The sequence below is a fragment of the Zootoca vivipara genome, chromosome 8 (genome assembly GCF_963506605.1).
Source record: "Zootoca vivipara chromosome 8, rZooViv1.1, whole genome shotgun sequence".
Taxonomy (NCBI): Eukaryota; Metazoa; Chordata; class Lepidosauria; order Squamata; family Lacertidae; genus Zootoca; species Zootoca vivipara.
Window position 1 is genome coordinate 28,706,787 of NC_083283.1, and position 60,530 is coordinate 28,767,316.

Genomic DNA, 60,530 nt, shown 5'->3' on the forward strand with positions numbered 1-60,530 from the left:
CAAGGAATGATGAGTTATCCCACCTAAGTGCTGGGAAGGGGAAGGGGAAGGGGAAGGAAGAGGGAAGGGCAGAGTTGTGGGCAGTAAAGAACTCCCATTGGATGGCTTTGACTGTGTAAGGATAGCTTGGCTAAAATTATCCATCCTCTAGTAACCTCCAGCATGAAGGTTCTCATAACCCTAGAACCTGTGGACATCCCATGAAGCTGAATGTCAAAAGATTCAGGACAAATAGAAGAAAGTATTTCTTCATGCAGTGCATAGCTAAACTTACTCCCACAGAAGGCAGCGATGGTCATTAGACAAATTCAAAGGCGCTGCAAACAGATATATACATTTTGAAGCAATTAACATGGAAATGAATGTTAAACTTCCACTATATTCTGCTTGATTTCTGGAAGCAGGATTGACATTGTGTGAAAGCTCAAATACAATGTGGAAAAAGAATAAACTGCCTTGTAAGAGCAGCCTCGGATGTACACTGACTGACATTAGCTCTTCAGGGTTCAGACAGAGATTTATCCTAGCCCTTTCCAGGGGTTCCAGGGGTTGAATCTGAGACCTTCTGCTTGCAAAACATGTAGCTGTAACATTGAGCTATAGACCCACCCTACTGTTTCTGCAAAGTATCTTATTGAAGAAGGTCCAGAGTAATATTCAATATTCAGGGAGGTTCTGAGCAATAACTGGCATTCGCTGGTCCTGTCTAATTTTGTACCTAATTGTACCAGCATTGCTGTTCTTTTCCTAATAGCCTGCTTTCGCCACCCGGAGTGTATTCTTGACTGAACAATGAATAACATAATGTGCCAATTAGATTATCATGTTCAGCTTCCGTGATCACAGGGACACTGTTCTAAGCCGTTGTTTTTCTTTGCACTAGAACTCCAACTCAGGAAAAGGACTGCATGCAATGCTTTCGGTTGACATTGCATGATAAGGACTGTGCTTGCTTGTATTAAATTTTCCCACTGAAACTTGAGCAACAATATGTGAAGAAAAAGGATTGATCCGATACTCGCCACATCAGTTAGTGAGCAAACCAGACTCCCCTTTTGCTCCATCTTCTTTGCTTTGGTCTTTACAGTATATCCATTCCTGTGAAGCGGGAATATATTTCACCTGCTCACAATTAGGGATGGGGAAGAAATTCAATACAGTCCACATTTTAAGGTGAATTCATATAATTTACATTTTCCAAACCAATATGTGAACCAAAACAATACTATCCTTTGAGATTTGCATGTCTCTGAATTTTGCATTGCAATTCTTCAGAAAGGTAATGCGTACAAAAATGCACATACCACATAAGCGTGTGTGCTCATGAAATTTGCATCCCAAAAATGCATTATGTAAGGGGGATTGTTTTGCAAAGGATGTTGTTGTTTGTTGTTTATTCGTTTAGTCATGTCCGACTCTTCGTGACCCCATGGACCAGAGCATGCCAGGCTCTGCTGTCTTCCACTGCCTCCTGCAATTTGGTCAAACTCATGTTAGTAGCTTCAAGAACACTATCCAACTATCTCGTCCTCTGTCATCTCCTTCTCCATGTGCCCTCAATCTTTCCCAATCGTTCCCTGGAGCAGGAACCGGCAAGCCACTCCAGTATCCCTGCCAAGAAAACTCGATGGACAAAAACAACAGGCAAAAGTATGTATGTTGGGCTAAATTGGATACAAAGCTGTGTGTCTCAGGATAAATTCACACTACTGAATTCTTATGAGGAATTTTAAAAGACCCTGATGTGGAAATGTGGGGAGCTGAACTTAACAGTGACAGTGAACTAAGGAGAAATGGAAAGAAACCGAAATGGACAGATTGACTAATCCCTCCTCAGAGTTCCCTGCAACAGGAGATTCCACCATTTAAGGATGATTAATCTTCCTCTGAGCACTTCAAAGGGTTGGAGATCCTGCCCTTTTTTCATAAAGAGTTGCAAGTTGGGGGCTCTTCCATCTCGTAGTTTCGCCCCTTTGAGAGGAAGGCTTGTAGCTCAGTGATAGAACATCTGTTATGCATGCATGCATGCAAAAATAAAAATAAAACAGTTTCAATCCACAGCATCTCCAGTTAGGGCTGGGAGATACCCCTTCCTTAAACTTTGTAGACCTGCTGTAACCTCGGATTATAAACACTTCAGGTCATAGACTCCGTTAACCTGGAAGTAGTACCTCGGGTTAAGAACTTTGACCCAGGATGAGAACAGAAATCGCAGGGTGGCGGTGTGGTGGCAGCAGGAGGTCCCATTAGCTAAAGTGGTACCTCAGGTTAAGAACGGTTTCAGGTTAAGAATGGACCTCTGGAACAAATTAAGTTTGTAACCAGAGGTACCACTGTACTGCAGTCACACAATCAATCATTAGCTGAACTGGGTTCTACACAGTCACACACATGCACAAAAAGCAAAAAACAAAACAAAAAAACCCCACACAAAATAAATAGCAAAAACAGACAGACTTCAGCATAACACTCAAAACAGAAGTGTGGCACTCAAACCAGAAGCGTAACACTCAAAATGGAGCATGTTCAGCTTCCAAAAAAGTTTGCAAACCGGAATACTTACTTCTGAGTTTGCAGTGTTTGGGTTCCAAGTTGTTTGAGTACCAAGGCATTAGAGAACCAAGGTATCACTGTACTTTAAACAGTATGTATGGCGTGAATGTGGCCTCAGTGTAAGTTTTCTCTGTTTTACAACTAAAAGTAATTGTGATACATCTGCTTTTGTGATGTAGGCAGAGCGCAGGTAAGTTGAGAACTTTGTGACCTGTGGCAATGTGCTGTGAAAACATAACAATGCTTTTAAAATGATGATCTGGGAGGCTGGCTAACAGGAAAACCCATCCCCACATGCTTCAGAGGCAGCACTTGGCCACACTTGCCCAGGAAGCTTCAGTCAAGGCATTTCTGGCACAGAATAAGTTCTTTGCTTCCAGTTCTAAAGCACCGAACATGAAAGATGAAGAGATAAAAGCATGGAACAGCAACCATGTTCCAGATTTTATTTGTAACAAACTGCAAGCATGAACCAGGTGCCAAATTTGAAACTCTTTCTAATCGACTCCTTTTAAACAGGACAAGAGTTCTGTCCATTTCAAGTACTTCTGGGCAAACTTTGCATTGTGTTAAATGTATTATAGCATTGATGGAAGTGTCATTTTAAAAAGCAATTGGAATGGTGGACCTCTATTCTGAACAGGGATTATGATGCATGAATTGGGGTGGGTAACCCTATCTCGGGACCCTTCGCTTTTTCAAGATTCTGACAAAAAAAGACACAAATGATCACCTCACCCCTTTTATATCCATCTATCTTATCAGGAGGTCTCTTCCGTATGTTATAGGGATCAAGTCTTTATTGTGGTGACACCTATCCTTCGTACACAACAAAAGTCTTTATCCCACTCTGCATCTGTATAGCACTTGAAATTACTTATGAAATTGTTTTGAATGGTTTTTACATATGAAAGTATTATCATCATTGTTTTTGTACAGGAAATTTCGGCATTGTTTTATTGTTGATGGTTTAATTGTGAAATCACTTTGAGATAATGTATGGGAAGCCATCTATAAATGGAATTCTTTTTTTAAACAAAAACAAAAACCCCTGCAACTGCTGAATATTTTCATGATGGACAGTTTTTTTAAAAGCCTGGAGGCAAACAGCCCCAGCCTCACCCTAAGCCAGACAGTAAAAGAGGGATCGGTGTGCTGGTATTCAGAGTAGTGACTGGTGTGGCAGTGCTTCTCTCCATGATTCCAAACACAGTGTGCCACTGGAACTTACCAGGAGGAGAGCCAAGGCATGAGAAACTCAGTGCTTTGCAGCCTGGTGGAATCAATCCTCTGGTCTTGCTATTATGTGCCTGCCAGGTGTGCCAACTTGAATAAAATACAGGGAGCAGGTAAGCCCTGCCCCGCATAATCAATCACAAGATGTACACACAATTTGTGACTCCTCTAATATTTTTGGGGCGCAAGGGACCTTGAACTGTAGGAGTTGGTTTCTATGGTGCCTACACAGCGTCAAGCTCCTCATGCCTTGCCTCTCCCCCTCTCCCCCCAGCAAGTGCCATAATATTATGTTAGAGAGGAGTTTAAATAAGTTGGGGTGCCTGCAGTCAAGTGAATGTTACAGGCCTTCACCTCCTTCTATCACAGAGATTGCAGGTACTTGCTCCCTAATAAGCAGAGCCAAGAACAGCTCTGAGCTGTCTCTACATGACTTCATCTTATTAAGTCATCCTGGAGGAAGCGGTATTATTTTCATATGTTCTTTGAAATATGTATGAACAATAGAGAAGGCACACCCTCTCTAATAATTCCTAGAAAAAATACCAAATTAGGTTCACTCACGTTCACGTGAAACTGGAGCAACAGCGTATACTTGAATAAACTGCAGCCCGTAGCAGCCATGTGTATTCCGGCGATCAAGACTTTGATGTATGCGCAGGAAGAATGTGCAGGAAGAATTCTGTCCCCCACCCTTCTATATCCTGACTTCATCACATCAGAGGCACACCGCACATCAAAGACTTGGTTGATCCATTAGAACAAAATTCACAGGTCTTTTTGTACAGCCAAACACTGGTCACAATGCAGTTGGTCAGCTTTTGAGGTTTAATTGTATTCACCCTACGAAACACATGTACACCTTTTCTCAGTTAGGAACACAAAAACAGAGGAAGCTGTCTGATACTTAGTCAGAACACTGGTCCATCTAGCTCAGCATTGTCTACCTCGACTGGCAGTGACTCTCCAGTATTTCAGAGAGCGTTCACATCCAGCTCCACCTGGAGATTTTGGGGACTGAACCTGGGACTTCCTACATGCAAAGGAGATTGCTGTGCCACTGAGCTATGGCCCTTTCCCCCGACAACTGCTCATCATAACGGGTCATCAAAACTTTCCTAAAGAAGCAGTGAAGTGAAGATCAGTGATGCCAGGGACATTATACCTCCTTTGAAGTTCACATTACCTCATATATCTCCTCAGAAGTGAACCCCTCTACAATAGTGCCTGCCTGGAGATGGATGAAAGAACACAGAGAGAAGTCCAAAGATAAATCACACACTGGGAAGGAGCTGTAATAATAATAATAATAATAATAATAATAATAATAATAATAATAATAATATAATAATAATAATAATAATAATAATTAATAATATAAAAACATAATCAAATTGTATAGAATGTAAGACACACTCCAAGCACTCAGAACAAGTATCCAAGTATCTCCATACTTTCTGAGGTCAATTCCAGCTGACTTACTTACTGAGCATTCATCCTGATTTGTTTGTGAAGAGGTTATGTGAGGTTAAATCAAGTGTTTTCCCACACTTTTCCAGTGCTTTCCCTCCTCATAATTCTCCAAAACGTTTGATGGGTGTGTGTTTAATTGTTGCACAAGAGCACCAAATCAACTTTAATTGTATGACCTAAATTCGTTGAGATGTGACTGAAAAGCACCTAACATTAATACCCTGAGGTGCTATTTCTAAGTAAACTAACATGCCAGTTCAAGCCAACTGCGAGACTTACATCTGTGTAAGCATGGGATTGTGCTGCTAGTTTAGTTGATTTGAACTGGACTGAAGCACATGCTCAATGGTGTGTATTTTTACGTACTGACTAAGAAGCAGAAACAAGATTATTGTGCACCTCATATGTACGTAATTCTAAATAAAAGCAATACTAAACTGTAAAATTAAAACAAAACACAACAAAACAGATTTATTGCAGCACACTGCAGGATCTGAGTTCCTCGCATTATTTTGATCTACTTTAGTTCAGGGAAGTTTTTAATGTTTGATGTTTTATCGTGTTTTTAATATTCTGTTGGGAGGCAGCCAGAGTGGCTGCGGAGACACAGCCAGATGAGCAGGATATAAATAATAATAATAATAATAATAATAATAATAATAATAATAATAATTGGACACCCCTGATTTAGGTGGGGACAGAAAAATAGGGGAAGAAATCTAACAGAATTCTGATTTTCCCATGATACTTTTTTAAAATACCAAATGTCAAATTGTCCGTCCCCCCCCCAACCCTCTGCCTTGCTGGTCCCCTAACCATGTGCTTAGACAGCCTATTGGCTAATCCAGCATTGCTTAGAAGTTTTTAAACTGTGGGCATGGGCACAGCCGGGGGGAGGGGCAGGGAGGTAGCTGCTCCTCAAAATCAACACAAATTTGATGTTCTGCCCAAGGGCGTACCCACCATTCGGCAAGTTAGGGCAGCTGCCCTACTCTAGAAGCAGGGCTGGTGGGCAGAAGCGGAGCACAGCCCGGCGGAGCGCGAGTTCGCCATTCCCGCCGCACCGCGCCGCACCCTCCCTCCAGCTCCCCGGCGCGCCCTCAGGCAAGGCCAAGCGCGGCGGGGAACCAGGGAGCGCGGCGCGGCGGGCGGGAACGCTGAACTCGCGCTCCGCTGGGCTGGGCTCCGCCTCCGCCCACCAGCCCTGCTTCTAGGGAGGGGCACAGCCCGGCGGAGTGCGAGTTCGCTGTTCCCGCCCACTTTGTGGCCCCTCCCCTTCCGTGCCTTGGCCCCTCCCCTTGCCCCCCCTAGTTTTGATCCTGGGTACGCCCATGGTTCTGCCCCCCCCCTAACAAAAGCCGGCCCCCTAAACAAAATTCCTAGCTATGCCCTTGAGTGTGGTGCTCATTTTGCAGAAGGAATTCTCTATGTTGATCAGCTGAGCAGTAATGGGGTGCCTTTTGCAGACAACTAACCCATGTGTTTTCTGACACCAGTTCTATTTTTGTTGTTGAAATTATAGGAATATTTGGTTATCTTCACTGTCGCTATTTATTTATTTATTTATGAATGAATGAATGAATGAATGAATGAAAAGTGGTGTATATGTTTTCAAAAATTAAAGGTAAAGGACGCCTGACAGTTAAGTCCAGTTGCGAACGACTCTCGGGTTGAGGCGCTCATCTTGCTTTACTGGCCGAGGGAGCCGACGTTTGTCCACAGACAGATTTTCCAGGTCATGTGGCCAGCATGACTAAGCCGCTTCTGGCAAAACCAGAGAAGTGCACGGAAGTGCCGTTTACCTTCCCGCCAGAGCGGTACATATTTATCTACTTGCACTTTTTGGCGTGCTTTCAAACTGCTAGGTTGGCAGCTGGGACCGAGCAATGGGAGCTCACCCCGTCACAGGGATTCGAACCACCGACCTTCTGATCGGCAAGCCCAAGGCTCAGTGGTTTATGCCACAGCACCACCTGTGTCCCCTTTCAAAAATTAAAAGTGACTAATTCAGTGTGACTTCATCCTGGGAGACTGTGCATAGGATTGTAGCCTAAATCTCTCCTTTCTAAATTGACAAGATATGAACTGTCGCATTAACTGAATCATGTCCACCTGCTGAAAATGGTTCAAAATTGAAGCTTCAATTTTATCAAAATTGAAGCTTTGATAAGCTGAAAATCTCAGGCATTGCTTTCAATACAGGGAAGCAGTCGTGTGATCACTGATGCACAAGTCTAAACCAAAAAGTTACAAGATGTATGCAGGTCTTGAACAGAACTCTTATAAAGTCCAATCCCACGTGTGTGGCTGAAGGTCCTCAAGACAACAACTGTGTAAATGCAGAGAGAAACTATTTCTTTTATTCCCTACTGGTTTCAAGAGTAACTCTTTCTCAAGAGATAAATAAAATTTTACAAATAAATCAAGGCAGCTGGAATCCATTGATGCCTGTCTAAAATAAACTGAAGTATCTGCTTTACTCATCAGCCTTTAGAGATGGACAGTCCAACTGGCTCGGATAAAACAGCCTTGTAAATTGAGCTTTTGGGTTGCTTGAAGCACTCTTGACACACGTACCCAGACTCATGGAAACCAATTCCCCATCCCATAAAGCGGTGCTACACATGTGAGCGGTGCAGCTGTAGGTGGAGGGTCCCCTCGTATGTCTTTTTGCCCCTGATCAACATCCATCAGAAGAAAGCCATTTCACACATACTGCAAGTCAAGACAAGAGTCACTGGTGCTATATTTGTTTATCTGATTCTTCCTACCTAACATCAAAATGTTGTATTTATGTCTATTAAGTGTTACGCAGGTTTCACTTTTTCTTTTCTTATTCTTTTATATACCAGTAGGTCATTCAAAATATTGAAGAGGTTTTCAGCAATAAAACAGAAAACTAGACAATAAAAACCACGGAAAGGTTAACAATAGGCATCAATTAACCATTGTGGGAGGGTGTGTTCTTAATTGCCTGGCTGAATAGAAAAATTTCCAGCAAGCATTTAATAGTTGGCACAGAAAGCACTTGCTTTTAAGAGACTCCCATCCATCTTGCAGTTCCTTCCCCTCAAATATTTCTACTCAAAGGATTGCAATAGCTTGTCTTTAATCTTGTTGAAGTCAGTTTCCCTAAAGTATAACTATAATAGCTGGAATACGTTAATGTCAAAATAAGGTATCTTCCAAATCAGCTGCTAGCAAGTCATTCAGCTGTAGCTCACCAAGAGCATGTCAGTTATGTCAAACAAATGTAAAGTACTCCTCAAAGACTCAGTTATCTGATCATACCATATGGCAGTGGGAGGATTTAGTAGCAAATCTACCATTTGGGTAGATATTTTTAGCACTTCAAAAACCATAGGAAGGTTTTGAATTTGAGAGTTGGTGTTGTGATCTATTTCACTAGAACCTGCAAAACCTCTCATTCAACACAAAGTATTGGCACGTTTGTCTTAGCATGTGAGCTGCATCTCATCCCTTTGAACTTTATTCCAGGACACGGTAAAGCTTCCATGACGATGGTTTGGGGGGAAACACAGGCAAACTGAATGCAACATATAGGCTTTATGTCGTCTCTTGCATCTTTTGCAACAGTGCCTTGCAAAAGATGGAATGCCTTGGCACGCAACAATTCTTTCCCTTATGGACAGTACGTGTAGAGTAAAATGGGGCAGGGATGATACTAAAGGATATTAAGGAAGGGCAAGGAGGCAAGGAGATAGGCAGGTATGGAACACTAGAATCCTGGGATGGGGAGTTGGAGACCTACACACAGACACTATGAATGGCAGTTTATAGGAACCATGTGAGAGGCAGATTTGGGCCGCGTAACTGGTTCTGCCGCACTGGATGCCAAGCCTTGGGGGGTCTCACAACTATGACGTCGTGAAGTGAGTGGAATGGAAGGCGAAAGGTGGGGGTGCTGAATCCTGGGTTCACACAGGGCACTGCTAAAATTTGAAATACACCAATGTCCTCAACATGGCTTCATCATGAAGGAAGTTTTACTGGAATCCTTCTTGGAACTCTTGAGGTCCATAAAATCCACAAAGGGTGGCATATGGATACTTTACTTAGGGGAGCCTTCCCCAGCCAGTTGCCATTCAAATGTTGTTGGACTGCATATCTCACCATCCCTTATAATTGGTTGTACTAGGTGGGAATATTGCAAGTTATAGTAGTCTAAAACATTTGGAGGCAGCAGGTTTGGGAAGGCTGATTTAGGGTGTCAAGACCTACATTCAGCTTTTTCAGTTACAGCTTACTATCTAGAGTTTGTTTTGCCCTGGGGGGGAAATGACTTCAAGGGAAATGAGTTTGGCAAATTATAGTATAGAAAGACATTATATCTATATTGACTAGCAGCTAAGAAAACATTCTACAGACTATAACAGGAATGAGGAACCCACAGCCCTGCAGATGTTCTCGGACTGCAACTCCCATTGGCTCAGCTAACCCAACCAATGGTCAGGGATTATGGAAGTTGTATCCCAACATCTGAAGGACTGTAGGCTCCCCATCTCTGGTCTTCCAGTGCCATGTTATTTGCCTTTAAGACTGCATGTGTAAACACACTTGCTAAGACATAAGCATCATAGAAGTTGCACTGAGTTCAAAGAAACCATGCTATAAATGTGCCTAGGCAGAATACACCTTAACTAGTAACTAATCACTTCTTCTCACAACTAATCTAACTAGAGTTTCCAGAATTTCTTCAACTGAGGAGAATTCTAAAAATCACAATAGATTTACAATATTCCTACTATTTCCTACTTCTCTGTGGTGGCACCTACTCTCTGGGATGCCATTATTCAGAAGAATCAACAGTAGCATACTTCCAAAACATTACTAACACGCCTTTATATCCAGATGTTTGTTGATCGCCAGCACTAGATTCTACCACCCTATATTTCTTGATCTACTGATATTTGTTCTTTTCTGAAATGTTTTTGAACTATGTTTTTATGTTTGATATTTATTTATTTCTTAATAGCAAAGTGGATTAAAAATATTTTTAATTTAAATAAGTAAAAAAACTCATGAAATTTTCAAATTTAATAGCTCTCAATAGTTACACCAAGGACTTGAAATTTAATTGTGTACAGTACAGATTCTTCCAAGATGCTTAAAAAAAAACCTGGGGGCAGGGAGAGGGAATACGGATGAGAAATATGGAGTGTAGACCAGCTTTGTTCCTGGCACTAAGCTGCCCATCATAAAGCTCCGCATCCAAAATAGAAGCCAGTATCTTCATGCTTTTTGGTAGACGCGAGTACATTTGGCACTATTCATAACACATTCCTGCAAAACAAAGAACGTTCATTCATCAGTCTCTCTCTCTCCAGATCACTAGGGAATAGAGCAATGTAGATAGACACTTAGTATGCCTGAATTACATTGCATTCCAGCTATTGTGTACAATTTTTGCTAGGAAATCAGGGGAAAATTCCACTTACCACAATGAGTTTCCCATCTACTATCTTTCTGGTTATCGTAGTCTCTTTGTCATCCCACTTCTGGTGCTGGGTTAATACATTATTATCATCTAAGGTGATAAGGGTCTGAAAAATAATACAGAAGTCTGATAGTTAGCATCTTAATGAACTTATTCCAAAACTGCTCTGTCCCAAGAGAGTGAGGTCATAGTTACTGTGCTTCTGATCTTACACTGGTGTGCATAACTAAGGGCCAAACTAGATGCGATGCATTCGTGCAATTAGAATATTTTTAATTATAACAGCATGAGTAGCTTTTCAAAAGTAAATGAAAACACAGTGTGGGAAGGGGGAACTCCAGATTGGGAACTAGGTAGGGAGGCTTTAAACCTTTCACCTTAGCTACAATTCTTTCCAGTGGGTGCTTGCCCTCTCCCAGTGCAAGCAGGTGCAGGATACCAATCCAGATTAGGGTCACAGCAAGGCCTGAAACTTTTCTGTGCCAGGGTCCCAATCTGGAATCAGCCCCCCATGTTGACTTTTTTAAAAAAATAAATCATTAATGCAATTAGCAATTGTGCAAAGGGTGCTATGTCTAGTTTTGTCCTAAGGAGTAAACTCATGCAAATGCTACCAGAGAAGTACTTGCCCCTTTAATTAAAGAATGCGAACAGAGATGGCCATTTTGTCTGAGTGATAAGATATTTTGCAGAGGGCATGTAATTACATTGATAGTCTGATTACGTTCAGCATATGCCTATGCACCAAAGGGGAAATTATCATGCTCCTGCTTTGCCAGATTTATAACTGGGTGTGGAAAGTGTCTTACCAAAACAAAGGAGATAGAATTCAAATATTATATATACACATGCCAAATTAAGCATGTCCAAGAACCCTAGAGCTCTCCCACTTTATGTATCTTTTTTTAAACAATATGTCCACCCTCCCGATCCCCACCCACTCCAAATTCCTCAACACAAATTCTCCAGAAAGCTGAAGCGTTGCCTTCATCCAAGAAACCCCTGCCCCAATGGCTGACCAGTTATTTCTCCCTTGAAGGCAAGAACAATAAACAGCTATCAGAAACACAGGCATTTGCACAAATTCTAATTGTGCAGACAATTAAAAAGCAGTAACTTTTAGACTCTTAGTATGCCGAATAGTCTGTGGAAGATAAAGAATGAAACGTGGATTCTCTACGCTGTCATGTACTTTTCTCTGTAAATCTTTGTCTGAAGTTTGATACTGCCAAGAAGGATCAGGAAACGCCCTAGCTTTGTCCTCCAGGCAGAAAATGAAAATGACGTCTGACAGACATGTTAAATGAAATGCTTGCACAACTTCTAATCATTTCAATGGAGCTTCCCAGTTGAGAAAGACTAGTCCATTACTTGGTTTGCACAACACAGTAAGTCAAACTATGGCTTAGCAACACCGTGTGAATGTGCTGGCTCCCAGAAAGGAATTCGCAGCCACTCTGCTCCTTGGCAGTCTCTGTTACTCCTACACTAAACCATGGTTAGCAAGGAGGAAGCTTAACCAAAAGCCTGGGTTCAGACAACATACTAAGAGAAACTTTGGCTTAGTGTAGTGAAGAAGGAAGAAAAACTGGGAAGGGGCAAAGTGGCTACACAAGGTCCTGTCTGGATGCTGTGCACATTCATGCATTCTCTGTAAGTCAAAGTTTGGCTTACCATGACGTGTGAATGAAGTCGGTGCCTCCTACTCTGCCACCCTTAAGAACCCCCAAATTTGACATATTCCTTACTTTGCCTAATGAAAAAGACCTCTCAGAGCATCACACTATTTATGCTCTCAATGTCCCATGGGTCTGGGAGAGGAATATTTTTGCCTCCCTTTTCTCTTGCTTTAAATAAGCAGTACAGTGGAACCTCGGTTCCTGAATGCCTCCATTGTCATATGTTTTGGTTCCCGAATGCCGAAAACCCGGAAATAAATGCTTCCGTTTTCAAACGTTTTTGGAACCCAAACATGCGATATGGCTTATGCTGAGTGCAAGAAGCTCTTGCAACCAATGGAAACACACACACACACACACACACACACACACACACACACACACACACACCCCCTTGGTTTTTTAATGTTTCGGAAGCCAAACGGGCTTCCAGAGAATGGATTTCATTCGAGAACTGAGGTACCACTGTAACAGAATGGGTTGTGTGACGGTTTGCATACCGTAAAAAACTTTGTAGGGTGCAACATGCAATTAAGACTGTCTCCTGGAATCCCCTTTTACGTAACACTTTCACAAAGGGATGCGCAGAACCAGTTTGGGAAACGATACTGTAATTGTAGTATTGCAATTGGAGATTAAGGAAAGGTCCTGGCAAATAGCCATTATTCTGATAGGTTATTTGCATGAGATTATGCTCCTGTTACTGTAATCCGAGGGGAATTCCCATGCTCCAGAACCTGCAGAAGCAAGATGCTTGTCAGAAATAATACAACGTGTCACCTCAACGCATATGGCCATGAAAAGAGCTACAGGAACTTGTTGTGCCTGTTTGGCAGAGAAGCCTATTGAAGGGCTCATCAGATGGCAATCATCCAAAAGGAGAGCTCCTTAGCATTAACCACAGACATGACACGCCCAAGAAAGAGCCACTGATTCATTCAGGCAGGGCTTTTGACCCGATTGTTCCGAGATGTACAGATATGAATCAAACCCCACTATTCCACCGCACTGTTCTTTTGCTGCCAGAATTTACAAAATGGGACCATCATTAAGATTGCAGGGATTTTCCAAAATTAAAAAAGGAGCTGCACTAAGAACAGTAAAAAGTTGCAGGTAGCAATTTGAATCTATGAGGGAACAAATCCAGCTTGCTTTCGACATTTTAATAGGGATTGTACTACTTCAGTTGAGAACTGTGTTGGCTGATTAGTATTGTTTAATAGGGTACCAAGCTTTTTGGTGTGTAAAATGCACAGGCACTTGCCATTAAAGGCACCTTTGATAACTGCTGTCCCTTATTATTATTCGTTGAATTTCTATATTATCCTTCATCCCATAATCACAAGCTAGTTTACAACATAAAACACAGAAATTCATACCATGATAACAAACAAAACCAATACCCCCCCCCCGCTTGAAAGCCCATAGATGGTTTAATTGCTTTTATTTAACATTAACCACTGTTTAGCATATCATCCAAACCCAATTATGCTGCAGTTAATCTTAGCTATAGGTTAGCTGAAACAATCCATCTTCAGAACATAGTTTATGAAGATGGCCTGGATCATCCAACTGTAATTAAGATTTGCCACAGTTTAGGGTTTTGTTAAATGCATTAATATGGCTTTCACTCTCCTATTGTCTTTGTGGGGCTCTTTACCTGTTTGTGGTGCTCAGTTCCATATATCATAGCTGCCAAGTCTCCCATTTTTCGCAGGAAACCCCCGTATTTTGTTACCATTTCCTGCTGTTATCCTGAATTGATTATATCCCGTAAATATCCCGTAAAGCTCCTGCCGGCGGCCATGTCCCGGCTCCCGGCTTTCTGCGCATGTCTGGACATGCACAGAAGCGATTTCTGGTGCCCAGACATGCAGACATGAGCAGCCCGGCACCAGACGTCACTTCTACGCATGTCTGGACATGCGTAGAAGCGACTTCTGCCGCCACGCCGCCGCGTTAAAGCGACTTCCGGTGCCGTGCTGCCACTGATTCCGGATTTTTCAATCCAGGAGTTGGAGGGTATGGCTGGGATGTGGAGTTATGAATTACCACATCATAGCAGTACTTTGCCAGCTGCAGTGGCTTCCAGGCCATATCTGGGCTCAATCCAAAGGGGCTAGTTTTGACCCTGAAAGCCCTCCGTGGCTTAGGACTGGCCTATATAATAATAATAATAATAATTTATTATTTATACCCCGCCCATCTGGCTGGGTTTCCCCAGCCACTCTGGGCGGCTTCCTACTTGCCTGTGTCCACATGTGCCTGCTTGAAGTTAAGTTCTTTGCCATTTGGCAGTTATCTCTCTTACCATAGAAAGGCCTTCTCAGTTGTGGCATCCTGACTCTGACTCTGGAACTGTTTGTTTATTCATTGCATTTACAGTGGTACCTCGACTTACGAATAACTTGACTAACGAATGTTTCGAGTTATGAACGGAGCTCCGTCCGCCATTTTGGATGCGGTTTAGATAGGATTTTTTCGACTTACGTATTTTCAGATAGGATTTTTTTCGACTTACGATTTTTTTTATTCCCCCCCCCATAGATTTCTACTTATGATTTTTTCAACTTACGAAGGTCCGTTCGGAATGGATTAAATTCGTAAGTCGAGGGACCACTGTATATTCCCCCTCCAATGAACTCAATGTGGTGCACATAGTTCTCCCCCTCATTTAATCTCCACAAGAGCCCTGTGAGGTAGGTTAGGCAGTGACTGGCCCAAGGTCACCCAGTGAGCCTCTTCAATGCTAAGTGGGAATTTGAATTCTAGACTTCCAGGTCTAGTCTGACCCTCTAACCCACGCATCTCCAAACTGCGGCCCTCCAGATCTTTTGGCCTACAATTCCCATGATCCCTAGCTAACAGGACCAGTGGTCAGGGATTATGGGAATTGTAGTCCAAAACATCTGGAGGGGCGAAGTTTGGGGGTGCCTGCTCTAACCACTACACTGCACATCCCTTCACAAGGAGGCTTGATGCCAGGCTCACCTAGCTTGTTGCCATTTTAGGTATCAAACACTTTTTTTGATTTTCAAAGGTAAGGTTCCAATCATGTATCTACCGGTACTTACCTGGGAGTAAGCCCCAATGGGGCCATCTGGGCAAACATGTACAGGAAACTACTGTTAGTTTGGTTATTATTTTCAAATTGCTGCTTTATGTTTGTGGCTGGATTTTTTGCTTTTTCTGGAAACTTTGTAAGCTGCTCTGAGAACAGGTTCAAAAGGCGAGGTACACAAAAGAAAAAAAAGGAAGAGAAGGCAATTACCACAGAAAGCCTTTTTTGGCTCACACACTTCCAACATTGCCCCAAGATGCGTTTGGAATTTTTTTTGCTTCTGTTGTAGATTAGCCAATGTTAATAATGCAAACGGCACTACAGGAACCAAAGGCAATGACTGACAAACCAAAATGCAATACCATGCTGATTCATGAGGAAATTTACCTCAGCGGTGATGCAACTGTACACCACTTGAACCACAGTGATTGGTATCATTCCCTGTGTTACAACACGCACTGATGGGAGTAACTTGTTCACCTAACAGAACTCAGAAGAGTTCAGAAGCACCAGCTTCTTCCTTGAGGGGTGTTCACATTATATTCAATGGGGGTCTAATGTGTGTGGCTAAACACTTGTACAGTTAGTGACCTTGAATGTTCAACAAAGTACAGTATGTGTACCTGTCTACCCAACGCCCGAGCTGTACAAATCAACAAATACACACTCTTTCACACATAAATGTGCACATGTGAAGAGGTGCTTTGTACTTGTGAGCAGTGTGAAAACGTGTGACTGTTCAGTCACATGCCCTCTCTGGACGATCGCTTCATTTACCTGAGTTTTTCGGCCATCTAGTGTCTCCTCGTTGAACTTCTCGCCCAATTTGAAACTGAATTCTGATGTTTTGAACGTGCTTTCTGTTTTCACGTGGAACGTGTCTCCATCTTTAGTGATGATAACGTCTGGCTTCGCCATGCTCCCCATCTTCCTCATGGCCATGCCCACACCTGAAGGAAAGAGAAAGGGAAGGGACCTGTCAGATTGGTTCAGCCAAGCAGAGTCATTATGCACCAACATTATGCACACACAAAAGATTACCTAACTGTTTAAATTACCCAGCGTGGGGAAGGAGAACTCCAGTGACTCAGCTGAAGTGTAGTAGCATCTCAGGTTAATCAGAAGCTTATTAAAACTACTCCACTTTCGTTCTGCCTTACAGGAGTAACAGGTCTTTTTGTTAGACTTCAGCATATTGCCAAATGACTTCTGCCCCAGATACAAATAATTAAATTGTATCGCATTGGCATTTAGAAAGGGAAATTAATCAAATCAGGCAAAAAAGTACCCATTGCTCTGCAGAAAAATTAGAAATAAATTGTGTCATGTCACAACTCTTGCCTTGGCCCTCCTCCAGTGCTATCTATCTGAGACTTTCTGGAGAGAAATAAACAACAACAACAACAACCCAAAACATGTTTACAAATACAGTCATTCCTGTAGGCCACTGGGGTGGAAACTGTGACCCTCCAGATGTCATTGGACTTCAGCTTCCATCAGCCCAGCCAGCATGACCAATGGTTAGGGATGATGGAGTTGCAGTCTGGAAATATAGAATCACAGAACTGTAGAGTTGGAAGCGACCCAAAGGTTAATCTAGTCCAACCCCCTGCAATGCAATATCTGAAGGAGCCCAGCTTCTCCCTCACTGCTTTAGTCTAACTGTACTGAAATCACCAGGAATATAACAACAGCAATAACAGTTTGTAGGGCATGTGATCATTAAGGAGAAGCTTGTATTCTCTTAATGAGTGGATAGCCTAACTGCAGAGCTCACATTTCCATTCTCTGGAGATAGACTTGGACCTCACCTAGATTATTGTTGTGCATTTTAAGACTCAATTCATGTTCTGTTTCTGGAATGAGGACTAGGCTATACATATTTTTAAGTGGGATATTCATTGTTGTGTCATGGCAATTTCCCCATTACCACAAGTATTTCAGCTCACCACATGAAACAATCCCCCTCTCCTCCTGCCACACACCGTTCTGGGGGTTCTTCTGACTCCCCTGAGCCAAACTGGGTGACCACAAGAGGGGAGGGGACCGGATTGTACTAGTGGAAGTTACTGCATTGAGCTTCTGCTAGCAGGAACCATTAGGTGAATTGAGCCCCAAACAGATAAATAAAAGGTTTCCTGTACTAGTACTGTAATCCTCAAGCCTTTACTGAAAAGACTATAAAGGCTGCTTTACACAGGCTTATTCACCACTTGATGGATGCAACCTTGATTGATAACATCACAGAAAGGTTGTATAGTAAGTCGAAGCACAATGCTTTTCAACAGTCAGCAAACCTTCATGAATAAATGGGCAATGAGAAATCAAGAGGTGCAGCAAATCCATGCACACATTCTCTCTCTCTCTCTCTCTCCCAGACACTACTAGTATATTGAAGGGGGCCTCCCTAGCTCCTGAGTTGACACTGAAAGACCAAAACGTTTGGAATGCTCTTTAGATTCAATGTAGTGCATAACAGCCCCATGCCAACTAGTGTATATAATGGACTAACACGATGATTGTCCCCATTCACTGGGCACAAGAACCCAATTAACCCCATGTGTGGAAGAATGAGTGTGTCAACTGTGGGGCTAGTTCAGGCCTGCCAACTGCAGCTCCACATGCCAAATGTAACAGACCTGTGATTAACAATTCCCCAAACAGGCCATAGCATGCCCCGGTGATACATTATCCCTATTCTTTCTTGTGCATTTACATCTTCAAAAAGCAAGGATCTAGTCCTTAAGGATGCAAAAATAGATGTGGGGTGCCATACAGGTTAGGAATGGGATTTAAGCACTGTTCATAACTCTTTGCCACTACCCAGGAAAATCAGAAGCTGAGTATTTTTTTTATAAAAAAAATACAATGTGTAAATACAAGTAAGTTGTGTTTTATCTGCATCGTTTAAATGGATCACAGGATTCTGCTTGTTCTGCAAAAGCTTGGATACTAACACCGAGTTTAGAACAGAATATACACAGCCCTATTCAAGAGTCATCTGTGGACTTGGATTGCATTTTAGTGAAATTAATCCACAAGGATAGAAAGAAGAAAGGTTCTAACATAACAGTCGGATGTTAATTCAGATATGTGTTATTCTTTCCAGTTTCAGCCTCAGCTGGAGACTCTAAACACACTGTAACTTGGCAGATCTATCAATGCAGCCCCAAACTATTCACCCCTAATTAGGTTAGTGTTCCGTTCAATCTGTTTGGTAAAATAATAATACTGAATATGAGATCACTGTGGTACATTTTATCCTCCTGTGCACGGGCACAGGAAGTTTGCTCATCCTGGCATTTTTTCCAGTCCGTGCAGTGAGACAACCAAAGCCAAACATTTAGATTTCGCATAAAAGATCAAGGCAGTGCACAACATTAAATATCATAAAAACAACACTATATAATTGCAAGGATGGCCGGCTTGTCTAAAAAAAGAAAATCAAATTAAATTTTATTAAGAGCCTCATATTCTGTTCTAATGAGCATCCATCTCCACTGTATGGTTTCTTCTTGCACCAGCAAAGTCTAAATGCATTGTAATAAGATGTGTAAGCTGTGTTACAGGAGCTCAGAAGGTTTCTGCCATCTGCCCTGCTTTTTGACTCAGGTGAAATCCCTGGGAAAGTGCCGTTCTGCTTATATGAGAGATCTCCCTCTCCTTCCCATCACCCCCAGCCATTCTTCTGTCCCCCCCCCGCCTCACTCCAAGTTTTTCATATGTTGTTTTAGGCAGATGGTTTGGTATATGTACACACACTGCAGCTCAATATCATGTTTGAAACAATATCCATTTGTATTTGTGTGCCTGTTACTAATGGCAAGCTTGAGAACGCCTCCGCAGACCTTGGACAGAGCATTCAGCCTCTCAGGAGCTGAGAAAATGAGACACACAAAAGCTCCTAATCCTAGCTCCCCACAGGAGAGACAGATATGCGCTTCCGGGAAAGAAAAAATTAATTAATTCCTGTCCTGTTCCCTCTTCATAATCCTCCACGCCTAATCAAGCCAGACACACCACATGTGCACATAGTAGAGAGAAATAGGACTGTGTCTACTCCAGCATGATAGAATACAAGAAAGGCATGCCAATTCACAAAACGCAAAGAATTGCAGTGCACAAAATGCGCTTCATGAAGACACTGCTCCCCATATACAAATTATAGAAAAGAATTTTTAAGTAATTCACTTAATCCAAAGCAGCCATTTTAAAAGACAATGCCACTATTTAAGTAGGGTGCTTTTTGTTGTTTTTAAAAAGCTTTTGGCTGCAATGCTACATTTATTTATTACAGATGCATCCAGGAGGGCTACGTCCATGTAAATAGCAAGGTTGCAGTCTGGCATCTTGGATGCAAAAAAAATAAAAAATGCACACACTACTAGCACTACTATTCTTATGATAGGATTTGCCCTGCTCATTTATGGATTGGCTTACTTTTCAACCCGACTATTTGCCCTCCCCAAAGTTTTGCCCAATGAGAGAAGGGAATCCCTAGTTCTGCTTCTCTGTTGTCATAAAATGTCCTCATCATTTTAAACAGGATCCCCTTAAATTCTTACCCCCCCCTCTCTCTGCCAGTTCTCCCCAACCATCCCCTGCTCCTTACCCAACTCCTTCATATACTCATCAAAGCCGTCGCTGGAGACCAAGCGCCACCTGCCCAAGAAAGCCTCTGGGTTCGCCATTGCGCTGCGTTTGGATGGAGCTGTCCCGGCTGACGACCAAGAGAGAGGCTTTGGGAAGAGTAGCTGCAAGGGAGGGGGGAGGCCGGGGACGTCTTTATATAGATGTCCTGAGCATGTGCTGCCGCCAGGGGACCAATCGGGAGGGCTTACGTCACGGGTGCCGGCTCCCAACCGCGAGGACGCTGCCGGCGATGCGCTGCAGCTCCCTGCCGAATGATTGGGCTGCGCGGCCCAAGGGCGCGAGGCGGAGGGTCCTGCGCTTCAGCCCTCGCGCCGCGGGGCGAGGCCCTAGTGACCGCGAGGCACCGCGCGGCGGGGAAGCCGGGACGCTGGACGCAGCTACCTGCGTTTCTCTCACCCTAGTCTCGCTGCACAGCGAGGTTCCCGGATGGTGCGCGCGCCAAGGCTACTCGCAGATAGGTAGTAGAGGGCCCCGAGGGAGTCGCCACCCCCAAAGCCAAAGTGGGGTGACGCCTCTCCTTAGGAGGGTCCCCTCGGTGGAGGAGCATTGTGCGCAGGGGGCGGGCGTGGAGCGCCTTTCCCGCTCTGGGCAACTGCGGGGGGCCGGGGCACGTGTCGGCTGGGGCGGGCAGGGCGAGCCTCCTGAGCCCAGCAGCTCCCTCAGGCCTGCGTCGAACGCCCACACCGGCGTTGCCTCAACTCCTTCCTGGTTTTGTTCCTTGACTGTTGCATTTGCACCCCACTTGCCCTCCAAGAAGCTCAAGCTGAACTTTAGGGTTCCCCGTCTCCTCGTTTTGGCCTTGCAACAACCCTGTAAAGTAGGTCAGGCAGAGAGACGGCCCAAGGCTACTACTCAGGTAAGCTTCTGTGGATATTTGAACCCTGGGCTCCCCTCCAGCATTCTAACCGCTACACCACCCTGACAATGTGGCATTTTTAGTTGGTCCTGGTAATGATACTGCTGCCCTAGGGACACTGATGGTGCTGTGGTCTAAAAACCACCGAGCCTCTTGGGCTTGCTGATCGGAAGGTCGACAGTTTGAATCCCCACGATAGAGTGAGCTCCCGTTGTTCTGCCCCTGCTCCTGCCAACCTAGCAGTTAGAAAGCACACCAGTGCAAGTACAGTGGTACCTCGGTTTATGAACACAATTGGTTCCGGAAGTCTGTTCATAAACTGAATCGAACTTTCCCATTGAAAGTAATGGAAAGTGGGTTAATCTGTTCCAGACGTTCCGTGGAGTACTTAAACTGAAGCGTTCATAAACTGAAGCGAACTTTCCCATTGAAAGTAATGGAAAGTGAATTAATCCGTTCCAGATGGGTCCGCGGCGTTCGTAAACTGAAAATTCGGAAACCGAGGTGTTCATAAACTGAGGTTCCACTGTAGATAAATAGGTACTGCTGTGGCAGAAAGGTAAACATCGTTTCTGTGCCCTCTGGTTTCCATCATGGTGTCCCATTGCACCAGAAGCAGTTTAGTCATACTGGCCATATTACCCAGAAAGCTGTCTGTGGAAGCAAGATGAGCACCTCAACCCCATAGTCGCCTTTGACTGGACTTACTTGTCCAGGGGTCCTTTACCTTTACTGCTGCCCTACTGCAACCTTTGGGAGTTTGTCTCATGATTACCATTGCAGCCACCTGTAATTCTTATGTGTTTCTGAGTAATGAGCCTTCCAATTACTATCCAGGGACATTCTTTTTAGTTTGTCCCATCACTGGGTTAAAGAAAAGATGGAGACCTTTTTTCCCTCATCAAAGAGAAGGATGTGCTTTCCCCTCACGTCTTGTAATGGATATATGCAACCCATTGCTGCAAGATGTTACCAAAGTCACCACTTTAGATGTGTTGGAAATGGAACTAGGCCTGCCAGGGGTGGGGGAAACAGGAAAGGCATTGGCTTCGGGTCTTCCTGTGGACTCCCCAGACCATCTTAATGGCCATTGTCTGAGGCAGGATACTAGATGGACCCTTGGTCTGCATTCACATGACAGTTCATTTCCCTGAGGTTTCCCTAACTGTTAATTTCTGCATTTGAGATTTTACACAGCGTAAAAGCCACTTCCAGACTTTTCAGTGGATTAGATGGCATGTTTCGCAATCATTTCCATGCTCTTTGTTAATTAAAAATAAATAAATCAGTCTGCAGCTCCCTTAACATGGAAAACCATGGTAGTAAAGTGATGAATTTTGGGGCTGTATACTGACATACAGTTATTTTGCACAGTTTCCATGGGGGAACAGAAGCATGGGTGGGTACAGAACTAGTGCTGTGTCACACCACACTTCCTGATATGAATGAAATTTAGCATGACCTGCCGGTACATTGCTCAAAAAGCCACCATTCTATAACACAGCAGGCGCTGCGGTTTGAATGGAACATTGGAAAATGTGACACGAGTGCTATCCTTATCAGGAATAACCAACACAAACTTCTCCACATCTGAATGCTCCTTTAGGCTTATCCAGCTCTTTCAGTGTACTGATTATGCAATATTCTCAGCCTATAGCCATCTGCATGGTATTTGCTCACTGTAAACACTCTTTACTGTACTTCCCACATTAATTCTTCTATTTACTAGGGGAGTATCCCCATCAAGGTGCTTTAGCTTAGCAGTCTTAAGTCAGAAGCATACAAGTACCGGTACTTAACTTGGGAGAGCGGAAAAGTATGAATGCAGTTGTGTGGGCTACACTCTATCCTGCTCTAAGGACCCACTGTGATGAATGATACAAAATAACAAAACAGAGACCAAATAAGCAACTTTCAGTTCACCTTTAAAATATGCTAAAAGAGCATGATCGCGAAGAGTGTTGATCTTGCAAAAGTGTGCAGAGCTGACAGCACACAGCTCATGTGACCTCTCACATGGGCTGCTGCTCGAGATGGCTAGTGTCTTATCAGAATCAACTCCCAATACCATCTCTAGGCCCATCACTGAATTTTTATAAAATGGGAAGCAGCCACATGTATTTTCATACAGGAAATTGAATAACTATCAGGAGATGGAGAAATACAGTGAAGTCTGGGATTCTGATGAATATCCCACATGGGCAAAGTCACAGGACCTTGCAGCTGCCACCAACCAGCTGATTGGTGGTGCCTGGCCAACCCTGCTTTCAGCAGGGACCCATGTTTTTACCTGCCATACATCTTATATGGCAGGTAGGCATGGCATAGACACAACAAGGGGAGGGGGGTTATTGGTTTGTTTTTTGAGCATAAAGGCAGCAGCCCTGTTCTGTTCTTGCTCCTGAACAACTACTGTAGCTTAATCCAGTGATTAAGCAGTGAATCCCAAACATTCATTATGAATTAAATGTGTGTAGTACTTTTTGTTGTTGTTTAGTTGTTTAGTCATATCTGACTCTTCGTGACCAGAGCACGCCAGGCACTCCTGTCTTCCACTGCCTCTCGCAGTTCCACTGCCTCTCGCGATCAGCCTTCTTTATGGTCCAGCTCTCACTTCCATACATCACTACTGGGAAAACCATAGCTTTAACTATATGGACCTTTGTCGACAAGGTGGTGTCTCTGCTTTTTAAGATGCTGTCTAGGTTTGTCATTGCTTTTTCCCCAAGAAGCAGGCGTCTTTTAATTTCGTGACTGCTGTCACCATCTGCAGTGATCATGGAACCCAAGAAAGTAAAATCTCACTGCCTCCATTTCTTCCCCTTCTATTTGCCAGGAGGTGATGGGACCAGTGGCCATGACCTTGGTTTTTTTGAGGTTGAGCTTCAGACCATATTTAGTTTTGTATAAATTGAGGCCGCATTCACACGATACATTTAAAGCACTATGATAAAGTCATTGCTCCCCCCCACCTGAATTCTTGAAGTTTTAGCTTCTTAAAGGTGCTGAAAGTTCTTAGGAGAGTTTAATGTGAAGAGGGGTTGATTGTTAAGCTCTGTGAGGAGAATAGGGGTCTCCTAAGAATTCCCAGCACTCTTAACAGACTACAGCTCCCAGAGTCCTTTGGGGAAAGCCATTACCATTTAAAGTGGTATTAAAGAACTCTAAATGTGTGGTGTGAATGTGGCCATAGTCTGCTGCTGCCAGCTGCTGTGCAATTATGAATCCAGATTGGATTGTTTTGCTGAAACTGTACTATGTTTTTATAAGCACCTCTGTCTTGCTCCACCATTCATGAAGTAAAGTAACAGGTATAATTCTTATAATTATAATTCTTATAATTGTTCCAAAAGGAGTAGAGATTAAAAAGGTAAAAGGAAGAAGTACTATTGTTGCTTTGAGAAATTCCACAGAGTTCTAGAGATTTGTGGTTGGATCCTGTGCCTGCTACACCTGTGCTGTGCTTTTCCTGTAATTTCTGGGTCACTCTCACCAACAAGGTGAACATAAACTTTCTGGTATTTTATGTTAATTTACAAAACAGTGCAAAGTGCAATAAACTCCAGATTAGGGATCACTCTTGCTTTTCTCTTGAACTGCTATTGCCACCTACAGTTCCACATGTTGTCACAGAAAGTAGTCTGCTGAGGTGATAAAGGGCAACTGGAAATGTTTTCTTTAAAAGACGCTGAAAGGGGAGAGGGGGAATTGCACTGTTCAAAGCTACAATAAACTTGCATCAGAGTTTTGTTCCTTTTGTTCCTTGCCCTGCCCTAATGACTCAATGGAAACTAGTCAGGCTTCTTCAGAATCTTCTGGATGTGCAAGTCATCTTCACTTGAATGAACCAAGGAAGCTATTCAGAAAAAAAAGGCCTTGGCCATATGTGGCAACCATTCATCTCACAGATTCCAGCACTCCTTTACAGCCACACTGTGTTTCAACTGGCAGAAATGGCAAAAATATTAGAAACAAGGTATTCTTGCGACAGCTACTTTTGATTCACTGTAAATGTAATCAGCAGCCCAATGAGGAAAATGGACAGAGCTAGGTATTCTTAGTCTGGAGAAAGGAATGTTGTGGATGGACAATGGTAGTGATCTTCAAACGTCTGAAGGAATGTCACATGAAAGATGGAAGCACTGCTCCCCATTGCTCCAGGGCAGGATAAGAAGCAAATTTCAGATAAGCACTAAGATAAAGTTCCTAATGATCCACAGCACAGAATTGCCTTCTTCATAACTGCTATACTCTGAACTGACATTTCCTTTGAGCAATCCATCACAACTTCCAAGACTTCTTTTCTAGGAAATCACCACCATTGCTAGCCACACTAATCAGTATATGTGAAGTTCATGGGTTTTGTCTCTATGTACTTCCCGTCACTTGGGACGCGGGTGGCACTGTGGGTTAAACCACAGAGCCTAGGGCTTGCTGATCAGAAGGTTGGCGGTTCGAATCCCCACGACTTGGTCCCTGCTCCTGCCAACCTAGCAGTTTGAAAGCACGTCACAGTGCAAGTAGATAAATAGGTACAGCTCCGGCAGGAAGGTAAACAGTGTTTCCGTCAGTCATGACTGGACCTAATGGTCAGGGGTCCCTTTACCTTTACCTTTATTTCCCGTCACACTGTAGTTTACCCCTCACAGAGCTACAATTCTCAGCATCCTACATAAATTAAACTTCCCAGGATTCTCTGGGAGAAAGCTATGTGCTTTAAATGTATGGTGTGTGTGCAGACCTCATTTGGGAAAGGCTTTGATGTTTTTAAAGGAAGCTCCTTCCCTTTTTTTTTTATTTTATTAAGAAATTTTATTAATGCAAAAAAGAACAGTACATGCATACAGTACAAGCATATATATATATACAATATATGGCTTCAATTTTATACTGTTTACATGAAGTTAAAATCCCAAAAAAGAACTAAGAGGCTAAAATGAGAATAGAAAAGGGGAAAGAAAAAAGAAAAAAAAAGAAAGGAAAAAAGGAAATAGAAAAAAGGGGAAAAAAGGAAAAATCAGAAGGAAAAAAAAAAGGACTGAATCAACAGCCTTCTCTTACCTACATTCTTTACATCTAACATTCCTTCCACTGCACTGAACACATAATTAAACCTTTCTTCACTTTTATACAGTTGTCCTCTCGATAGTAACCACTTTTACGTGAATACAGAAAAAATAATAATAATAATAATACTTCAAACCTCTATCAATACGATTATCCTACACAGTTATTCTAGGCACATCCATGTGTCTTTTCCCATTCCTGAGTTCTTTAAATAATCATTTAGGCATTCCCACTGGGTCCTAACTCTATTTCTAGGTTTGTTACGTATCCAATCCGTTAATTTAGCTAGCTCCAGATATTCACAAAGCTTGTCAATCCACTCTCCTTTCGATGGTATAATAGGTTCTTTCCAAACTTTCGCTATTGTCATCCTAGCTGCTGTTGTTGCATATAGGAAGATATCTATCTTATCGGGTGGAATCTCCCGATTGAGAATTCCTAATAAATATGCTTCTGCTCTTTTCCTAAATGATATCTTAATTAATTTTTGGATCTCTTGATGAATCATCTCCCAAAACTTTTTAATTCTTGGGCACAGCCACCACATGTGGTACATTGTCCCGGCAGCCTGTTGGCACTTCCAACACTTATTGTTACCGCTTTTGTTTATTTTTGCTATTCTCACCGGGGTCAAGTACCACCTATAATGTACTTTCATATAGTTCTCTTTCAATACATATGAAGCTGTAAAATTAATTCGTCTCTCCCAAAATTCTTTCCATTTAGTATGTTCTATCGTGTAGCCCAAGTCTTGTTCCCATTTTTTGATATACTTATTTTTTATTTCCTGCTGTTGTTTGGGTTCCCTTAATAATCTATACATTTTAGAGAGGGTTTTGTCTTTACTATTGAGAATTTCTTTCTCAAACCTTGTATTCACCTCATCAAACCCCCTTGTTTGAATATCTTTTTCAAAGGTTGCTTTCAATTGAAAATATTCAAGCCATGACATTCCTTTAACCTTTAGTTCGTCATATTCTTTAAGTTTAATATGTCCATTAACATTTTCGGTTAAATCCCTATATGTTGGCCACACCTGTCTCAAATAACATTTTAAGGTGGCATTTGCCTCAACTGGCGATGCCCACCAGGGAGTTTTCTCTATTATTTTTTCTTTGGTTCTCTCCCACACTTCCCACAAGGCCCTTCTTACAGTATGGTTTTGGAATTCTTTGTTTTTCTTTCCCTTTCCATATAGTAGATAACCATGCCACCCATAGATTTTGTTTACACCCTCTATCTCCAATATGTCAGGTTTCCCTAAGGTCAACCAGTCTTTAATCCAGACCCAGCAGGCTGCCTCATAATATTTTTCCAGGTCCGGTAGGGCAAATCCTCCACATTCCCTCGAATTCGTTAATACCTCCATTTTCATTCTTGCCTTTTTGCCTTGCCAGATGAAATCTGCCAGATCTTTTTGCCATTCTTTTAGATATTTAGTTCCAATAATGATGGGGATATTTTGAAACCCTTTTATACAGTAGCTTCTATGACTCTTCTCGTTAACTACTATAGTATCACCTTGGTACCTTTCCTGACCTGTGATATTCTAGCCAAACTTTTATTAATCTGTTTTAAAACAAACAAACCCAAACACTCCAAACTTCTTCGAGAGATTTCAGCCTGTTGACTCCCATTTTCAGCTCCTTGCATTATTGAGAAGTTTCCTGTTTTGAAATCAATATTATTGCACTTTCTTGGAAAATTTCCTCTCATGTGTACATTGAATTCAATAGCACTGTGATCATTCTTGTTTGGTCCAACAACCCTCATATCTTTATCCTGGGCCTGGGAACTATTCAGGATTAATTCTCCTCTAGGCACTTCCATGACCCAATTATTCTAAGACAATTATGATACTGAGAACAACATGTTTTATTTGCTATGACCCACATATTTATCTGCCCAGGTGGTGTAAGCAATTGACACTGTCCATCGTGACAACACTTTCCCCTTGGGCTGCCTCCCTGATTCCTTGATCTCAAGAGCACCTCCCTTTTATTCTGGTGGGAGGAATAATAAGCCAGCATCACATATGGTGACAGCAGACACCATCCCTCAGACAGCTGCTGATAGTCCACCACTGCTAACCGCCTTGGACCCCTTTTCTGGTACTCCATTAAACATAATCAACCATTAGTGCTGTTATTCACACTGCCTCAGAGCAAGGCTACAGCACTCTGGTAAATTGCACTGGTGAATCTTATTAATTGCACCCTTCTGTTGTCTTGAGTGTTCTCCGTGGGTTGCTAGTGTCCTTCAGGCTGCTGGTTCAGGAACATATTACCCTTGACAAAGTGCACACAATGACTGTCACATGACAAGAGGGACTACAAGTCACACTAACTTCCCTTTTTGATGCTTCGTTCTGTGAAATAGCTCCTAGCAGAGAAAGCAGTGCTAATATTAGTCCATTGACTTCAAAATCAAGAGGCATATTTAGCCCGCAAAATATAAGACATGACTGTGCTAGGCCGTGCTGCCGTATCTCCACTTGGGATGGAGATGACCTATTGCAACAAAAGCTTCTCCTCAAGATAAAATGTATGTTATAAAGGTTGGTTAACATACTGTAATCCCAAGGGCATTCAGCTCTACCAAAATGTGTTTTACCCTTAGCACAGTGTTCACAGTTGTCCTGATCTGCTGGCAGTCACACAATATATTGTCATTATATAAAAGGGTGGGGTAGGGAGTGTACATCCACTGCTGCACCAGAAACTAGGTCTGCACAGCTCCCAATTGGACTGAGAACTGAGCATGCATGCAGTGCCAAACAGTGATCAGCAATGCTAGAGTTAAATAATGGCAACCAAAAACCATTCAGAACAAAACAAAGTGCATTGATGAAAACAAATGAAACTGACCTTTTAAAAAATTTCTCCCTTCATTAAAACTTCCAGGGTGCTTTACAGACAGTGTAATTCAACTTACATAGAAGTCAGTGCATCAAAACCATAAAACATACAGTATCCACAGCAGCTAAAAGCTTGGTATTGACATCCAGTGAATACTGCTGGATTACAGCCCCAGGAAACATGACTAATGGTCGGGGATGATGGGATTTATAGTCTGAAACATCTGGAAGGCACCAGATTAGGAAGGGTTGGTCTAATTACAATGCTGAAGTTGGAGCACAGAAATTATGCACTCTAAACATCATTATAACAGGGTGGTTATTACATTATGTTAAGTACAAATTTAAATTGAGGGCTTATCCACACCTCTGTTTGCTCAGCCGCTTTCTCCCCAGCGGAACCTGTGGTTTAGCACTGAATTGACACAAATGGCAATTGGGTTTTCTGCGCATTGTCGTTCCAATTTAGTGCTAAATTGGGGGGAAGCAGTGGCGCGAAGGCAAAACCATTCAGACCCATGCTTTCTAGACATGGGGCAAGAAGAAGTGTGGATGAACCCTAAATCTGAACCAGTACAACAGTCATGCTTTCTCTCATAGGTACCTGTAAATTATTTCAGGAAAAGGGATGCACATGAAGTACAATAAAAATCAAATTGAACAAAAATCCCAGGCCTTTCACTACAATTCCAATGTTTCCTTTAGAGAAGCCACAATGGTTAATATGGTAGACATTTGAAGTGTAGACATATCCTAACACTGCACTTGAATCCATTTGTAGAAATGGCGATTAAATACATTTCTGTTATCTGTGTGCCCCCCCAATGCTATTTAACATGTCTCTGAAACCACTAGGAGCTCTCATCAGGAAAGCTGGAGTAAAGTGTCACCTATATGTGAATTGTACACACACACACACACACTCTCTATCTGAATTGGGAGAGGCTGGGCAATTCATGTGCTAGGCCAGTGCTTAGAAGTGGTGAAGGGCTGGGTGTTGACCAATAAATTGAATCTTTATCCTTTGAGGACAGAGATATAAGGTGCTCTGAGTTCTCAAGTCTAGAAGATGCAGAGACAGACTGTTCTCAGTGGGAGTGAACACCCCTGGAAAAAACAGGTCGGTAGCTTGGACGTGTTCCTGGATACAACATTGTCATTGGAGGTCATATAGCCTCAGTGGCTCCATTTTCCTGTTTTCAGTTCTGGTTGGTTCCCCCCTATGGTCCCTCTTAAACAGAGTGGACTTGGTCACTATACTTCATGCTCTGGTAACTTCCAGATTATACTACTGTAATGCACTCCTCATGGGGCTGCCCTTGGAGATGATTCAAAAACTTCAACTGGTCTGAAATGCACCTGCTACACAGACTGGTTATTAGTTTGTTTCTGAGCCTACTTTAGGGTACTTACCTTGGTGTTTAAAGCTGTAAGACCCCAGATATCTGACAGACAGCCTCCACCCTACACCTCTTGGGTGTTAAGATCAACGGAAGGAGCTCTCTTGGTACTGGTAGTTCTTTACATGTAGCTGAATGTGCTGAAGGTCTCAGGTTTGATCCTTGGCAACTCCAGGCAGGGCTGGACTCTTTTTTGAAGCCTGCAGGCAGCTAGATGGATCAATGGTTTGACACAGTATAAGGTAACTTTCTACAGCATCATAGTAGGGCTGGGCGATATTGGGTTTTCAACATCGCGGTGTATCGCCAGCCAAACATCGGGGTTTGGCGATATACCACATTGTTGAAAAAAGCTGCATTGAGCCCAGCCAGCCAGATGCCGGGTGAAATTGCCACAGCTCTCATCTTGGGAGTTGAGGCATTTTTTACCCTAGCGCCTCACGGGCTGTGGCCAATACAGCTGGCCCCAGTCTGCTGCTTAGCCGGGGGGGGGGCAAGGGCTCCTGCCCCCAGCTGAGTGAGCCCCAAGGCCCCTTGGCCAGGCTCTGCTGAGGGCAGGAGAAGTCCTGCCCCCAGCGAAGCCAGCCCTGAGTCCCCTGCCACTCGCACACAGGAGACATGGGGCTCCCTGACCAGGCTCTGCTTGTCAAGAGTGGTGATGGTTTCACCAGCGATATACCGCTGGGTGAAGCTGTCGTCGCGGTCTGCCCCCACATATCTGGATATATCACCTACATCATAGAATTGTAGAGGTGGAAGGGATCCCAAGGCTCATCTAGTCCAACCCCCTGCAAATGCAGGAATCTCTAAAATATTGGCTAAGAAGCTTCTTCCTCAACTCATTGCTTGCAAACATGGCCTCCTGCTCCTGGGGGAGTATGGGGAGAGGGCAATACCTATCCATCTTGCCATGGCAGGTTACCCCCAAATCCTGGCACTAATAATCTCCTTGCACCCATCCATTCTACTCCCCAGGTGGCCCTTCCCTGCAGTTTAGAAACCAGGGAGTAACAGCTGAGCACAAACAAGGCAAGATAAGAAGTCCACAGATCCCAGCAACAAGTCAAGTACTATGACCGTACTAGTTCTGCAAGCTCGCTTATCTTTGAGTAAAAAGACTTTCCCTTACATTGCACATTGCACATGCAGTTGGGAAGGTCCATGAAGCAGGGCCAACTGGTGACAAGATCAGTCCAAATGTGGTTTGATTTCTTGTCAGTCCGGCTACAGCAAGGGTGGGAATGCTTTCAACATCATAATGGCTGGTGATCATAATGGCTGGTGATCCCTGTCATTAGTGCGTTCAAAACAGTTATTAAAAATGCCTCTGCATTGCATGTGGGAGGCACATGGGTGACCTTCCAATCTGATAGGAGCAGGTTTAGCACAGTGGCAGTGATGCTGAGCTATGGATCAGGACGTCCTCCGCTCAAACCTTGCCTCTGCCACAAATTCGGCAGGTGCTCTTAGGAAAGTCATTATCTCTCTGCCTCTGAACTATGGGCGTAGTAATACTGACTTGCAGGATTGTTGTAAGGATCGCAGCTAGATACTGATGTAATATTAGATTCAAATGTTAGATTCCTAGTGATAATATAAGATCTGCTTTCTTACAGGTTTTGAACAGCTCTTACTCGAACTAATGCTTTGCCTAAATTTGCTTCCTTTCATTTCCCACTCATTGGGTCTAATTTTGTCCTCTGAGGCAACCAAGAATAAGTCTGCTCCAACTACATGACTACCCTTTAGATGTTGGAAGACAGTCATTGCATCTCCCATTCTCCTCCAAGCTAAAACACACTGAGCTCTGCCAACTGTTCCTCATAATACCTGGTTTCCAGAAAGCCTTGTTGTTGTTGTTTAGTCGTTTAGTCGTGTCCGACTCTTCGTGACCCCATGGACCATAGCACGCCAGGCACTCCTGTCTTGCACTGCCTCCCGCAGTTTGGTCAAACTCATCCAGAAAGCCTTACCTGTCCCCTTATGTGAGGGAGATGCCCAGGAAGAAAGCCAGGCTATACATCATAGGTGGTCCTCTTGATAGCTTCACTTCAGATTACTGCAACAAAGGCTTTGATGTCCTTTGTGATGAAATGCTGTCCTTTGGCCCATTTATTATTACCAGGGCATCTTCAAAATATTAAACTTGGACGTCTTAAATTATTCTTTGTTTTCTCAGTAAGTAGGAAGGAGTTTACACAGCTGCATTCAAAAAATATTAGATCTTACTGAGAAAATATGTGCTCAGTTTTCTACCCAGTTAAGTCAAATTACTTGGATTTAAAACTATTTGGGTTTGCAGTTCTAAATACACACTTCTAAGACATCCTAGAGAACTCAGTAGGACTTCCTTCTGAATAAACATGCATAAGTATCAGCCTGTTCCAAAGGAATACATGCTTTTAAAAGATAGTGCATTGAAGGCTATGGAAATAGAAGCTAGCTTGTGCATTCAGTTGTAAACAATGGCAAGATATCCATCTCAACAGGTGGCAAATGAGGGGGGAGAGATTTATTTATGCACCCATAAAGGTCTATAAAGTGTGTGGAGCTGACCCTTTATTTATGGCACTTCAAAGACTGAAGTTTTTTACTTCCTTCACAATGAAGCCAAAAGTGAAAGAGCAAACCATGAGAGGCCTCACTGAATTTGAACTAATGTTAATGAACTTTGATATAAATGATAGAGGCCAAGTTTCAAAACTTTAAAGCAGGCATCCCCAAACTCAGCCCTCCAGATGTTTTGGTTCTACAATTCCCATCATCCCTGACCACTGGTCCTGTTAGCTAGGGATGATGGGAGTCGTAGTCCCAAAACATCTGGAGGGCTGAGTTTGGGGGTACCTGCCAAAAAGGCTATGGTTAGCAATGGATGTGAGGAAATGACAGGGCTTGTAAGAGTGTTGGGGAAAGGGCCTACAAAGACATTTATTGAAGTTGCCACTTCAATGAACAAGCTTTGGGATGGCACAGCAACATTACGGATGGAAAGAAATTAAATTCAGTTTACATTTAAATAGTAGCTTCCCTGATGCAAGTGTTCCTGAATAAGGTCCAAACTGAAACACAGTCATTTTACAAAATTCACGATTTTGCAGTTCTGCAGCCAAGACCTGTGTACCAAAATGCATATACTAGGGTGCAGTGTGCATATAAATACACATATTAATGAAAACAGCATATAAAAGTCTGCTATTTGTGGTATTAGGGGAAATTGCTTTGTAAAAATGTGTATACTAGGAAATTCCATAAAAACGTCGTATGAGGAGACATTCGGAGTATAATGCTGATGCATTTTCAGGAGGGCTTTAAAAAAAACAACCAATACATTGCAAACTGCTGTGGAAATGTGGAGAACTGAGCTTAAATTTGGAAAAACAAGATACCAAAATGGACGTATTCAGCCATCCCTAACCACCTCTCCAGATCTGCCCAGATCTGGGGAGCAATGCTAAAGTGGCATTAAAGGTAAAGGGACCCCTGACCATTAGGTCCAGTCGTGACTGACTCTGGGGTTGCGCACTCATCTCGCATTATTGGCCGAGGGAGCCGGCGTATAGCTTCCAGGTCATGTGGCCAGCATGACAAAGCCACTTCTGACAAACCAGAGGAGCACATGGAAATGCCGTTTACCTTCCCGCTGTAGCGGTTCCTATTTATCTACTTGCATTTTTGACGTGCTTTCGAACTGCTAGGTTGGCAGGAGCTGGGACCAAGCAACGGGAGCTCACCCCGTCACAGGGATTCGAACCGCCGACCTTCTGATCAGCAAGCCCTAGGCTCAGTGGTTTAACCACAGTGCCACCTGGGTCCCCCCATAGGTGGCATTACAAACCAGTAAAAATCTCTTGCATTTCTAAAGCATACCATACTTGCACCTATGGTGCCACCAGAACCTCAAGCGATAGGAGAGGAACCAGGAGTTCCTAGGAACGTCAGAGAAGCTGGCACAAAGGATCCACTTGCTTATGTACAAAGCTCCCCAAAAACATTCTGTTCAGCATGGTTTAATTTTATCAAGTTTACCTCGGCCAATAGGTGTTTTGAAAACTCTCAGCATGATATTGAGGGATTTGGGTATGTTTAGCCTGGAAAAGGAGGAGACTGGGAGGAGATATGATAAACATCTTCAAATATCTCAAGGGCTGTCACATGGAGCAAGCATGTTTTCTCCTGCATTTTGTGAAGTTGAGAGTAGAGGCAGTTCCTTATCCTAGACGGTTTGTTGGAAAGTGAAACAATAAGTGTCATAAGCAATAAACTACGAACCTGTGGAAAGATCAGATTCATAAATAATTTTTACTTTGTTTGTAGCTTAACCTTTTGAATATTCAATTTATTTAAAGGCTGGAGTTTAAATGACACTCCAGTGTCATTGCAAAGATAGTTACTGCACACTTTAACCTTTTACTGTGTTTTCCCAAATGTTCATGACATGAATGTCACAAGTTTCCCAAGAAATCTTCGACCTCTGTCATTCCTCCAGAGAGGCTGCTAATCCAAGAAACATACTATTGTGATAATAACTCAGCTCGGGTTCAGTAGTGTGGTGGAGCAAAAGAACCAGTCCCTTGTCTTCACAATGCTGTTTACCAGAAAACTGGAGGTGTCCCAACAGCTGGCATTGATTAGGAGTATTGGAAACTGCTTTATACAAACTCACATGACACTCTTTCAGTATCGACTGGCAGCAGGTCATCCTTAAGTATCTAAGCACTGTAACTCCAAGCTACACACTTGCTTTTCCAGAGGGCCTGAACCCCATGCAAAACAGACTGAACCATTTTCTGGAACGGGGAATCTCTCACCCACAGGCTCCCTGTCTTGCTGGGATTAAGTTTACTGGCTGCCATCCAGCTCATTACTGAGTTTAGGCACTAGTGCAAGATCTGCACATCCCCTTTTGCTTCAGATGCTATGGAGAATAGAGCTGTGTAAACTGCATACTGATGACACTCTGCTCCAAAGCTGTGAACCCAGCAGTTTCATACAGCTATTGGAACTCACAGAGGGTCAAAAGGCAATCAGTCACCCAGTTGCTCCTCCCTGTAGGTAGAACACATTGCCCTGTTCACTCTCAGCTCTCAAAAGCAGATCCAATAGGACATTGTTTGGGAGAATCAACTCCCCCTTCCATCTCCCTCCCAATTAAAATTTTTCAATCCAGAGCTAATTTGGTCTACAAATCAGGCCTCAACCCAGATTGAAAAGGGTCAGGAACATCGGTGTTATTCAAGAGTGCCAGCAGTTGTGCTGCCACTACCCTCTCAACTTCCCCCAAAAGGGGTATTGGCAACTGGCAGGTAGTTTGTTTGTATAGATAGGGGTAGGTTTGGAATCCACCATAACCCGTTATAATTATGTATAACAGGTCAATGAAAATCTTATCTTAAGAAAGCATTTTGTGTGACAAGATCTCTCCCAGCTCTCTGTAAAGCAGACCTCATGGCTGTAATATCTAGTCTAATTTCTCTGTTTGTTTGTTTTTTTGCCCCCAAACCCAGTCCCTGGGGTTTGTCAGCGTGTGCTTGCCAAACCCCCCAACGTTTGCTGCAACGTTTTGCAGACAGTCGTTTAAAGCTGATGTAAAAGTCAACTATCAAGCTTTATAAAGAACTTGAGCAAACGTCAAGTCTTTCAGAAACACAACGTCATTTCTTTGTCCTAATTTGCTAGTGTAAAGGTAAAGGTACTCCTGACCATTAGGTCCAGTCGCTGACGACTCTGGGGTTGTGGCGCTCACCTCGCTCTATAGGCCAAGGAAGCCGGCGTTTGTCCGCAGACAGCTTCCGGGTCATGTGGCCAGCATGACTAAGCAACTTCTGGCGAACCACAGCAGTACACGGAACTGCCGTTTACCTTCCCGCCGGAGCGGTACCTATTTATCTACTTGCACTTTGACATGCTTTCGAACTGCTAGGTGGGCACGAGCTGGGACCAAACAACGGGAGCTCACCCCATTGTGGAGATTTGAACCGCTGACCTTCTGATTGGCAAGCCCTAGGCTCGGTGTTTTAGACCACAGCGCCACCCGCATCCCTAATTTGCTAGTGTAGGGAAAGCAAATTAACAGAAAGAGGAGGATACTAAGTCCAGGAGAGTAATCGGGGGGGGGGGGAGAGAAGCCTAAAAATGGGAGGTGCAGGTAAGACATTTGCTCTACTATAACAGAATCAGGGGAAGAGAGTGGGAAGCATTTGAACCCGGTATGCTCGCAATTTTTCAAGAAGCATATACACAGGCTCAAAGCTCAGGTGCCAACCCAGTTTTCTGTATTTTACCCGTAGGCTATCAGAGGAAAGTGGGGGGGGGGGGAGAGACTCAGGAAGTCCAGGGGCCAAATGTGACTCTTAAGCTTCTCTCTCTCTCTCTGACTCTCTATACTCTACCCACAAAATACACTCTTCAAAGGCAAACTTATTCACCAGCCTTGCTTCACACGATCCTTGAGTGTTTTTGCTTAGCTGGAATATGTCCTTGAATACTGATAATGCCTTTTGCTTGCCTAGATGGAGAACAGAGAAAGAGGTGTCTGTGTAGAAGTTAGCTAACAGAATAAAAAGCAGTATTTACATTTGTTGCTCCTCCCACTTTTGCTTCTGGTCCCACCCACCACTGGCCCATGGCCCCCAGAAGGGGAATTGTCTAGAGGGGAACTACAACCCTCTGGCAGAAAACAGCTCCCCTGCTCTCGGCAGAAGCCAAAACACTCTCATGCATGCACACACTGTGGGGACAGAGATTACCAGGCCAGGGAGTATTTTGAACCTGAGTTTGGCAATTCTCCAATTCCATGCAATTTTCTTCCTCAAAATATTTTTCCACTGAGCTGTATAATGCTGTGAAAACTGTATGAATCAAGTTAGCTTTAGGTTGTGACCCTTAAAAGAAAAAAAGCAGCCAAAGAACACACCATTATTATTATTTTGGTATGGTCAAACACTTCCATGTCACCAAACTTTCTAAGGCATTTCTGAAGCTGCAGAATCGCGCCTATATTTTCAAAATACCCTAAATAAGCAGCGATTCTTGGCTTTGAGGACAGTCGCTCGAGCAAAATTGGTTGTGATGCATGCAGAAAGAATAATCAGAGCACAATCCAGGCCCCAAAATTGTCACACTGGGTGGGTGGGGAGAATGGTGTAAATCTACCTCTGTCCAGCCCACAGCAGCTCTGCTGGTGTGAAGCACCCCATCCTGTCCAAAGGTTCAGGTAGGTGGAGGTAATGCTGTCAGCAGCCTTCAGAAAGTCCTGATCCAGCTCCGTTGCTGCTCCTTGACAGAATTGGGCCCAATCTGAGTCTGATTGGTACTCTAGGTTCAGGTTTCTTCCTGTTTCCCTGCCTTCTGCCCTGGTTGGCATGAACAATTGGGCTGGGGGGCGGAGCGTGTTGGTGGCTCCTGTCAGGTCGTACTGTTGCCCAGCCTGGCTCTTGATTGCTCTACATACCTTTATTGCTTTACCTAAAATAATCCCTCTGCAAATTGTGCAATTACTCCCTTTTGGTCCTGAAAGAGATTTCGCTCAATGGAAACAACTCTCTGCTATAGCTGTAGGAGTCTTGAAGGAAACTAATTTTCTTAGCAACAGCAAAATGTCGGGAAAAGCCTACTATAACTTCTATGTGCCACGGCAAATTTCCACTGTCTCATAGCTAATCATTCTTAACCCCCTTGCTCCAAGAAGTCTGAATAACACGAATAACACATGAGACCACTGCATAATCAATTCTTTTGTATGGAGTTTTATCTTTAAAGAAAAGGTCAAAGACATCATTCAGCAATTTGTCAGGACCAATCTGCATTCTGTCCGTATCCACCTTGGTAAAGTCCTGGCTGTCATTCCAAGGGAAGAAGTTGCACCACCGTTTTCACAAGTTTATATGAAACATCTTAACTGTTCCTTGGTTGATTTTCAAGCACTCTTTTTCTGAGCCTTCTCTTGTGCCAGATTCTCTTTGGCTTCACACCTAGAGTTGAAGGCATTTAACATTTCTTTAATAGTTAAGTTGGCTCCTTTCATGATCAGTCTGTCACCGTCGGCTGCAAAAGAATTAACATAGTTTAGAACAGAAGGAAAACAAAAAGCAATCGCCCAAGTTCTACATGACAACATCAGATAAATGTTCTTGATGAAATGTTCCAAATTTTTAGAAAGCAACATTAAAGGTAAAAGTACCCCTGACTGTTAGGGCCAGTCGCTTTACTAAGCATGGCTAAGCTGCTTCTGGCGAGCCAGAGCAGTGCACGGAAACGCTGAAGGTCAGCAGTTCGAAGCCCTGCGACAGGGTCCCTGCTCCTGCCAACCTAGCAGTTCGAAAGCACATCAAAGTGCAAGTAGACAAGTAGGTACCGCTCCGGTGGGAAGGTAAAAAGCAACATTACAGGTGTATTAAAACTTCAAAAGTACAACATATATATTGTACATACTGTGTGTGTACATATATATGGCTACAGATCATTCTTGGTACCATGCTCTTCAAAACAGAGCACAATAAAAAAAATTCCTTCCAGTAGCACCTTAGAGACCAACTAAGTTTGTTACTGGTATGAGCTTTCGCGTGCATACAAAACAGAGCAGTGAGAGAACTTGGCTGGCACCACAGAACTCCCAAGTCTACACCTAAAGAACCTTGGCATGACTCAAAGCAGCAAAGATTGGCACTTTCCTGCTTTGTGTCAATTTGTTCACCAGAAGTGCACAGACTCTCCTGAGTGATTTATCCGGGGTGGAGATGCTATAGAAATGTGGATCTCTTCTATATGGTCTACATGGAAACCGCCTTGCAGTTCTCTGGATCTTGCCTGGGTCTGCATCAAGTGACATGAAAACAGTCTACATTTGCAAGTAAGATCATGGACATGGACACCGGCCCAAGTTTTAAGGGCTAAAAAGTTCCCGCTGCCCCCCCCCAAATATTTTAGGTGCCTGCTTTAACACTGTAAATCTTAGTATTATTTTATTGATTTCTTGCAGTATGTATTTGTCATGGCCTTTGGCTGGAACAATAAAATATACTTATTGAAAATATAATGTGAGACAGTTAATTACAGAAATCGGCTACCCCCATATTCCATTATCTGAAAGCTATTCTCACTGTTTCCGATAATGGAAGTCTCTGAGATAATGGAAGTTACTGACAGCCAACTAAGTGACCACACAGCCAGGGTCTTGGAAAGGGGTAGAGACAAAACATAATTTTCTAAGAGTAAGCCCCACTGAACTCAACAGACTTTCAAATAGACACATACCGGATTGTATGTAAGTGCAGAACTGCACATTTCAAAGTAATGTGCAAACTACAGCCTATCTTTCAGTGACATGGTTTTTTATGGTGTGTAGTTGCACACTAACCTTCCCATTAGAGTAGCATAATTTGTAATAGAACTCTGGTTAGGTTTGAATGAGATGGCAAACCAGGCTTTGATCACATCAGCACCATACATTTGACACCTGCGGCTTCCCCCAAAGATGCCTGAGAACTGCAGGTTGTTAAGGGTGTTGAGAATTGATCTATGAGAGGGGAAAGCTACAGTTCCCAGGACTGTTTGGAGGAAGCCATGTGCTTTAACTGCATGATATGGATACGCTAGCTTACTGTGGTTCATTATGAATGAGCAGCATCTAGTGAGGCTACTGTTTTTTTCCAAAAGCTACCATGAGCCATCTAGTGGAGTCAAAGCACACTGCCATTGGAAGTACTGTATACTTTTCTCAGTTCCTGTTATCTTCCTGGCTTAACTGACAATACAGAGATACGGCAGATAGTAGTTCCAAACTTTGTTACAACCTTGCTGCCAGAAGCAACCTGCAGAAATGAGTTCTTGCCATCTAGCACTGCTTAAGGAGTGGGGTGGGAGTTTGCAGAAACCAAGGGAAAGAAAGTACGGTAATACTCTGATCACCAAGCCAATGTATTTACACATCAGAGGTACTTCCTAGAATAGCAACAGAGATGGTTAAAATAAAATTAAAAGGTTTTCAAGGCATTTGAGGCAAGAGGCATAAATGGTCCAAAACGCTGGGTAAAATGTTGAGCTCTTCCTCCAATAGGATCCCACAAGTAAAATAGCTTTGGACCCATTTTTCTGAATTTGAAAGCCACAGAAAATCCCCAACTTCTTTAGGACAGGGATGGCTAGCCTCTGTAGTTTTAGGAGTTGAGAGTGGTCAGCTCCATAATAACGTTTGCAGAATTATGCCCAAACCTTGCTAAACGCTCCGCAGATTCACTTATCTGAACATCCGACTTCCTTGCCCGTCCGTCCCCCTACTTGGTCAGCTGTAGCCACTTTTGGGCATGGGAGTGAGAGCATACAAGTCAGAGTGCAGGAAAAATCTGACAAATCAGACAGAGAGAGAGATCGGGCAAACCCATTCCCCCCCCCTTTGCCTCTCTTTTGCTGATTGGCTGCAGCCATTTCAGGAGGAAGTTATTGAGAGTGCAGGGAAAGGGAGCATACAAATCCTGTATTAAACAAGTTTCCATAGGAAACAATGGAAACCGTGGACTCGGTTATGCAAACACTTGCCTAACAAACGATTTCCAGGGGAGGCATTGGGTTCGTAAAGGGGGACCTGCTTGTATATGCAAAATCCAAAAAGGAGAGGCCACATTAATAGTGGAAACTTTTTACAGCCTGACAGCTTTTTGAATGGGGAGGTTTCCAGGGAGCCTCCCTGGAAGGGAGGGGTTCATCTGGCCCAAAGGCTACCAGCTGACCATCTCGGCTTTGGTTTACAAAACAGGAATGCTTCCTTACCAAAAACGACATCAATTACTGGTTCAGACCCATCGTGTTTTACATCTGTTTTCACCTCACAGTTGCTGTTGGATAAAAAGGCTTTCTTTGTATGCAGACACTGTAGGAAATTTCTGAAAAGGTTCAGAAATATAGATCAGAGCATGTTTTATCAACAACATAGCAGAGTTGGAAGTATAAAATACAATGAACATTTTTTTTTAGTCTAAAGATTTTATCTCAACAATCCACAAAACACCTCATAGGAAGAATAAGAGTGGAACAATGTAATAATATCAGCTGCCGAAATCCAAAAATATACATACAGCAAAGCTCTGAAACATAAGACAGACAAGACAATCTTGTTTAGTCATTTAGTCGTGTCCGACTCTTTGTGACCCCATGGGCCATAGCACGCCAGAAGACAATCTTACAAGTTCAAAAAACAAAACAAAAAACAAAAAAAACGTTGCAGTTTAGTAGCCTGCCATACCAATTAATCAAAGCACTCCGGTGTAGAACTATTTGCATTTTATTTATTGAATTTATATCCTGCCCTCCTTCTTGAAAGAGCTCAGGGTGAAGGAGGCAAATATCTAACAGTCATTTTGGATCAAGGCAGAATGTGATTACTGTATTAGTACTGTACTAGACATGACTTAATCAGGATGCAAGCCATGTATTTCTGTATTTTAGTGTTTCATTGGAAACCGCCCAGAGTGGCTGGGGGAACCCGGCCAGATGGGCGGGGTATAAATAATATATTATTATTATTATTATTATTATTATTATTATTATTATTATTATTATTATTATGTAAGGAAACGTATCTGTATAGCATAGCAAGCACACACCTTGTTAAAAATGCATGCTCAGAGTCAACATACCAGGCATTAAGAGCCTGGACTAGGGCATGGCGTGGAGGGGTGGGGTGCTAGCATGCCAACACCGCAGAAGCGGCAGCTTAAACAAGGTGTGAGTAGCAGAGGGTACAAAAGTTTACCTTCTATGCCCAACATCATACTTACGTTAGGCCTAACAATAATTTAGGCGTGGCAGAGTTTTGTTTTGTTTGTTTTTTTGTATAAGCTATGCATGATCTCAGGTAGAAATTCAACAGAACAGTTCTCTTTCTCTCTTCCCTGCATTGCTTACTAGAAAAGGCCCTATCCCACACCAGCTGAATTACTGCCTGCCACGCAGCAGGGCAAAGGCATAGCAGCAAAACGGTCAGAAATAAATTAGCCCTGCCAATCGTTTATTTAACAAAATTAAAGCTAGGGCCCATTCTCAGCCCATAAAGATACAAAAAAGTACAGTACTTTGCACCCCCAGTACTAAGGAATCGCAGCCCATCCATTCCCAGCATTGGGAGCCAGATTGTACAATCAGAATGGGCAAAACGTGCCTAGGATGCCACGTGTATTTCGTGCAGTTCGTGTGCATGGCATGCCCATCAGTGCCCTGGGATGAATGGGTCCGGGTTTTTTGCGGGGGGGGGGATCCCAACCCCGTGACCTCTTCTCACCTGGTGCTCTCTACGTTGGACTCGAAGGGGCAGAAGGCTACCAAGACGCTCTTCACCTGCTTGAGCGTCACCCCCGCCCTTTTCGGTACCACGAACGACATTTTCCTCCCTTCGGTAGGATCGGTAAGAACGAGCGCCTTGCCCTCTGAGCGACCGGAAGGACTACAGTTCCCATAAACCCTCTCGCCGCGTTCAGCACGAGAACTCCTCCCCGTGCGCACGGCCTGCCGGGAAATGTGGTCAAGCCGCTCTTGGCTTTAATAGTTTGTGCCATTCCGTGGGAATTCTGTTGAACTTCGCTCTTTGTTGCCCCGGGATAGCCCAGAATTGGCATTTCGGTTCTTTGAGAATAACTTTAAAGAGCGGAGTCAAGGGAGCCTGATCCTTACTTCTTGCGGTTCTCTCACCTGTGAAGCTAAGAAAATAAAAACGAAAAGAGGGGGGATGACGAACTCTTCTTTTAAAAAACAAAACCCACAGACACTAATACGTTGGCATTTTCAGAGGGGTAGATTTGTTTGTCCATTGCAGCAAAAAACAACAAAGAATTGTTGAAATCTGACAATTTTATCAGTATATAAACTTTTGTGGACTAGTATGGAGGGTGGCGTTCTTCAGGGCAAACCTATCTAGTTACCAGATTTCTTTTAGCCCTAATGGTAGTGTTATTGAGGCTTGTGTGCATTCCGAAACGGTTTTACTCAAACATAAATCCACTGAGTTCCATGAGACTTAATCCCCAGGAGTCACACTGAGGATTATAATAGAGAACAAATTTAAATGACCGAACTGGGATTTGTACAGTGTTTATTGTTATCATAACATCAAAAGAGTGCATAGCCATAGTCATAAATGCCTAGAAAACAGAATTGGTTTTTAAGGATTTGGGAAATAGCTAATATGCAAAAAAAAAAAAAAGTCAGTACATTTCTATAGAAAAGGGAGGATAGACAGGCTTTGAGGAATGAAAACATGGATACTTGGGTGGGTTTTAAAATAATAAGAATATGTATGCTACCATTTTGCCAGAAAGCTTTTTGTAAAAATTAAAATCAGGGCACTTCTAATTACTGTATATGTAAGCAGTCACTTGAGGTAACAGCACACATTGCAAATGATGGATGCCAGGACTCCCTCCAAAGTCCCAGAGTAAACCAGTCTGAGCAGCTCTTGGACTGTGTGAGGAACTGTGCAAATTGGGCAACTGTTGGATTGTGAGCTGTGCTCCATCATCCTATATTATAGCAGTCTTCAACTTCCTCAGACCAGGGACTCACCCACCTTTAACCCATATGTGCAATTGTGGACTCATTTCTTCATTTTCTACAATATATGTTGTATGGTGGAAGTGTGACTTGTTTCAACCTGCCTTAGACAAGGCCACGGCCCAGTAGTGAGTCCTGACCCATCAGTGGAAGACCAATGGTTTATTTCACTGCAAAGGATCCCGGGGGCAGCTTTTGAATCATGTACCACAGCTGCTTGTACCACCAAAAAAACAAACCCCTGCACTCTGAACTTACTAAGCAATGTTTCCAGTTGAGATAGATGAGCAAGCGTCTATTGAACACATGTAACCCTTCTGCCACAAGATGGCAGAAGACCCACTCTACATGTATTTGCTAAATGATAAAGGCTCTTTATCATTTAGCAAATGATATTGCTACACCCAATATGCCAGCAAGTTTGGAAAACTCAGCAATGGCCAGAGGATTGGAAAAGATCAGTCTACATCCCAATTCCAAAGAAGGGCAGTGCCAAAGAATGCTCCAACTACCGCACAATTGCGCTCATTTCACACGCTAGCAAGGTTATGCTTAAAATTCTACAAGGCAGGCTTAGGCAGTATGTGGACCGAGAACTCCCAGAAGTGCAAGCTGGATTTCGAAAGGGCAGAGGAACCAGAGACCAAATAGGAAACATGCGCTGGATTATGGAGAAAGCTAGAGAGTTCCAGAAAAACGTCTACTTCTGCTTCATTGACTATGCAAAAGCCTTTGACTGTGTCGACCACAGCAAACTATGGCAAGTTCTTAAAGAAATGGGAGTGCCTGATCACCTCATCTGTCTCCTGAGAAATCTCTATGTGGGACAAGAAGCTACAGTTAGAACTGGATATGGAACAACTGAGTGGTTCAAAATTGGGAAAGGAGTACGACAAGGTTGTATATTGTCTCCCTGCTTATTTAACTTATATGCAGAATTCATCATGCGAAAGGCTGGACTAGATGAATCCCAAGCCGGAATTAAGATTGCTGGAAGAAATATCAACAACCTCAGATATGCAGATGACACAACCTTGATGGCAGAAAGCGAGGAGGAATTAAAGAACCTTTTAATGAGGGTGAAAGAGGAGAGCGCAAAATATGGTCTGAAGCTCAACATCAAAAAAACCAAGATCATGGCCACTGGTCCCATCACCTCCTGGCAAATAGAAGGGGAAGAAATGGAGGCAGTGAGAGATTTTACTTTCTTGGGCTCCTTGATCACTGCAGATGGTGACAGCAGTCACGAAATTAAAAGACGCCTGCTTCTTGGGAGAAAAGCAATGACAAACATAGACAGCATCTTAAAAAGCAGAGACATCACCTTGCCGACAAAGGTCCGTATAGTTAAAGCTATGGTTTTCCCAGTAGTGATGTATGGAAGTGAGAGCTGGACCATAAAGAAGGCTGATCGCCGAAGAATTGATGCTTTTGAATTATGGTGCTGGAGGAGACTCTTGAGAGTCCCATGGACTGCTAGAAGATCAAACCTATCCATTCTTCAGGAAATCAGCCCTGAGTGCTCCCTGGAAGGACAGATCGTGAAGCTGAGGCTCCAATACTTTGGCCACCTCATGAGAAGAGAAGAATCCTTGGAAAAGACCCTGATGTTGGGAAAGATTGAGGGCACTAGGAGAAGGGGACGACAGAGGACAAGATGGTTGGACAGTGTTCTCGAAGCTACGAACATGAGTTTGACCAAACTATGGGAGGCAGTGCAAGACAGGAGTGCCTGGCGTGCTATGGTCCATGGGGTCACGAAGAGTCGGACACGACTAAACGACTAAACAACAACAAAAGGCTCTTAGGATGCACAGCTTTATTGTGACATAAACTTCCTTGGACTATATCATAGAAACATAGAACTGGAAGGGACCCTGAGGATCATCTAGTCCAACGCCCTGAAATTCAGGAATATGCAGCTGTCCCTTACGGGGATCGAACTTGCAACCTTGGCGTTAGAGCCCACTTCATCAGGCGTATGAAGTGGCTCTAGATCATGATAGCTTAGGCCACATTAAATCTATTGGCTTTTCTTGCTATAACAGATTATCATGGCTACTCCTCCACAGGTTATTAAAACAATGGCTCAATGTACTTCAGTCGTTTTTGTTTATTGGAGCAGGGAGCATTTCTGAGTGAGAACAGCTTTACAGACTTTCCTTCCCGAATACTGTATATGACCTATTGCAATTATTGTCATTTGTTTTTACTGTCTTTTCCAAACAGTGGATGCTGCACGAGCGAGGTATTGTAGAATAAAAAATAATGCAATCTATCACCACAATACATAAAAACAGCAGCTTTCTGAGATTTTATTCTGAAAGGCAGAATTATTGTTTTTAAGGAATACAAAGGAGGACGAATAATTAAATAGATTTTAAAATGCATCTGAGATGGGAAGCTGTTATCTCTCTAGAGCAGGCATCCCCAAACTGCGGCCCTCCAGATGTTTTGGCCTACAACTCCCATGATCCCTAGCTATGAGGACCAGTGGTCAGGGATGATGGGAACTGTAGTCCAAAACATCTGGAGGGCTGAAGTTTGGGGGGTGCCTGCTCTAGAGAATTTATTATTTACAAAGTAATTTACTGCATCCCTAGTAGATTGCAGTGACCTGGAGGACTTAGACGAGGGAAGGTGGTCTGTTAATAAGTTATCCTGTTAATCAGATAACCTGGTTCTGAGGTTTCTGGGGCAATGTAGCCAGCATACAACTAAAACAGGGATGACCACAAAATTCACCAGAAGCTGTGCATGTAGTGTTGTGGACCCTATTTTAAGGAACTCCCAATTTAAGTCAGGCCCCCTCCCCTCCTGAACTTTTGACACCTACTGAATACTCCCCCCCAACAGATATTTTAATTGATGCTTGATTTTGTTAAAAGTTTTGACTGTTTTCTTTATTGTACCTTTGTAAACTGCTTAGAGACTTATTGTAGCTAAGTGGTATATAAATTGTTTGAATAAATAAAAAATAAAGATACTGCAGAACTCCAATCAGCCCCAGTCAGCATTGGCCAATGGCCAAGGATTATGGGAAGTTGTAGTCTAACAGCATTGGAATAGCACCCCTGGCGTAGAACTCAGCACTGGGTGTTGTAAGGTTCCCATTTATGAAACAGAACAGTCCTCGGACTACATTTCCCCCATCCCTTTTCAGGGAGAGTTGCCGTTCCACTGGCAATCTTGCTTGTGTGTCCCACTGAAGACCTATTGTCCTCTTTCTTGGTTTGGCACTTTCTTTTTCTTTCAGAACTCCACAGGTGAAGTGTTATGCTGCAGTTAGCAAATCTTCATAATTGTTTCACACACCCTAGTCAAGTAAAGAGCCAGGGCTTTTTTATATATTAAATCCCAGCCTGTCTTCTTATATCTTTGGGAACATCTTTTCTTGGCATTGCTGCCTTACTTTTCTCTCAGGTCTGGTTAATTAATCTACTACGCTTAAGAAGAGTGAGACTTCTCAGCTGACGTGTTTGGGAACGTTTTGTGTTCCTGCAACACTGACGATTGATCTTGCTTTATGCTTGCTTCCAGTCTCCCATTTTTCATTTCACTGAATTGCTGCCCTGATGCTTGTTGCCAGTTCTGTTGATGACGAGTTGCATTACAAGTGTGTCTCTCTGGCCTGAGATGTATCATTTGACATTACTTATTTATGACCTTGTTTGGCCTTTCTCCGAAAAAGATATAAGTCACCTTTGGGACTATCAGTACTGCAAAGAGGCAAAGCGAGACATGGCCCAAAAGTTTAGTTATGAATTCAGGTGAGATCTCCTGGTGGCTTCAGAAAAGAAGTCAGTGAGGATAATACTGAGCTAGATCAAAACTCTCACTTGGTATATGGGCAGCTTCACATATTCTCATCAGTTAGAGATGCCCATGTGTTAGCAGAATTCCCTTATTTGCCCTTTCCCCTGCGTTCTAGAAATTCTCAGCATCACAGTCTGGCAAAAGATTTCCTAATCATAGATTCTACAACAGAGTAAGAAGAATATTGCCTTATTTTTGTTGGTTTTCATCCCCTTAAGCTGTACTTTGGTATCAGTGCTGCTAAATGTTATATACTGTATTTAGATACTGTATATGGACTGCTCTAAATCCAGGGATTAGAATTTGGGACTTTAGAAGATAGCACTGTAGTGATCAATGATTGCATTAAGGAAGTTGCACACAGCAGTCAGCAAAGTTGTGAGGCTGCAGTGCTAAGCAAATTGGATGGTGAGGTGTTGTGCCACTGAACTCAGGTGGACTTGCTTGCAAATCAATGTGCAGAGGATCAGGCTGCCTGTTCCAGTATTCTGTGGTCTGTGAGTGCAGGATTTCAAAAGGCACAATGGCAGAGAAATTCTGGAAATGATGACGACTTTCTTTATGGTATGCAGCACTTTCAGAAATGTGCTCCTGGCATGAGCATGGATTCCAGAGTCTTTGGTCCATGGAATGTTGGGAAGTGACCAATAAATTCACTCCATGATGTTTTCCAGAATGCAAGAGCTTTAAAACGCTTCTGAATTCTTACGATGATTGATTTTCTTCCTTTCCTCCTTTTTGCGTGACTTCATGGGAAATGCCACAGCTGTGTTACACACTCCGAGCAAGCCTTTCTGTGTGCACTTGATTAATGGGCACAGGGCCTTAGCTCCATGGCAGAGCATCAGCTTTGAATGCAGGTTTGATCCACGGCATCCCCAGGTAGGGCTGTAAGAGACTCCTGTCCGAAATCCCAGCAAAGCCCCTCCCAATCAGTGTAGTAAACACAAGCAAGATAGGACAATGATAAAGCCAGCTTCCTGTGTTCACAGACAGTAAGGAGAGTGATCCCAGTTGAAGACCCAAGTTTCAGAGTATGTTCCTGTCCAGTGTGTGTACATCTATACAGAAGAGGAAAACAGTTTTGTCAGTTTGAAGCAGATACCAGCTTTGCACATTGCTGACTGGCTGTCTCCCCCTCTCCCAGCCACCCAACGTAATATTTCTGTGATCATCATCAGCGGTTTCTCGATATGAAGGGAGCTGTGGCAGGTGGCAATGCAAGAACAGTCTTTTTCATTGGTGGCTCCCTGTTTGCGGGATGCTCTCTCCAGGGAAACATTGCCAGCTTTTAGGTGCCAAGCTAAAACATTTTTTGTTTACCCCAGCTTTGAGGCATTAACTTGGATCCTGCTATGTTTTGACTTAACGCCCGTGGGGGTGGGGGATAGGATTTGTGCTTTTTATAGTGATTGTTGGATGAGAATATTCAGGAACTTGGTTTTATTGTATTTTTATGTGTCTTTGGTTTGTAATTGATTATCAAGTTGTTTTGTATTTCATGGGCTTCTGAGTGGCTTTGAGACATCTTGTGGAAAGCAGTGAATAAATGTAGTTGTGGTTGGAGTAGAAATTAAAACAAAAACAAAAACCCAATGTTTCATAGCGCTTTTGCATGTTCAAAGCATTTCAGCTGAATTACCAAATTGTAATCCTTACAGCAGCCCTGTAAAGTAAGTATCATTACACTTGATTCTACTTGCTAAGACCCAGGTGGCGCTGTGGTTAAACCACAGAGCCTAGGGCTTGCTGACCAGAAGGTCGGCGGTTCGAATCCCTGTGACGGGGTGAGCTCCCGTTGCTTGGTCCCAGCTCCTGCCAACCTAGCAGTTCGAAAGCACGTCAAAATGCAAGTAGATAAATAGGAACCGCTACAGTGGGAAGGTAAACGGCATTTCCATGTGCTGCTCTGGTTTGCCAGAAGCGGCTTTGTCATGCTGGCCACATGACCTGGAAGCTATACGCCGGCTCCCTCGGCCAATAATGCGAGATGAGTGCGCAACCCCAGAGTTGGTCACGACTGGACCTAATGGTCAGGGGTCCCTTTACCTTTACCTTTTAATCCTTACAACAGCCCTGTAAAGTAAGTATCATTACACTTGATTCTACTTGCTAAATTTAGAAAGGATGTGGCAACCACTGTCTATCCCTGGGGCATAGCTGCCAAGTTTTCCCTTTTCTCGTGAGGAAGCCTATTCAGCATAAGGGAATTTCCCTTTAAAAAAGGGAGAACTTGGCAGCTATGACCAGGGGTCAGCAACCTTTTCCAGCAGGGGCTGGTCCACTGTCCCTCAGACCTTGCGGGGGTGGGTGGTGGACTATATATATTTTTTTTGGGGGGGATGAATGAATTCCTATGCCCTACAAATAACCCAGAGATGCATTTTAAATAAAAGGACACATTCTACTCATGTAAAAACATGCTGATTCCCGGACCGTCTGTGGGCCGGATTGAGAAGGTGATTGGGCGGGATCCAGCTCCCAGGCCTTAGTTTACCTACCCGTGGTCTATACTAAGCCACAAATGAATCGGCACTAATGCAATGGTGGGTATTCACAGGGGAAATTCCAAGTATGACCAGATTCCTTACAATCTCATTCAGTGGTTAGACCCCACCCCCAAATTGTGTTTCTCTAAGGAAATGACCTCACACAAACAAAAGCGTTGCACCACAAAAACTGTTAAATTGGTTTCTTAAAATTGCAAAATGGTAAACGTGCTTAAATGGTATTGATTTTCTATGGCTTCAGTAAGACTTTTGAAATACTGTGTCGTCACCTTCAATAAATCAGAAAGCAGGGAGCCCTGTGCTATCAACATCTTTCCAAGGCTTTTAGTAACTAGAAAACAAATTATGAAAGTCTTTTGAAATATGCTACTGATCTATATATGTGTTATATATCAGGGTGGTTTGTTTTATTATTGCAGCCTGCAGTATTGGAGTCATGGCACATTTTCCTCATAAGCATTAGCTAAAACCATTAAGGCCTTCATTTATTTAATGCAACTGAAAATTCTTCTGCTGTATTTCAAGGGGAATTTATTCAACCAATTAATGCACCATTTAGGTTTCCTGCAGTTTCTTATAATGCTCCACAATGCAGCAATTCTACATTTCCCCCCTCCAGTTATATCAGCATAAGAACTAGAGGAGACGGGGTGTTTATTTTATTAATTTCATTTGTGAATCGCTTCCCGTAAAAGCGATATAGCAATAAAAACATATATATAAAACAATTTCAAATCCAATACGGATACGGAGAAAAACCTTCACTTCAAAGTTTGTACATAAGCAAGTGGATCCTTTGTGCCAGCTTCTCTGACATTCCTAGGAACTCCTGGTTCCTCTCCTATCGCTTGAGGTTCTGGTGGCACCATAGGTGCAAGTATGGTATGCTTTAGAAATGCAAGAGATTTTTACTGGTTTGTAATGCCACCTATGGGGGGACCCAGGTGGCGCTGTGGTTAAACCACTGAGCCTAGGGCTTGCTGATCAGAAGGTTGGCGGTTCGAATCCCTGTGATGGGGTGAGCTCCCGTTGTCCGGTCCCAGCTCCTGTCAACCTAGCAGTTCGAAAGCATGTCAAAATGCATATTTCTATGCATTACATTGTGGCATATTTTGTGATGTTAAATCTTTGCTGGGGTTTTCTCACCAAAGAGTTCTTGCCTAAACTTGAATCTTGGCACCCAGGAATTCTCCTTTTCTACCTATCTTCTCCTGCACCAACATACAAAACATTTACCAGATGGAAATGGATATTGCCCCCACAGAATAAATGCAAGCCTCTGTTTTGTCCATTATGAAATACCATGTCTGAGGTTGATCACTTTTGCTTTTGCACATTTCTTTTTTAAGGTGCACACAGAAACAGGTATAGAAATACCTGTGTGCATGTCCAGAACAGAAAAAAGTACAGTAGTAGAGAGCAAGGAAGGGGTTGATGTGGGGAGGGACAAAATTCACCACCAAGATGCGTTCAATCAAGTTCTGTGGACAGCAAGCAGCAGAATAGCAATTAATATCCATGACTGAAAGAGGAGAAATGTGTGGGTGTGAAAACACAGGAAAAAATATACCTTCCTTGTGATATAAAGCGCCCATTGGGAAGCACCCTGCTCTGAATTGTCTTTTGCAACCTGAACATAAAATACACAGGAAGAAAACATACAAATCACTTCAGACAGGTAGGATTTTCCTAACTGCAAACAATTATGCATCCACAGTTGTAAGCCTCTCTGAATGAGTATTACATTTCTGAAGAATACCGTACCTAACAGTGTGCCTCCTAGGTTCCTCTTAAGCATCAGAATAAATAATAGTGGCTCAGTCTGTCGGGACCTTGGGCAGATCAACTGCAAATCAATGGGATGTTCTTCCAAGCAACTGTGTTTTAGGACCAGGCTTTTGGGTCATATTTCACAGAGTATCCTGCCAGCATGGCAAACTCATTTATTTCAATAACTGCTTTACAAAACTTTGGAGATTTGTCTCCAAAGCAAAGCGTTTATTCCTTTCTTCATAGAACAGGTTTAAGCTTCTGCAGATGAATAAATCAGATCTGAGGAGGGAGAATAAACAAAATGCACCAAACCATGCAGAGCAGGAGAGTGCAGTTTTTAGCTCAGTAAAACTTTGATGCTTATGGAACTTGGCAGATGCTATTAGGAAGAATCAAACCCAGAGGGGTGATGTAACAAAGACCAACTGTGTGCCTGATCAGTCACTCCCTTCCATCTTGTAAGTCACACAGTGTGCTGCAATCAAGGGGGGCAAGGGGGCATTGCCAGGTCAAAGGTCAAGTCCCCTTTGCCAATGATATTCAGATACAAATGGAGTATACAAATGGATTCGCTTCGATTTATCCATTCCTGTTGTTTGGTTATGGTAGGTCAAATTCAGGTGTTTCTCATTATCTTAATAAGTTATTTCTGCCGGCTCTCCTCCTGGACCTTTCGGGGCTCAGTCAATATCCATAAATTTGACAACTGACAGGAGACCTCGTCTTAATAGAAGTCCCTGCAAATGGGTATACTGTAGCCTCCCTTCTGATACTTGATTTGTGCCCACTGTATGTCTAGCTTTTAATAGAACTGTAGCCTGGATGAAATACTGGGCGGCTTAAGAGCTTGTCTAATCAAGTTCAGTGTAAGCCAAAATGTCTCTGAATGTTATCCCTATTTTGCTTTCTTTCCACACTTCTTTCTACGACTGCACGACTTCCATCATTTTATAACACCTTCATTCCCTAGATTATGACTGTGTGCACACCAAACATTTTAAGGACCTCTCTCCCCTGGCCAACAAAAAGAATCCTGGGAACTGCAGTTTATTAAGGGTGCTGGGAATTGTAGCTCTGTGAGGGGTAAACAGGTCCCAGGATATTTTCATTGTAAATGTTGTGGTTTTTCTTCCCCTTTTTTGAATACTTGTGTGTTTTAAACCCCTCCAGTAAAGCAAATATCCCAGGCACAATGATACAGCAAGTAATCACACCGATAAATACAATTGCAACATAGTAATTATGTTGGACCACAACAAGCCTTTCTAAAGAAAATGTTTTCACATCATTGACACTCCACGGAAACATATAAACATCTCTGAGATGTGCTAAAATATGAACAAGATTATGACTGGGATTTAAAGAGCTACAGTATGTTAGCTGCACCCAATGTGTTCCATTGTCCTGGTAGTTTCTATTTTACTCCCCACCACCTTTTGTACATGTTTCTCTATGACCCATCAAAAAACTGTTTTTCAAAACTCGCTTACCGGTAATTTGAAAGTTCTTTGCCATGTGGCACAGAGATCTGCTGTTTTGAGAAATTTGGGCACACAGAGCTGGCTGGTTGCATTGTTCTTTGGAGCACAGCCTATAATTACTACTGTATTGTCTGCTGTTGGAGTGTGCAGTTAAATAAACGTAAAGACATCCAAATCTTCTGTAAGTATTAGCATTTAATAATAAGCCCAGATGCAGAAAAAGTAAGCATACGCTGTATGAGCAGGACTTCCAGACATAAACAAAGCAGCTAATTGCATACTTTCACCTGTGCTAGCAAGCGTTGTGTACACTTCTCTTAAAAGAGCTGTACACTCAAAGTATAGACAGGAGGTGAACTGTGATTCATTTTATATTTAAAGGCAATACACATTTTCTGAAACAAAAACCCTGTTATCATTTGAAATGTGGTCTTCTCTGAAGTTCTCCAGTCAAGTAATGTGTACAAAAGCACAGGGGTTAGGGCAAAGTGTGCATAAAATGCATACATTATTGAAAAGAACATCAAAATTGCATCATATTAGGGGAAATTGCATACCAAAATGTGTATATTAAAAATATTCACTGGTGAACTTTCCTGAAGATTTTAAAAACCGACTTGGAAATGTGGAGAACTGAACTTACATTTGGAAAAAAGAGAAACCGAAAGAAACTTGAAGAGCATCACTGTTTAATAAGGTATCTGAAGAAGTGTGCATGCACACGGAAGCTCATACCAATGACAAACTTAGTTGGTCTCTAAGGTGCTGCTGGAAGGAATTTTTCTTATTTTGTTTCGACTACGGCAGACCAACACGGCTACCTACCTGTAACTGTTTAATAAGCAGGTAGGTAGCCGTGTTGGTCTGACGTAGTCAAAACAAAATAAGAAAAATTCCTTCCAGCAGCACCTTAAAGACCAACTAAGTTTTTAATAATGTTTAATAAGCATTCATCCTGCTTTCTTGGGGGGGGGGGCGGGCGGTTGATGACTGTTATGTCAAGCAAGTGCTAGCCTACACTTCCCAATGCTTTTCCCCTGTCACTTTCCTTATTGCAAAAGCCTGATCTTTGTGGGAGGTGGGTTTGTTGTGCAAGAGCTCCAAATCAGCTTTGATTGCACAAACTGAATATGCTGGGATGTGATTGAATTCTGCCTGAAAATAGTGACAGACTGGAAGCACCCTAGGCAACTGTTTTGGGTCTCAGCTATACCGCTGCAAATAAAATGTTTTAAGTGTGTTGTAAAGTGCAGTATACATTTGTGACACTATATGGCAGTGGTGAGCAATGGCAAATTCAATATATTTTTCAAAACCTTTTTTTAAAAGCATTTTTTATATGTGTGTAGGTTTCACCTTGGTTTATGCTTGCTCGAACACAGTAGCTGGTGGCTGCTCCAGATGCACATTCTTTCTTCGGTTGTGTTTGTTTTAGGAAATGAAAGAGAGAGAGAGAGAAGTATGTATTACTGGGAGCAATGTACAAAATGAGAAGTTGCCTTAATTACTGTAAAGTGCAGCCATTGCATCACGAAGAAGAAATCAGTAACAAAAACCACCCAAAAATACTATAAAGTTGAACTCTCCACAAGAAAAAGAAAAATGAAGTGTGAACTGCTTACCTCATTATTTTTGCTGTAATGAAGTTCCACCCAGAAGCTTACAGCCACTCAATGAAGTCTGGGAATCAGGAACAAACTCAGAATGACACAATATCTTATCATATGATTTTTCGGGTGATCATTCAGCTAATAGGCCCATTTAAGGAACTGCAGCTTGGCATAATGAGAGGGGAGGGACGGTTCGGGGTTTGGGCATTCTCCTTTTTTAGCACACGTTTTAAAAGCTAGGTTATTGCTCTTTGGTTCCCGGGTTCCCGTGGACTGGGTGGTGGTGGCTCCTCCTCCTCTGACACTTCCAAGGGTTCTTCAGCAGGTTTTTCTCCAAAGGGGACTCTCAGCCCTGGTTTCAAGGGACCTGCCTGCACCTCAAGTTTCTCGACCAGTGGAGTATCCAGTTCATGCTCTGTGAATGTGTCTGGTACCACCTCAAGGCTAGGCATGACACTTCTTCAGGGTTGCACTTTTCCTTCTATGGATAATATTGAAAATGTGGGCTGCCACATTAGGCAATTATCATTGTTAAAGCTAAGCCCAAATTTTACCCACTTGAAACCACCTGACTTTTTGGCAAAGATTTAGGACATAAATATCCAAATGGAAGACTGGGAAAAATTATGGAAAGTGAATTTAAAATTTACTGATTGTATATTGTTAAAGGAGAATTACCGGTGTATGAAAATGATGTATAGATGGCACATTACACCTGTAAAAATAGCAAAGATGTATAGAACATCTTCATTAAGGTAGAGTTATTGTAGTCTCCCCCCCACCCCATGCTAGCTCCATGATGGCGTACCTGACTGGCCTGAAAATTGAGCCCCACAGGGCTTTGGATCTAGTGGAGCCCATGTTTCCTGCCCCCCCCCCTGCCCCAAAGCAGTCCATTTCAGGACTTTCTCCTGGCTACTAGCAGTGGCTACCAGCTGACAGTGGCTTCCTACCTGCCAGGATGAATCTCAGGGGAGTCTTCTCTGCTGGTAGAGGTCAATGGAAAAGTAAATGATCATTCACCATCCTAAACCCCATCTCCACCACCAACAGTAAAGTGATTAGGGCTGTGCTTAAGTACAATTAAAATCAACCAAATTTATCCTGTGCATGCTTACTTTGAATGAAATGGAATTTGTTTGTCATCTCATCTCCTTTGCTCCATTGTTTCTAGTAGAAAAAGGGTTCTGGCTACCTTTTGTTTACTACCTACGAATTTTTGATTTAATCTATGGAAAGTGAGTCACAAGACTAACTGGTATTGAAACCATTGTATGTAGACGATTCTCCATCTCCATTATTGCCCCTGATAATAAGCACACTTGAACAAAAATTGCTGCTGGAAAGCCGTGAGTCTGTTCTGTGATCCTTTCCTGATACCATCTGTTTCTGAGCTGCATGTACTTAATTACATCACAACCTGTAATTAAATCAAACTCTCATGCGATCTGCATAGATGGCCAGTGCAGATCTTCCTTCTTTCATCTGGTGCTTGAGCAAGATGGCATAAGTGTCTTGTGCAGCTGTGGTTGAAAGGGAGCTGTGTCTAAACCAGGCAGGCTGTCATTCTGTATTTATCCATCTTTGCCCAAAGAGGTAGGTTTCGGGACATGAAAAAATTTCCAAGTAGATTAAAAGCAAGAAGCCATCGACAGAAACTGGGAGAGGAAACCCCCAAGAGGCTGTTAAATAAACCCAGTGCATATTTCAGAGCAGAATTATTTGGGTCAAGATTTACGCAATTCAATGATATCTCCCCAAAAGGAGAAACTGCTACTGCAGAGAGCCTTCCAATGGCTAAATTAGAGGCCTGGAGGGAATATGGACAGTGGCAAATGGAGAAATCCCAGTTGCTGTCTGGATAATAACAAATCCCTAGCTGGCAGATGTTGGAGCTTGCTGAACAGTAATGAAGGGAAGAGTGATTATTACATTCCTCCTTTGTACTGTTCTTTCGGACAATTATCAAGAGTAGATTTCTTGGAATAAAGCAAGTTAATGCTATGTTCAGTGTAATACTGTACTCCAAGGTCAAATCTTAATCTCAGCTATGTTGCTGAGTGTCTAGAACAACATTCAGACACAGATAAAGTTATTCCTGGCTTATGCTTTTGGAAAGATGCTCTTCCTCATCTGAAATCTGTCATGGGAATTTTCCAATGTAGGTAGGTAGGTAGGCAGGCAGGCAGGCAGGCAGGCAGGTAGAGAAGGAGAGAAGGAAGGAAGGAAGGAAGGAAGGAAGGAAGGAAGGAAGGAAGGAAGGAAGGAAGGAAGGAAGGAAGGAAGGAAGGTAGGTTTTAAATAAATTGCTGCCTTCTTTAGAAAAAGGTTCAATTAATCTATGAGGGAAATACTGTTAGTGTAGTAAACAATGACAACTTGCATCTTCAGCAGCTGTAGGAAGGCGAAGGCCTTAGCTCAATGGTGGAGCATCTGCTTTGTATGCAGAAGGTCCCAGGTTCAATCCCTAGCATCTCCAGGTAGAGCTTGGATAGACCCTGTCTGAAATCCTAGAGAGTTCCTGCTGCTCAGGGTATATGGACCAACCGCCTGGCTCCGTGAAGAAGTGGCTTCCTATGTTAGGAAGATGATGCATTTGTCTTTTACAAACAGGATTCAGAGAAATAGAACAGCTCTGCTCTTACTAGAATTCAGTTCTGCTATCCTATTGCATCCTGTTTATTAGACTACCTGTCCAGGCTGCTGGGCTAGAAGGGTTTCAGTCCTGATATAGCCACCACTCAAAGATAACAGATGCTTTGGCTTGGGGCAAGGTGGGAAATCCCTAATTTTGCAACTTGAACTTTTAATGCAGTTTGGATCAGTATTTCGTGACACCTTCCCCATTCCTCAGGAAGAGCTCAGAGCAGCTCACAGATGGTTTCCAAGAGGTCCTGCTTCCATCCAGACAACTTTCAAAGCCTGACCTGCTGCTTTGCTTCAGCAGTAGAGCAGCACCCTGTGACTTCAACTCATGCTTCTCTGGATCAGCCGTGAAGCAGTTGTAGTATTTAGTTGTTTTTAGGTTAAATCCTCTTTTCTCTCCCTTGGGATTAAATAGATTTCAGATTTGCCCAGTATGGTATAACAGGCTGTCTGCAGTCAAAGGCTGTGGCCTTGCTTCTTGAGGGTTAACACTTTAGGGCGAGTTTTTAAACAGAGTGTTTTAAACAAAGATATCTAAGTATAAGATTTAAAATCATCCTAGATCTTCTGGAATCATAGTATTGTAGAGTGGGAAGGGACCCTGGGGAATTCAACCCCCTGCAATACAGGAATATGCAGCTGGCCCATACGGGGATCAAACCTACAATCTGGACATTATCAGCACCACACTCTAGCCAACTGAACTATTCTACTCCCTTGTTTTTAAGACACATCATGTTACCATACAGGCACAGTTTTAGGGCAATCACACTGGTATTTCGATATAATTTAGGAGTTACCTAGCTGAGAAGGAAAGGTGAAGAGCAACCTTAAAAAATGCACCAGGCTAAGTGACCTCATCTTAGGTGCCCTCATCTTATGAAGGCTGATGCTCACATACAAAAGTGATGTCTTGAAGAATCAACGAAGTCCTGCAGTTTAAATCTGATGTGATCATACTTGATCTACAACATGTTTGTGGTATTTAAATATAAGGGCAGGATCTATATTGCACATATGCTGAAAATTAATCTTAATGCTGAAGTGAAATGCTTTTATGGGTCGATGGCTGTCCCCGCCACCATATGCTAAAAAGCCATATGTTCTAAAAAAAACCAAGCACTATAGCACCTAAAAGTGATCAATCTATAAAGATGTTTTAATTCATAGCTGCCCTTTGATCACCAGTTCTGTAAAGGTGAAACCTGCAACAAGGTGGTTTTTCAAAATAATTTCACAAAGCAACGACAGTACTGTGCAGTGTTCATAACTGCTAACTGCTCTGATCACTTTCAGAGTAAGGTGTTCATTCTCACAAATAAGACAGACCCAGGTCCATAATAATAACTAACTGTTCCATGCATCATGGTGGCTTTTCCTACACACACACACACACACACACACACACACACACACACACACCCATAGGATGCATTTAGAGAACTTCAGTTTAACTCCCAAATTATAACAAATGAAGGCCTTTCCACTCTCGCTGTCTCCACCCCTTGCCAATTGCATGAGTAAATTATGCATTGATACAATGAGATGTCCCAAGCAAGAAACAGCCATTGGGAGAGCACAATGGGCCCTTGAGAAGAGCTCTTTTAGCACTTTTTCCAAGTCACTCACAACCCAGCTGTTACCATCTGCCAACGAGAGAGTTTGGCAGGAGCATTTTTCAAATGTCTGCCAAAAACCAATCTGTTGGAGAGAGGGAGGGAGGGAGAGAGAGAGAATAGTCCTCAAGCTACATTTCCTTAAGATATGAGAAAGTTTGTATAACTGAGAACAATTGACAATATGGGCCATCAGGACAGAAATCTTTGGCCCCACTCAATATAATGTGGAGGAGTCCCTCAAATGCTGTATACTACATATTTAAGTGAGTTAAATAACACACATTACTATCAGCTGGGAAGAACAGTTGGGATGCACCCAACTAAGTTTTTCTGAGAGTTGACCCATTTAAATCAATGCACCTAATTTAGTCATGCCCATTAATTTTATTGAGTCTGCTTTAGGCAGGGCTAACACTGGATAAAACTTACTAAGTTCAGAATAAAAAATGAGCTAAGTGCACTATTGAAGTTAGGTGCATTTTAATCACACAGCCCTTAGGCTGTTTGAAAATTATGAATTAAGGAAGTAACAATATATAGAGGAGGTTATATTTCTCCACCTGCAAGGAAAAATAATAAAAGTGTAGGAAATGTTTTCAGTTTGTCATAAATGTTACAGAACTCAAAATGTTCTTGATTTACTTCTATCTCTCTTCAATGCATGCGGACAGGTTCTCCTTCGAGAAAGTCCAGTCCATTTTAATGTGCAAGCAGGCATAAATGTGCAGTTCTACTGGTGCAGTTCAAAAAAATCAAGTACTGTGAATGCAGAAGTTGAATTATATTAGCTGATATAAAAAGTGACTGAACACTGTCTGAAAAGAGTATTATAGGCTTCCATAGAACCCCAACTCTGAAGTGTACCCATTTCTCCTCCCTCTGCCTGATATACATATTTTGGTACACATTCTTGGGTTACAGAGTAGCATATGAACACTGGAATACCCATGTTAGAACCACAGCTTGGCCCCTATGTAAGGTTGGGCTACATGGCCCCTGCATCTCTGATGGCCTGAAAGGATCAAGGAAGGCCATGGCATTCCTGCAAATGCACCTTTGTTATGCTCTGCAAAAAGCACTGATACAAGAGCAGGGCCGGCTCGCCCATTGGCTCTAGTGGCGTGTGGCGCCAGGGCGCAGGGGCGCTGAGGGGCACCCCAGCAAGTGGAGGAGCTGCGCGGCGGCTTCCCTTTTCCCTCCTCTGAGTCTTGCACGCCCGCCAGCCACGCCGCTCAGGGGAGAGCAG

At 42.9% G+C, this 60,530-nt stretch overlaps 2 protein-coding genes across 2 annotated transcripts; both read right to left on the reverse strand.

Annotated features, from left to right (window-relative positions):
* Positions 1-10,305: 10,305 nt before the first annotated feature.
* On the reverse strand, positions 10,306-20,230 carry LOC118090393 (fatty acid-binding protein 5). Its single transcript, XM_035126074.2, has 4 exons — positions 20,073-20,230; positions 16,238-16,410; positions 10,722-10,826; positions 10,306-10,566 (listed from the first exon to the last, which is right to left on the reverse strand). Exons 1-4 carry the CDS (start codon positions 20,149-20,151, stop codon positions 10,516-10,518), a joined length of 408 nt encoding a protein of 135 aa, XP_034981965.1. The 5' UTR covers positions 20,152-20,230; the 3' UTR covers positions 10,306-10,515.
* A 16,661-nt stretch (positions 20,231-36,891) lies between these two features.
* Positions 36,892-42,723, reverse strand: MRPL53 (mitochondrial ribosomal protein L53). Its single transcript, XM_035126364.2, has 3 exons — positions 42,565-42,723; positions 41,058-41,170; positions 36,892-38,336 (listed from the first exon to the last, which is right to left on the reverse strand). The coding sequence occupies exons 1-3, from the start codon at positions 42,663-42,665 to the stop codon at positions 38,209-38,211; spliced, it is 342 nt and encodes a 113-aa protein (XP_034982255.1). The 5' UTR covers positions 42,666-42,723; the 3' UTR covers positions 36,892-38,208.
* Positions 42,724-60,530: the final 17,807 nt, after the last annotated feature.

Bases quoted from the DNA above. Each gene is read 5' to 3' on its own strand.
- LOC118090393 (XM_035126074.2), bottom strand. From the start codon at position 20,151: ATGGCGAACCCAGAGGCTTTCTTGGGCAGGTGGCGCTTGGTCTCCAGC. The intron at 16,411-20,072 runs GTAAGGAGCAGG...TCTTTCCTTCAG, and splicing joins TGAGTATATGAAGGAGTTGG to GTGTGGGCATGGCCATGAGG. The intron at 10,567-10,721 runs GTAAGTGGAATT...TTTGTTTTGCAG, and splicing joins TAGATGGGAAACTCATTGTG to GAATGTGTTATGAATAGTGC.
- MRPL53 (XM_035126364.2), bottom strand. From the start codon at position 42,665: ATGTCGTTCGTGGTACCGAAAAGGGCGGGGGTGACGCTCAAGCAGGTG. The intron at 41,171-42,564 runs GTGAGAAGAGGT...GAACCTTTTCAG, and splicing joins TCCAACGTAGAGAGCACCAG to AAATTTCCTACAGTGTCTGC. The intron at 38,337-41,057 runs GTAAGGAAGCAT...ATTCTTTTGCAG, and splicing joins AGTAATTGATGTCGTTTTTG to CCGACGGTGACAGACTGATC.